The sequence below is a fragment of the Pinus tabuliformis genome, chromosome 5_1 (assembly GCF_031772625.1).
Source record: "Pinus tabuliformis cultivar Carrire ecotype Pingquan chromosome 5_1, CPIR1, whole genome shotgun sequence".
Lineage (NCBI taxonomy): Eukaryota > Viridiplantae > Streptophyta > Pinopsida > Pinales > Pinaceae > Pinus > Pinus tabuliformis.
Window position 1 is genome coordinate 690,215,283 of NC_142305.1, and position 72,089 is coordinate 690,287,371.

Consider the following 72,089-nt stretch of genomic DNA (forward strand, 5'->3'; position numbering starts at 1 on the left):
GGTCCATGGACCGATTTTTTTCTTCCCAAAGTTGTAGTTCTCAGATAGATCTTTCTAACGAGATATTTTGTGCGTCAAACGAAGATCGTATGCCAAAGTTACGACGCCGGGAAGTTGATGTACCAATTTACCCAAACGGGGCCCATAGTTTGGCATTTCATCTTCTAGGGTTAGGTTTTTGGATGTTTAAGGTTTTCCATTGGTTCATAACAATAAATAGGCCTTTGAGCCTCATTGTAACACAGTTCAGAGGCATGTAGCCACCACATCTCTTCTCAGAGATAAGCCACTATCGCCCTAGCTGGTTTATTTCCATTTCTGTTTGTAAGCATATTTCAGTCCTTTACATTAATGAAATGAAGTATTATTTCCACTGCATCTTTGTATTTATGGTTATTTTGTCACATGTTTACCCGGTTGGCTGGTTACTTGGGTAGATGTGGGAGGAGGGTGTTACAAGTCAACTTATAGCTCTCATTGATATGAATATTGCACATAAAAAATTTCGTGATAGGATTTACCGATTAGCTCAAGTTCAAATGTGTCATGTGTGTGATGATTCATGTGCTGAAATTCGGGTATTTAATACAAATACAGGTCTAATGTGCATGGGATGTAGAAGAGAAGGAACTAATCATATTAATCTGATCAAGGTGGATGTTGGTGGCCACCCACCTATCCCACTTGGACCCCCACAACTGTCTCTTTCAGTTTTTCAGTTTCCTGAATTGTAGCACAATTTGCTATTTTTAGTAGTTTTTCGGGTCCTAAACTTCCGGAGCCATTTTGAGGCCCTAAACAATGTTTTTTTGGCCCTAAACAATGTTCCTCTTCCCAAAGTTATAGTTCTCGGATAGATCTTTCTAACAAGATATTATGCATGTCAAACAGAGATCGTATGCCAAAGTTACGACCTCGGGAAGTTGATGTACCAATTTACCCAAACGGGGCCCACAGTTTGGCGTTTCATCTTCTAGGGTTAGGTTTTTGGATGTTAGGGTTCTCCATTGTTTCTCAACAATAAATAGGCCTTTGAGCCTCATTGTAACACAGTTCAGAGGCATGTAGCTGCCATATCTCTTCTCAGAGATAAGCTACCATCGCCCTAGCTGGTTTATTTCCATTTCTGTTTGTAAGCATATTTCAGTCTTTTACATTAATGAAATGAAGTATTATTTCCGCTGTATCTTTGTATTTATGGTTATTTCCTCACATGTTTACCCCGGTTGGTTGGTTACTTGGGTAGATGTGGGAGGAGGATGTTACAAGTCAACTTGTAGCTCTCATTGATATGAATATTGCACATAAAAAATTTCGTGATAGGATTTATCGATTAGCTCAAGTTCAAATGTGTCATGTGTGTGATAATTCATGTGCTGAAATTCGGGTATTTAATACAAATACGGGTCTAATGTGCATGAGATGTAGAAGAGAAGGAACTAATCATATTAATCTTAGACATATTGAAAATAAAATTAGTAGATTAATCATGTTCAACAAATTTTGTGTGGATGTGCATGACTAAAACCAACCTAGATCCATCTTAACTTTGGATCTATTAAACACCTAGAGGGATCAAATCTCTCGAGGTGCAAACCTTTCCCCGAGTTTTGTGCCCAAAAAGAGGTTTACACTTGAAGAGATTTTATCCCTCTTAGCACTTGATATGTCCTAAGTTAAGATGGATCTAGGCTAGTATTATATATAATTGTGAATACATGGTTGTAATGATGATAATTAAGCCATATAAGCTCAAATAAATGACTTTATATGTAAATGATGTAAATATATTTATATGAATCATGTCGTAGGCTTTCCATGGTGAACTTAGGTCATGCAAATTTAATATTGGAATATAATATAGAAAAAAGCTAGACATTATATGCTTTTGACTTTTTACCGACTTGTCATCAACATAATTTGACTAGGCGATCCTTGTTGAAATTGCAATTTATGATTAATGAGATTGATTTTTCCAATGAATAAATAGATTCATCTCCCTCAAATACCTCTATTGCAACTAGATCGTGCAATATTAATCTATGATATCTATGATTCCATCCATCCAAAATTATTATTTCCATATTTTAGGCTTGGAAAGGCAATTTCCAGTCATTAGTGTGAACAACTAGAAAAGGGAAATTTTATTGCAAGTTTACAATGTTGCATATACGATGTAATAGTCCAAGGTTTTTGTGAAAAGCATAAGACAACTATGATTTGATTCAAGAGAAAGAGGAAAGGGGCCCTATGGGAAAGTAATTTTTCTATTGAAAAATGTCAGTGTTAGATCTCACCTCTTTTCCATTATGCACCTTAAACGCAACCATCCACTTCATTTGAATTATAAAATCAATCATTGAATACATGTAAGAGGTTTTGGGGAAGTCTTCTCATGTAGTTATGGAAGCATAAACTAAGTAAAGTCATCATGGGGAAGAGTAAGAGTCCTACATTCCTCTTGTTAGAGGTAATGTCCACCATCATTTCCTTTAATTTCATTTCCATTCACTCCATTCATTTTATTGTTTTCATGTTCATGCTTGACATTGCTCATGCATTATTCTCTATTTGTTAAATATGAACTATCATAGAAATTGATGAAATTAGCGATCCAAAGAGGATATTGACGATATTAGTTGAAAGATAGATCATTATATGTGAGTAAAGAGGCTAGACAGGTTAGGATTCCATAACCTATTTTGCATTTGTTGCTTTCTGGATTCTTAAGAACTAAGTACATATACTTATAGACAATTCTTAGAAAGTATACAATATATTAGGCTCTATGGAGTAGTGAAAGAGAATGCCATCATTTTTTGATAGTTGGATGAGATTCTTAGAGTGCTCTATAACAAACAAATTTGATAAGCATGAGAGCAAATGGGTTGCACTAAGAGAGATATAACATTGTATTTTGTTTCCTCCACTTTGGTGGCCTCATAGTTTAGATTGGGGGTGGCATCTACACTGGATACATATGGTTGGGTGGAAAATTATTCTTGTGCAACCAATTTCTTGGACCAACATTTGCTAAAAGATAAGTGTTTTATCATTATTTATGAATATACAATATGCATTTTATTTTATGGAAATTTAAGTATCTTGCACATTATGTGTGATTATGCTTGATTCTATCCGTGGGCATTTTATTGCCATGAATCTATGTTAATCCATACTAGTTTATTTTCACAACATTTTAATTAAAAGGTGGCTCAATGTTTTACATTTTTGACCATTTCCAATTTGTTGTAATTAAATCTAGTTAGGCAATCATTGCTAAAAGTGTAATTTTGGTTTAATGAAATTGTTGTTTGTCATGTAAAAATACATTCAACATCCTCAAATACCCCTACTCCTACTAGAGGGTACAATGTTAACCTATGTTATTTGTGATTTCATTAATTTAAAACGGTTCTTGTTGAATTTCAAGGCAAAAATATTGATTTCCCTTCTTATTATTTTTAGTTGCTAGAAAAAGTATGAATTTGTCACTTGTAAATTACTTATTTTAATTATCAAACCCATGCATGCATTTTATTAAATTTTGGTCAATATTGGAGACTTATTCAATAAATATTATGAGGATATGGTAATTGAGGTCTAGAATTTGAAAACTCTATATTGTAATTGCTTATCTCATGGCCGTAAGAATGCCATAATTTTTTCATTCAAGGGTATTTAAGTAAACTTTCATGCTTACAATATAACTTGCCAAAGTTTTTATAACTGCTCATAACCAAAGATAATAATCCATTGACCAAACACAATTTAACCAACCCAACCCCCCCCCCCCTCCCCCTTTTTTATAGCTAGGTTAGGTGGAAGAATGATTTCTCCACTCGTGGAATGTTGTCACTAAGATTGTGTGAGACTCAGTCGAGTCTAGATGCCCCATAGGGACAATTTTACACCCTGCAGGTGGCTCCCATCCTCAACCCCTCCCCATGAGATTTGAATGCTAACTTGATGAGGACTAAAACCCACACAAACCAATTAGTCTACACATCATTGGGACTCTTTCTAGGTTTGAAACTTGGTTAACTCACCTAGTGTCCTTATAAATAGTTACATTAGGCTCAAGAGTACAAGGGCAATCCCTCCAACTTGACTCCAAACCTCCTTAGTAATAGGCCAACCTAGATCCATCTTAAATCTGGATTTACCAAGTGCCGAGAGGGATCAAATCGCTTTAGATGCAAACCACTTTTAGAGTAAAAAAGATTTATTCCCTCTCGAGGCTTGGTAGATCCAGATTTATGGTGGATTTAGGTTGGTTTAATTTCCCCCTTTAAATAGACTATATTCCACATGAATACTGTGAGTTCTCATACCATGGATTATTTTAACATTATTTTTTTAGAATTCGGACTTCTATTAATTTTATTTTATTTTGAACCATTAAAAATATTTTCATATAAAATTAATTTTTATTTTTACCTAATTAAATAATGAATAATTTTATTAAAAAAATAAAAAATATTATATTATTTTTTAAAATAAAAATATTAATTTTAACATATTATATTTAAAATCTAAAATAAAAAAATAGTCTATAATAAATTTACTATTTTACTTTAATCTTATTTTAATTTATAATTAATTTTTGTTAGATGTAAATGTTAAAAGACATTATCTCAGCATAACAACAAAATTATCAATTCCCTTAATTAAAAAAAAACCAATTCCCTTTGATTAAAAAAAAATATACTTTAATAAAGTAAAAATGTTAAATCATTCTTACTTACTAAATTATTATTTATTTTTCTCTGATGTATCGTATTTAAAGAAAAAATCTAATTTCCTTTTTAAATGCGTTTTCTTTTCTCGTTCCCAAAATTTTGGAAAGTTAAATTACCATGCTCTACCCATTTGGGAAAGCGCAATTTATTTTTGAAACAAAAAGTCAAACAAAAGCACAATTAGTCAAATGAAGAGGTCCACACTTAGATAAATATGTCTGGTAATTATTTTTTAAAATCCACTTGTTATTCTTATTATTATTTTAAGGATTGGTTTATGGAGAGCAGGGGCAGACACAACATAGAGCCGTTGGAGCAGATAAGGAAATCTCCACGTCTTCACACATGAAAATCGATCTAGTCCCAGTGCTCCTCCAAATGGCATTTCCTCATTCGCTAAATCAGGCTTACAGATCATCATTTCACTTCACAGATACGGATCTAAAGACCACTGTCTCATCCTTCATCCTTCAGTGCATTCTGGAATCCATTTCCAATCCATATGGATATTTTCAGAGACCTTTCTCATCTGGGTCCCCTTAACCTTTTCTGGTAATCCTTTGCTGTGAAATAACTGCAGATTTCATCATTTCGGTGGTAATATCGTGCCCTAGATTGTGACTGAAATGGGAAAAAAGGAAGGATTTTCACAGATGGGTACCGGTTTTTCTCAAGTGGGTATTTGATTTTGGGCCCTTGATGTGAGGAAAAGGGGATTTGCTCAAGTCGGTTGTAAGTTTTTGAGCCTGAAAGGTATTGGAAACATTGGAATAATGGTCAGTTTAGAGGCTTGGGGGAAGATGGAGGGCGGGCAAGTAGCAGGAATGGGGGTTGCAGACGAAGTGAAGGAACAACAGCTAAAGGAAGGCAATGAGAGTGATCTCATCAAGGGAATGAAGAAGGCAAGGCGTGAGAGAGGATCAACAGCAAAGGAACGGATTAGTAAAATGCCTCCCTGTGCTGCTGGAAAACGGAGTTCTATCTACAGAGGCGTGACAAGGTTAGAAATACTTGTTACTTCCTCTTAATTTTTATTATGCTCATCGCTTTTACAGATATTTGCCATTGATATGCCGTTCTATTTTTCTTTAACCCCGGCCTGGGTTTATCCTCCTATCCTCTTGTACAATTCGCGCGCGTGTGTAATTTTCAAATCAATTGGAAAGTATCAAAGGTCATGTTTATATTCTTAGTGTCAACATATGATCTCAGTACCTGCAATAACTATTAAGGATTCAAGGAACAACTTTTGATACCAGGGCCTTACCCTTGCCTGGGTAAGTTTTTTCGACAATGATCGTGAATTAAATAGAGTTTTTATATAGGAAAAGTACCGGGCTTGTGGCTATATCCGAAGGGTTTCTGAGTACATAGAGACGGAAGCTCTACTGTCTGATTCATTACAAAATCCCTATTTATATTGCTTTGACTGAATGTTGCAGAGGGTACTCTTTCTCAAATTTTTAGTATATATAGTACTATGATTTCTTTGACCAGCAACCTTTACACAAAAATACCGAGGGCAGTTTGATTAAAAATCAGCACTCTAGTCCTTATAAAAACCGGTGGCTCTTGCCTCTGTAGGAGAAAACACAGACTAGAATGATAATTACATACCATATGATATGTGTGTCTGTATGTGTCTCTGAGTTTAACAAAAAGAGAACGAATGTTAATGATTTTTTTATGAGTTTTATGAAAAAAATTAGCTTGTAATTATATTTGCTAAAATAATTGCTATTAAATAAAATTTTCTCAATTAAACTCGAAATCCCCCTTAAATTCACCAATACTTGGGATTCAGCGATATTCAGTTTTCTTTTCAAAAAACTTTGCTGAATGCGTTGACCAAGGCTAAACAGAATTTCCTTCATTGACTTTGATCAGGGTTGAAAGTGCCAAGGGGTTTGGTTGCAGTTGGAATCATCTAATTTTACAAATCATCAATTTTTTGGGATTAACTGTGTGGAGGATCTAATAGTTAAGTCATTCACTGTTCTCATCTCCTATGAGCGTCATTCACTAAAGAACTATTTCTTGTGAGCTCGAATAGTTCATAGTCCACTTACCATTGATTGCTTTTGGTGTTGCCCAAAGGGTTGAAGAAGTGGATCCAAAACTTGTGAAATGAATCACTTAGTGTCAATCATCACCTCCAAGACTTGCACCTAGTAACCAGGACTTCTCGGGAAGCTCACTCATCCCAGCATAGTTGACACTTTTTTGTCTAGTATTGCCTCTAGTTGTAATATATGGAACCCTTTGAATCAATTTTGGGAGGATGGACTGAGTGCAACAATTTGGCCCTACTGCTCTCTTTAAATAGGACACATGAAATATTGGTATATCTTGGAGTGGACTAGAAGATCCAATCTATAGGCAACTTGTCAATATGTTGGATGATTTGATATGGGTCATGTTGTTGCAAAATATAGCAGGCCTTGTGGAGGGGTACCCTACGAGGAAATCACTACACCAAGTGACAACAATATGGTAGTAGCCCACTGTCACCACTGCTACTACCCCCTGCTCTTTATGGATTTTCACCAATGGGAGGAGTCTCGATATAAGGTGACACTAAAGGCTTCTAAGCAATGTGGAAAAAGACGAAGTCGGGATTAATTCGGCAAGGGTCCAAAAGTTGAAAAACTCGGCAAAGTTGGGAGTTTTTTGAAAAAGTCGGCAAAATTAAAAAAACACAAAATTATTCATTTTTTTTAATATTTTTTTTAACATCTAGAGTATCCACAACATCAAATAAATGCATTTCCACATAAACATGTAAAGAAAGCTAATATATAATATGTATATGAAGTCTAGTGCTACATCACATATCAAAATAGTGAATCAACTCCCGAATTTTGAGTCCTGTTTGAGTCTTAACTCTTAAGAGTCAAAATATCAACAAAAAATATAATAAATGTATATCATGAGTCATCTAAAAGTCATCAAGTAATCAATCACTGAGATCCTCTTCCCCTTTTACGGGAATAGGGAATGGCTTTGCCTTTTCCTCTAGAGGAAGAAGGCCCTGCCCCTGGGGATACAAATGGACTCAATCGTCCTCTAGAAGCTGATGGAAGAGGTGGCCTCTATCCTATGCTGCTGCTGCTGCTGCCCATCCTAGATGGTGTCACCTTCTCCTCATCATCCTCATCCAGCTCTGCTAGTGCCTCTTGACCCTGATATTGCTCCTCCTCCTCTACCTCTGGCTCTCCCTCCCCTGCAACTGCTACATCCTCTAGATCCACACCTAACCAATCTGGGATCGAGTCCATGATCGGCCTCTCAGTCTCGACTCTCCATGAAGAGGTGGTATCAATATTGTCCAATGAGATGGCTTCCACATCAGTAGGTTTCTGAAGCTGTCTCACCCACAATCGAAGATTGTAGTAGACGTAGACCATGTCATTGAGGCGTTGGGACTCCAATCTGTATTAGGGTCATAGATTGTAAATTAGTACTTAGAAAATTTAAATATTAAAATTAATCAAATGAATTCAAAAAATTTAATTTGAAATCTTTTTACCTGTTGCACTTTTTGTTGTGTATTTTGTCAAATACACTCCAGTTGCGCTCACACCCAGAGGAATTGCATGTTTGGCTGAGCACTCGAATGGCAAGCTTTTGGAGATGGGGTACTCTGGCACCATAGCTTGTCCACCAAGCATCTACAAGTTAAAAGAAAAATGAGAAACATAAAAAAAACATTGAAATTCTAAACTGGAAAGTTTGAAACAAACTGAAGCTTACCTGACATTTTGGTTGTCCTATTCTTAATAGCCATGTTAAAACCAAATGTGCCACCTCCCATCCTATAGACCTCCATTTCTTTAGAAATCTCTTCACGTTCTTGCTCAGATGACACCATCCTCTCGACACAAGTGAAGAATCCATCCATCACCTTAGCATCAAATCTGAAACCACAGGCGTAAGAAAATGCAGGGTTGAGGTAGATATTTGCAGCATGAATGGGGCGATGGAGGGTATTGTTCCATCGCTGATCAATCACACTCCATATGACCTGTTGTTTCTCTAACCCCTCATCTCCCTTATCTGCATAATAAGCACGAATGGCTTCTTTGGCTCTATCCATGACCTCATAGAAGTAGCCCATTGCGGGCTTGTCTCCATCAACTAACCGAAGAACCCTTACCAAAGGTTCTGAAATGGCACACACCTCCTCTACTCCTGCCCAAAAACCCTAATCATATGAAACTAGTCTGCATGTGCCCTTTCCCTCTGGTTTGTGGCTAATAGATAAAGAACGCCAATCCGCTGAGAGAAACATGCTTCTTCACATCCCACATAGAATTCAACAGAGACTGAAGAGATATGAAAGTAGTGGCAAATCGTGTAATGGCAGGACGCACCAACTCTTTGTTGTTGGTGAATCTTCTCATCAAGCTAAGCACAAATGCATGATTGTAAATAAATTTTGTTATGTTCTTGGATGATTCAACAATATCCCTCACAGTAGGAATCTTACCTATATCCTCCAACATCAAGTCAATGCAATGAGTAGCACAAGGTGTCCAAAACAAGTTAGGATACCTCTCCATAAGCATCTTGCCAGCTGCAACATAATTTGCAGTGTTGTCCGTTATGACTTGGACAACATTGCTTGGGCCTACTTCCTGAATGAAGATGTCCAACAACTCACATAATAAACGTGCATCTTTAATGTGTGTGGATGCATCAACAAATTTCATAAACATTGTCCCCTTGGGACAACTAACCAAGAAGTTAGGAAGGGTCCTACCCTTCTGGTTAGTCCAACCATCTGACATGACTGTGCATCCAGTGTGTTCCCATGATGCCCTAAACTCCGCCAATCTAGCAGTGCAATCAGACTTTTCATCTTGAAGAAGAGGCCCTCTCAATTCTGCAAAGGTGGGGGCTTTGTACCCCGGGCCAACGACAGCAACAACATCAAACATAGGCTGGTAGAATGGGTTTGTCTTGGCAATGTTGAAAGGAACATCACTCCATAGAAGACACTTACTGACCAACCTGTCAGCTTCTGCCTTTTCCTTTCTTTCATTGCTGATTTGATCCCAGGTTGTGAACCAGCTGTTGTTCTAGGAACAAAAAAAGATGAGATAGATGAGGGGCTGGGACCCATGGGTGAGGAAGGTGATGCTGCTGAAGAAGCACTGCCACTCTCAATTCCCCCCACTCTTGAGCCCCCTATAAGTTGGTTTTTTAGTGCTGCCCTGGTGTCTTTTCCATCCTCTTTATCCATCAATGATTGAATGGCCCGTCAGATGATTTCTGGAGTTGTATTTGTGCAAAGTTCAACATTTTGCCCCGGAATTTGCCCCAAATGGAATTTTAATCTGTTGATACCTCCTGACATATGCTTGCCACACAACTTGCAAGTCAAATACATTCTATTGACCCCCCCAGTTTCGGGTGTAGTATCAGGTTCACCAAACTCCCACATAGCGTCCAAAATCCTTGGCATTTTGTTTTAAACTTTGAACTTGAATTTAAACCTGGGCACAAAAAAAAATTGAAACAAATTAAATTGCTTCAGCCTTCAAATCAACAAAATATAATTTAATACTGACAGTTCATAAATCTAATAAAATTAAGTACAAATTCCTGAAATTTGTTTCAAAGAATAAAAAGTGCAATTTAAATTTTAAAGAGTCAGATATCTGGCAACTACAAAAGGGTATAAAAGTTTGATCTACAGCCCACTGGTATCTCTGTTTGTGGGCTAGCAAAAGGCTGATAAAACTTAAAAGAGATGAGATATGGACTTTTAAAGGCTGAGCTGAGCATTATAATTTATTTCCATCTCTATAGGCTGAGTTCCAGACTCTCTGAATTTATAAGTTATTGCTGATATTATAAATTACAGTCAGCTGGTTTAATAGCAAAATATTGTAAATTGTAATATTGTAATATTGTGACTCAAAACTGATATCAGTCTGACAGAAAGAGCCATCAGAACATGTTCCAAATTTCTTGGAATTTAAAAATTCAAGATTATTTCAGCACAGCTACCTATTTTGATAAACTACTAGAGGCCCAGTGTTTTCCAACAGATAAAAGAAACATTCACTGAAGTGATGGAAAGCGATAATTTCACCATGAAGCCAAATGAAAATCGTTGGGCTAACAAGTTACAAAACACATATTCCAACATGATATCATAATGTATATGGCATCTGAAAAAAATAAGAAAGGACAGCAAGAACCATCTCCCGAAACAGAGGTGAAGTTTTTAAAGCACTTGTAATGGAAAAAAAGCAAGTGGACATCGCCCCAATACGAAGTGCAACCCTTGCAATGAAGTAGTGTGAAATTGTAATATCGCAAACTTGTTTGCATATTGTAAATTGTAATATATTATATGATTTTAAAAGGTGTAAAGTTTAAACTTTAAAGTTTTAAACAGTAAAACTGCGTTCCATGGGGACGCATCAAACAAATGAATTAACCCTTTAAAGTTTAAAGTTTAAACTATAAAATAAAAAAAACGTCTACAGCGGCAGCCTACAGGTATGATATTCATATTACAATGCGGCTATGGCTATGGCTATGGCTAGAAACAATGAACATTCAACATACCTTAAAAGTTAACGCTGGCAGCTGAGCTCCTCCCTCCTCGTAACGCAATGGCAAGCCGCAAAGTTCAAAGTTCAAACCCTCGTATTGCCACAGCGGAATGCCAAAATGAAAATACACAACGAAAAAACAAAGAAATTAACGTTTGCGGGTTTTTATACACAGGTTGAGAAGGGATGGCGATTTTTTGGGTCGACTCCCGATTTAATACGAAAAATCGTGATTTTTTCGTTTGCCAAAAAATCGCCAAAAAATCGCTCGATTTATTCGTTTTGCCCAAAAAATCGGATTTTTAGGATTAAATCACGATTTTTTCGGGACTTTTTCCACATTGTGTTCTAAGGGACGACACAACTTAGGAACAAGGCTCGAGCATTGAAGGAGAGGTAATTCACATCCCCTGGAGAGGCCAAACTAAGGCACGCTAGACCTAGGGTTTGAGTAATAAGATGGAAAATGGAATGTCTTGAGGTTAATGTGCAAAGAAAAGGTTCCCAACAATGAATTCTAGCAAGGCAAAGGCACATGAAACCTTCAACAAGCCTTCAAGTTCAAGCTCAACCAAACTAGGGTTTCTCTTAGGGAAAATACACTAGGGAAAGAGAAATTATGGAGGAAAATGGAAAGATTAGCCACCAATAGGAATGATTTTGAGGCAACCATTACAACCCTTGATGTTGAATCCTCCTAAAGCCCAAAATTTCCTTTCCAAGTAAATTCTCACTAAGCCCTAATTGGGTTTCTTGGCCTTAAGAGGGCCGAATTAGGGAAGAGAGAGAAAGCAAAATTCAATTTGTGGATAAGAGTTGACTTGATCACAAAAAAGACATGGCCAGTGCCTAGTCCTAGCCTCTAGGGTTGATGGAGTCTATGGACTCTTAAAATTGGCAAAAACTTGCAAAGGAGTAAGGATCTCTTGATGCCCTAGCAACAAAACCCTAACAATTACCTTTGTGAGGTATCAAAATTCACTTGAGAGAGCTAATGTAAGGTTCACCAAGGGGATTGTCATTCACATATCATACATGAGTAATGCATGCAATAATGAGACCTCTAATACACAAAATGCTCCATAGATCACATCTCTCCAAAGGTACAAGAAGGCTGAAATTCTCCAAGAGAGGCTGAATTGTCACAAATGATGATGATGAATAACAATGATCCTCTCCTCTATTTATATGAGGAGGATGAGTTCTAATTATTAGCCTACAAGCTCCTAATGACAAGTAAAATCACAAAAATACCTTGGGTTACAAGCTAACCCACTAGCTTTTGACATAAATGTTAAGAAAATCCCACACGTGAGCCGTGAGGCTTCTAGAGGTGACGTCATTATGTAAGAGGTTCCGAATGCCAAGCATTGGTGCTACAAGGTGCCAATGCCATGTAGTAGCCTCTAAAAATCATGATTTGAGGGTTACCCCTCAAATCAACCTCGATAGCTCTCTGTGGTCCCAAAATCCAGCTTGGGAACCACAAAGGGGTCTCCATTGGTCTCCAACTGCTCATAATGTCCATCTCTGCTCTAGCGTTGAGGGATTTCAAGGTCTATTAGCCCTCCCAAGTCTCTAAAGGTGAGAACATCTTGTTGACATTCTAAGGCTAGAGTAGTAGAATATAATTTTCTGCCAGATAATTACTTCCTAATGATTTTCAACTAGTATTTATGTTACTGCTATCATTGAATAATTACACTTCAAAAAATCTCAATAGTAAATGTAGTGGAAACAATAAAGGTCACAGGAAGACAACCATGCACAAAAGGGACAATATTTTTACCCTGGGAAACCCAACTTTGGGAGAAAACCCAACAACTTTTCTTAGGATATTATTCTTCAACAAAGTTTACAAATCAACAATTTGTCTAGAAATATGTGCCAATATGCAAGTCCAAATACCATTCAAAGTTGGCCAACCTGCTGTCCTTTGAGGTCAACCTCTTTAGCCCTATTTCACCTACAACCAACACTTTTCCTTTTGTTGCTCCTCGACTAGCTTGATCTAGGCTGCGACCTGCCCTAACAACCTTCTTGCGGCCTTCTTGTGGCTCATGCGACCTACCTGCTCCACACGTGCGATTGTCCAAGAGGGATAAGAGGAATGATGAAGAGAGAGAAGAAACTTGCTCTTGCTTGGTGGAGAAAATGAGACATCACACCCTCTATTTATACTTGTTGAATGAGGTGAAATAACCCAAGGGACACACCCCTTCATAGGTTGGGCCGACTTGACTTTCCTAGGCCAACTTGTCACTTCAAATATTAATTTTTTTATAATTCTTCTAGGCCGACTTGAAAACCATTTAGCCATACAGGAATACCTCTCAATGCTACACAAAAATCAACACTCCCTCTTAGCGAGGGATGTATTCTCCTTAGCTGAAAACAAATTTCCCCTTAGCTGAAATTTCTCCTCCACAAGAAAAGTTCATGAGCTTGCTATGTTGATGTAGTGTCTCCTCACATGCACGTCTATAGATATAGATCACTCCATCATAGAGCAGGGAATGTGAGTACTGTGGGCCATTTACCTTTGGCCAAATCAGCATGGCCCAGCCAAATCAACATGGCTTCTCGGGTAAATGTATCAATCTCCCCTGGTCAAATTAGCATGACCCAGCCAAATCAACATGGCTTCTCAGGAGAAAATCTGCCCCTAGGCCATTCACCCCTGGCTAGATCAACATTGCCCAGCCAAATCAGCATGGCTTCTTAGGTGAATGTATCGTTCTTCCTTGGTCAAATCAGCATGACCCTATGGATGCCAAATTAGCATGGCTCTAATGGAAGAATGTTTGCCCTATGTTGTAGTTGCCTTGGGCCATTCACCCCTAGCCAAATCAACATGGATTCATGGGTAAATGTATCAATCTCCCCTAGTCAAATTAGCATGACCTTAGCCAAGTCAACATGGCTGAATGGGAGAAAATTTGCCGCAATTTTGCAACAATCAATACTCCAGGCCATTCACCCCTAGCCAAATCAGCATGCCCCAATGGGTGAATGTATCATTCTCCCCTAGTCAAATCAACATAACCCCATGGGAGAATGTCTGCCCTATTTTGCAAGCTGTAGAAACATCAACACTCCCTCTCAATGAGGGAGACATTCTGCATCATGCCAAGCTTGTCTCTAAAGTATGCAAACTTCGCTCTAGACAAAGGCTTGGTGAGAATGCCTACAATTTGCTCACTTGTGGATATGCACTACAGCTTCACTGCTCCCTTCTGCACCATGTCTCATACCATATCCAACTGTACCACTCAGGTATCTCAACATGTGATTTTTCGCATGTCTCTATTCAACCATAAACTAGCCAACTTCCTTCACTGAATCCATCAACCACAACTGCTTTCTAGACACCTTGACTGGGTACTGCCTTTGACACTAAAGTAAATCTTCTTGTGGAAATCCTAGTTGCTCCCTTTGTCACAGAAGCAAATCCTCCTACCACTACTTCTCCCTCTGTTATTGAAGCATTCCCTACTGTTTAGCATGGTCCCCTCTAGTCTAACAATCTTTACCTATGACATCATCTTGGAAGCCTGCTCCTTCCACTCTGCCTGGCTGTTTGCTCCCTCTGAACTTGGAAGCTCTTCTAGTCATCTGGCATGGTCCTAGACGTACTAACAATTTGTACAGTACTCCCTTTCAAACACTAATTACTCTTGCTAAGTCGATGCTCGAGCCCTTAGGCCATACAAGAACCTGACCATTTGGCAACTGGAGCAAAAGTCTCCTAGTAGTCCAGTCCTTTCTAGGAGAACCCTTTTGCCACAAACCTTGCTTGGTACTTCTCGATGCTGCCATTTGTTGCATGAATCATTGCCTTCGCAGTCTCTACATTGGACCTGTTCTTCCTTTCCCCAAAGCCCATTTAGGAGGCCATGGCAAAGGGAAAAAATTCATGACCAATCAATCATTTTTCGGTATCTAAAGCATACAAAAATAAAATGACAAGAGGCTGGCCAAAAAATTAAAAAAAAAGGAGAAAAATATGATTGGAAGTACTTGTCTCTTGATCGAGGAGGAAATTGTTGAGGGTTGTAGGGAACTGTCAACCCCTCTTGATCCTTGCTTCCTAGTAGAAAATCATTGAAGTTCTTGGAAGTATACTCTCCTCCATTATTTGACCTCAAAACCTTGATCTTCTTCCATGTCAAGTTCTCCATCTGAGTCCTAATTTCCTGGAACCTGTTGAAGATCTCATCCTTGGCCTTCATAGAAAAAATCATTAATGAATGTCAAAAGAAGTATTCTTCCTGAAGTCCATTTGCAATCTTCTTTTGAGGTTGATGTTCATCATCATCATCAACATCGACTGTTGATTTTTTTCCAAGGAAAAAAACGGTAACCTTTTATTAATGAATTAATGAAAAGTTACACTAGCAGATGCAATGAAGCATTCCGTAAGCTGCCACAAGGGCTCGAGTGCTTTCGCACCCCACGCAACGTTAGAAAACTAACGTGCACAAAGAATAAGAAAAGAGAAGAGAGGAGAGAGAAAGAGAGAGGCAAAAAACTGAGTTCGGCTGTGAGTAAACTCACGCTTCAAGTTTTTCTCCCCTTTTTCTTTTCGACCTTGCGCCATTCTCCTTGAGTGGGCTCGATCGAAGCAATGACTAATTGTGTTTCTGCATTCTGTGGGCCTAGTTCTTTGTCTGAGTCTGAAGTATCTGAGTGATGATGCCGTTTGATGCCTCCCATGCTTTGATCCTCGCTTGTCCCCTCTGCCTGGTTTTGGTAGGTCTTTGTGATCTTGTTTGCTGATGTAGCTTCCTTCTGAGTTTCTTTGGATATCTCTGCATTCTCTACGGGGGGGTCATCCTCTTCTGCTTCTGATTCCTCACCATCTGAATCAGGGGGGGGAAATTGCCATCCTTTCCTCTGCTTCCCTTTCTGCTTCTTTTTATTGTTTACTTTTTTTGCTTCTGGGCATGTGCTTTGTAGATGTCCTGTCTGCCTGCAGAGCCTGCATCTGAAAGCAGTGTTTTCATAGTCTAATGCTTGCAGCCAGTTTTGTTGTTTGTAGATCAGTCTTATGTTGTCTGGCAGCCCTTTGCTTAGATCTACTTCTACACAGATGCGTGCAAAAGTGTATACCCTTTCATCAATCCTTTCCAGATCTGTTTTGATATATTTCCCTATGCTGTTCCCTATTCCTTCCAAGACTTGTTCACTCCAAAAGTGGAGGGGAAGGTTGAATAGACGAACCCAGACCGGCACTTTTGACACGAGCATATTGTTTGGATCAAAATCTGGGAACCATGGGGTCATGAACAACCCCGATGTTCCCTAGAACCATGGCCCATCTCTGATGATTTTTTCTCTGAACTCCGAGGATGCGAATCTAACTATGAAGAAACCCTTGGAGCATAAATGTATATCACATTCCATGGTCCAAGTGGTGAAGATCCAATGGAAGAGATCCATTGGTTTAGGCCAGAAACTGTTGAAACGGCAAATTAGAGCTTGCGTTTCATAGGATTTTACGAAAACATCGAGGCCTGTAGAGTCAAAATTTAGGGCTGGGGTTTGCCCTAACTGATCTACTATGTATGGCCTAGGGGTATACCTGCCTTGATCTGGGGCAGATCCTGTATCCTTGTTACCCTGAAGAATGTTTTTGTATGAGGGCCCTTCTCTGGACTGCTGCTGAGTTGCTGTCTTTTTCCTTTTATCCTCTCCTGGAAAGTTTTTGTCTCCCCCTGCTCTGCTTGTCTGACCCTGAGAAGCAGCTCCTCCTCTCAGTCTGAGGTTCAAAACTATGGTTTCTCCTGGGCTAATCCCATGTAGGAATTTACAGGGTAAGTTCCTCAGAAAGAATACCAAAAGGACACCGCTCACAACCAGATCTCAAATCAATACACCAGTATTTTTGACGTGGTTAAAACCCTCAGAGTGCAAGGAGGGAAACAGTCCACGGCCTGTCCCAACGTGGGTACAGACAATTTATTAATCAAAGAATGAAAATTTACATAAGCTTCTCTCATGCACGGATTACCCGAACAATGACCCTCCATGCGCTTTAAATAGAACTCATGGACCAATCGGGTGTCAAGCCACGGATCAAGTGTCGGTAATACCGAGGTGAGAGTGAACCGTCGGATCACTACATATCGTGACCGTCGGATTGTAAGTTACAAAATGTACAACGGTAAAGAAACACACTTTACCTAACTCTAACCTAACTCTATGCTAGACCAAGTTGAACTTAACTATATCCTATGTGTCGGAATATCCTAACATCCCCCCTTAAGAACAACTTGGGATAGGATTGAAGGATTTACAAATATGACACAATAGGAGAAGGAAGGAGGCACTAGAGCCTATCCCCCCTTAGTGACAACTTCCTGAACTCCAAGCATATATCGAAGTTTAGTGAACTTCGCCTCTGTGAGAGCCTTTGTGAAGATGTCTGCAACCTGATCATCCGTTGGACAATATTGCACTTCAAGAACATGGTCATGAATGAGCTTTCTGATGAAGTGCATGTGTAGTTCAATGTGTTTGCTGCGCTGATGCTGGACTGGATCTTTGCATAGCTGAATGGCACTTTGATTATCACACCAAAGTGTGGTTGGATGCTGCTGCTCAAAGCCAAATTCTGATAGGATCTGACGAAGCCACAAGGCTTCCTTACTAGCTTCCACGGCACCACGATACTCTGCTTCTGCTGACGAAAGAGAAATGGCAGCCTGTTTCTTACAAGCCCATGTAATAGGTCCTGAACCAAGAGTGAAGACATAACCGGCAGTAGACTTCCGATCATCAAGGTCACCAGCCCAATCAGAATCAGTGAAACCAACTAACAGAGGAGCTGCTTTGGCACTGTAATGAATCCCAAACTGTACTGTACCTCGAACATAACGAAGTATTCTTTTAGCTGCTTTCCAATGACTTTCACGGGGGTTTTGCATAAAACGAGCAACAAGGCCAACAGCAAAGGAAAGATCAGGACGAGTATGGGTTAAATACAAGAGTTTTCCGACAAGTTGACGGTATAAGGTAGCATCAACTTCAGGAGAAGTACAAGAGACTGAAAGTTTGACTCCAGACTGAAAGGGAGAAGGGGCTGGCTTACAGTCTTCCATGTGAAAATGACGAAGAATATCACAAGCATACTTGGACTGGGAAAGGAAAATACTTTCTTGGGATTGCAAGACTTGAAGACCGAGAAAATAGTGTAAGTGTCCTAAGTCTGTCATTTCAAATTTCTTTTTAAGGCTGGACTTCACATGGTTTATAAGGTTGGGATCACTACCAGTAAGAATAAGATCATCAACATAAAGAACAAGGATGATAAGAGAGTTGCCCACTTTCTTGGTGTAGACAGTATTGTCAGAATGACACCTAGAAAAGCCAGATTCTAAAAGAAAGCTATCCATTTTGGCATACCAAGCCCGAGGAGCTTGTTTGAGGCCATAAAGGGATTTCTTAAGTCGACAAACGAGGCTGGAGTCTGTTTGTATGAAGCCAATGGGTTGTTCCATATAGATTTCTTCCTGCAAGTCCCCATGCAAGAAGGCAGATTTAACATCCATTTGATGGACTTCCCATTTTAAAGAGGCAGCAAGGGAAAGAACAAGGCGGATAGAGTTCATTTTGGCAACTGGAGAGAAGGTTTCAATGTAGTCAATGCCTTCAACCTGTGAAAAGCCCTTAGCAACTAGACGAGCCTTATGTTTATCAACTTTCCCATCTGGTCCATACTTGGTTCTGTAAACCCATTTGCATCTAACAAGTTTGCGTCCCTTTGGTAGAGGAACAAGATCCCACGTATCATTTGTCATCAATGAATGATATTCTTCATTCATAGCTGCTTCCCAATGTGGATGGCCTGAAGCTTCTGCAAAAGTGTCAGGATCATGATTTACTGGAGCTTGAGCCAGTAAAGAAGAAGCTCTTTCAAACTGAGAACGTGTACGTCGCTGATCTGTAGGATCACCGGCAAGATCACCTGCTGCATCCCGAGTAGCACGGACCCATCTTGGAAGTTGAGGATCCTGAGAAGGTGGGGGAGGATTATCATCCTCGCTTTCATCATCAGAAGAAGAAATGTTTTCAAAGATAGAAGAGATAGGAAGAGGTGGCACATCCGCCGGACTAGGCTCGCAGGCCGATTTATTTTCATCAAATTTTACATCTCTTCTAATGATAACATTTTTGGACTTAAATGGAATAAGTCTATAACCTTTTACATCTTCAGAATATCCAACAAAAGTACATTTCTCACTCTTAGGTTCTAAAGCTTTATGCTTTTCATCTGGAATATGGGCCCATGCTTCACTTCCAAACACACGAAAGTGACTTACATCTGGTTTAATGGAACTCCAAGCTTCTTCTGGAGTGATATTCTCTAGAACCTTAGTAGGAGTGCGATTGATTATATAATTTGCACAATTAATTGCTTCGGCCCAAAAACTAAGACTGAGTCCTTTAGATTGCAGCATACAATTAGCCATTTCCTTTAAGGTGTGATTTTTCCTTTCAGCTACACCATTTTGTTGTGGAGTGTATGGAACAGTATGTTGCATTTGAATTCCATTTTCGGTGCAAAAGTTGATGAATGCGTTTTTAACATATTCTCCACCATTATCAGTTCTTAGCTTAAGAATTTGATGTCCAGATTGTTTTTCAACAAATGCTTTGAAGGCCAAAGAAGTGCTAAATACTTCGCTCTTGAGTTTTAAGAAGTATACCCAAGTGCGTCTAGAGAAATCATCAATGAAAGTTAAGAAGTACTTGCAGCCAGAGAATGAAGCAACAGGAAGAGGACCACATAAATCACTGTGCACAAGCTGTAAAGGGGCTGAGGCGTGCCAAGAGGCACGTTTGTCAAAACTGTCCCGATGATGTTTTCCGAGTACACATCCGGAACAAACACCATCTTTGCAAGATACCATAGGAAGACCTGTCACCATATTTTCTTTACATAGATGCTGAAGGGAGCGATAGTTTAAGTGACCAAACCGCTCATGCCAAAGTTTGCTCACTTCATCATTATGAGCAACAAACACTGAGGGAAGATGGGATGACCCAAAGTTGTGAAACTTATACAACCTTTTGGAATCATCAGCAAGACCAGTAGCTAGAATCTGTTTAGGATCTTTTAGATCCTTGATTACAACATCATGAGGTGAAAATTCAACAATTTTACCTTCACCTGAATGAGTTATCTGATAGACAGATAGAAGGTTGCAGGATAAGTTTGGAACACATAATACATCATTGAACTGACCATTGTCTAGATGAACAGTTCCAGTCCCTACAACATTAAGAGATCTATCATCACCAACATATATATTTTTGGTGTTACAATCATTTAAAGAAGAAAACATGGCTTGGTTTTTGGCCATGTGACAAGAGGCTCCAGAATCAATGAGCCACTCATGAGAATGAGAAGAAGAAGAAGATACATTTAATGCATAACCAGACTGAGATGATTGACGATGACATGCAGAAAGTGCCGTTCCGGAAGTTGAAGTTGAAGTAGGCTCCAGATGGATGTTATGTTTCTTCATTGCAGCTTCCAAGGCTTCCATCTTCTTAAAGCATTTAGATTCTAAGTGGCCATCTCGATTACAAAAGTTACAATGTCTGTCAGTCCTCTTCCATTTGTTTTTATTGGTCTTGTCATTTTGTTGAAATGATCTTTCATCTTGAGGCTGAGTTGGTTTAGGACCATTCCTTTGAGGATAAGACTTCTTAGGATTCTTTGAATTTGGTTGCTGCTGGGCGGCTAACGCTTTCGAGGAAGAGTTTCCAAGATTAAGTAGACCAAGGTGTAAGAGTTTTTCTTGTTCTCTTATTAAGGAATCACAAAAAGAGTCAAAGGAAGGGGGTTTGTAGTCTTTGCCTTGACAAATGAAAGCTTCCCTTGTAGAATGGAAAGTGGAAACAAATACAGAGTAGGCTGGTCCCAACTTAGTAAGGATGGAATAAATAAGGTTACCATCTTCTTTCTTAACTTTAACACCTTCCAAGAGATATCTAAGGGTCTTGAATTTGGACAAGAAATCTTCAATGCAAGAAAAATTATTAGGATCCAAAGTAAGCAACTCATTCTCAAGTTGATGGGCTCTAATTTCATTTTTAATCCCAAAAACTTTAGCAAGTTTTTCTAATGCTTCATGAGGAGTTTCAATTTCTGCAATGTGGAATCTAAGATCAGGAGAAACAGACATTCCTATCAAACCACGTGCTTGATCTTGTCTGTTTTCCCATTTTTCGGCCTTGTCTTCATCTTTGGGTTTCTTCTCTTGGTCTGTGGCTATTCTGAAGAGACCTTTACTTCTAAGTAAATCTCCCATGTAGGCTACCCATTGGAAGTAGTTAGTGCTGTCAAGAATGACTTGGCATGGACTTTCCATTTTTTGAAAAAAAACCTGAAGCTGAAGATGCTGAAAGTAAGTGGTCCAATGGATAGATCTCGAAAAAATAGGCGGTTTTAAAAAAAACGGCTCTGAAAAAGGCTTCCGGATGAAGAAGTTATGGCTTTTTGAAAAAAAATTGTTGACGTTGCCGGCAAAGTGCGCGAATGTGCGGGAATGAAAAAATCCGCCCCCACAAAATGGAGACTTGAACCCAAGACCTCTACTTTCTTAAAAAGTCTTTGAACCAATTGATCTATACAAAATATTTGAGAGAGAGAGAGAGAGAGAGAGAGAGAGAGAGAGAGAGGGGGGGGGGGCCTCGATTTGCGTGCTTGCCTTGGGAAGGCTCTTTTCCCCTACAAAACACAAAACACAAAACCCAACACGAATATGCAAAGAAAAACGAACCTTACGGCTCAAAGTTAGCTTTAGCCAAAAAACTAGAATTTTTAAAAAAAATCTCAAAGTTAGCTTTTAACCGAAAAACTAAATATTTTTCTCAATGTTTCTGATTTTCCAAGATCACACTAAGGTGCAGGGAAAAGAGCATACGCATGAGAAAAATCCTTTCTTTCTGTTTCTGATTTGCCCAGATCGCACAGAGTCGCAGGGCAAAGAGCATACGCAGAAATGAAAGGTATAGATCCGGGAAAAAAAAAGGCTAAATAAACCGAAACCGAAATAAGCAGAGAGAAAATGACAGTAAACTGCAAAAAAAACACTGTATACCTCCCGATCTGAAAAATGACGCAGCTAGGGCTACCGGAAACCTTTTCGCGTGAAACGAAAGGGGTTCCTCACTGAAACAGATGCTCCGAACGCAACAGAGCAGTCCTCTCGGCCCGAAAGCAGTCAGAAACAGCAGATCTAGGAAACGACAGCCGCATGCAGTTCTACCGGCTTCAGATTTGGATCACCAACGGACGCGGCCCTCAAATAGCTTTGATACCATGTAGGAATTTACAGGGTAAGTTCCTCAGAAAGAATACCAAAAGGACACCGCTCACAACCAGATCTCAAATCAATACACCAGTATTTTTGACGTGGTTAAAACCCTCAGAGTGCAAGGAGGGAAACAGTCCACGGCCTGTCCCAACGTGGGTACAGACAATTTATTAATCAAAGAATGAAAATTTACATAAGCTTCTCTCATGCACGGATTACCCGAACAATGACCCTCCATGCGCTTTAAATAGAACTCATGGACCAATCGGGTGTCAAGCCACGGATCAAGTGTCGGTAATACCGAGGTGAGAGTGAACCGTCGGATCACTACATATCGTGACCGTCGGATTGTAAGTTACAAAATGTACAACGGTAAAGAAACACACTTTACGTAACTCTAACCTAACTCTATGCTAGACCAAGTTGAACTTAACTATATCCTATGTGTCGGAATATCCTAACATCCCATAGCTTCCCATGGTTCTGTTGTCTTGGAGAGACCATCTGCCATTGACTAGGTGCTGGATCTCTCTAGGATATCCAGTCAATGCACAGATTTGCTGCTTCAGCTGCATCACAGTACTATCTGAATGTATCCATACTAAATAGGATTTCGTCTCTGGGACTTTTATGAAAATCTGGAAACAAGTTTTTGTTACCTGATGTCTGCACTCTAGCTGAGTTCCTGCTCTGCCTGCAACGGTGATATTGCTGGTTTCCTTGTGTTCTTGTTGTCGGCGAGCTTCCAGATCCGGATATTTGGCCCGATCTGTTGAGGGAGGGGCTAGATCTGCTACATGCAGGTCCCCTTCTTCCGGATCAGTGTGATCCTTCTCAGATCTACAAGATTTAGTCCAAACTGTTTTGAGAGGGAGCAGATCCCCTGCGTTCAAACCCCCTACATTTCCCGGATCTGTGTGGAAAGCTACAGCTCCTTTCTTAGCGTTCATAAGACGGGGCCTCCTTCCGCTCCTGTCGGCACGAGCTTCAGCATTCCTGGTCTTTTTCTGGCCATCCGTGGCGGCGACGCTCCTCTGAATAGGGCCGAAGCCCCCTTTGCCCCTTCTCAAATGGAGACGACGTTTAGTCTGTGAATACCGGCCGTCGCTGCCATCCGTCGGGAAGCCGCCCTCATCGGTCTGGCGAATGTCCAAGGCGAGCTTCAAGAACTGCGCGGGTTTTATGATCCGATCAGAAAACCCGTCCCTCAGATCCGTAGCCGCGAGGTGTGATGCATGCGCCTGCATGCACTTTGTTCGGCCCTCCAAACCCTTGACGAGAAGAGGATGCATGATGGTTAGAGATCTTACGATCGAAACCTCGGACTCGTTTCGCTTCCAACATCGACTGTTGATGCATGCTGCTTTTCCTTCCTTTAGGACTCTGGGAGGTGTAGTGTCCAAAATCATGACAATTGAAGCACTTGATCTTTGACATATCCTTCTTTTTATGATCTTTAAGCCTTTTACCTATAATTGACAATAGTTTTACCCTAGGAAACCCAACCTTGGGAGAAAACCCAACAACTTTTCTTAGGAGAAATTATTCTTCAACAAGGTTTACAAATCAACAATTTGTCTAGAAATTTGTGCCAATATCCAAGTCCAAATACCAGTCAAACTTGGCCAACCTGTTGTCACTTGAGGTCAGTCTCTTTAGCATTGTTTCACCTACAACTAGCACTTTTCCTTTTGCTTCTCCTCGACCAACCTGATTTGGGTTGCGACCGACCCTAGCAGCGTTCCTATGGCCCCTAAAGCTCTTATGGCCTTCTTGCGGCTCTTGCAGCCTTCCTGTTACTCTTGCGGCCTTCTTGCTACTCTTGCAACATTCTTGCGACTCCTGTGGCCTTTCTGCTCCACACATGTGACATGATGAAGAGAGAGCAGAAACTTGCTCTTGCTTGGTGGAGAAAATGAGGCATAACACCCTCTCTTTATACTTGTCGAATGAGGTGAAATAACCCAAGGGTACACCCCTTTATAGTCTGGGCTGATTCCTAGGCTGACTTGTCACTTCAAATATTAAATTTTTCATAATTCTTCTAGGCTGACTTGAAAACCATTTAGCCATACGAGAATACCTCCTGATGTTACACAAAAATCAACACATCCTCATTTAGGCCCTGAATCAGCTGTCATCCCTCATATGGTGTTAAGGCTAACCTGGGGGCATTTGGGTCCAGGTGTATCATCTTGAAGAATCATCAAATGTAGTGCAAAGTGGCCAAATGTCTTGGGTGCAGGAGTTGCCTAAGGTCATGTGTGATGTGCTACCGTTGCTTGGAGGCCCAAGGCTCTCAACGCTCCACCTGTGAGTGCCAATATACTTCTCTAATGGCCTGGGTACCTGTGAGTAAGGTGCCCAGGACATGGGTTGCTAAACCACCTGACAATCACAACATAAATTCTAGTGAAAGCAACCTATCATTAGGGACAATAATCATTACTGCATCTAAGTGAACCAAGCTGGGGCACCACAAAGGGGTCTCCAATTGCTCATAATGTCCATCTCTGCTCCAATGTTGAGGGCTTTCTAGGTGGTACTGGCCCTCTCAAGTCTCTGAAGGTGAGACCATCCTCATCTGGGCTCTGAATCAACGACCATCCCTCATATGGTGCTAAGACTGGCTTGGGGGCATATGGGGTCCAGGGGTATCATCTTGTAGAATCATCAAATGTAGTGCGAAGTGGTAGAACGCCCTAGGTGCAGGAGGTGCTGAGGGTCATGTGTGATGTGCTATTGTTGCTTGGAGGCCAAAGGCTCTCAATGCTCCACATGTGAGTGCCAACTTACTTCTCTAATGGCTTGGGTACCTGTGGGTAAGGTGCCCAATACTTGGGCTGCTGAATCACCCAACAATTACAATGTAAAGTCTAGTGAAAGCAACAAGTTATTAGGGACAATAATCATTATTGCATCTAAGTGAACCAAGCTTGAATGTAATGGGCTATTTAACACTTCAAATGAGGACTCCCTTACAAAATTAGGGCCTTAAACTTGCAATGGTGTTTCCTCCCTACGTAGGAGTGTCTAAAGGACAACCTTATTAGGTGTTTCTAGCCCCTAAGGGGAAGTTGCATTTCCTCAATCCACCCTTTAATCGATAGGTGTTGGCGAATAATGATGATGGTATGGAGGGGAGAAGACTTCATGGCCAAGTGCCATGGTAAAAGGGAACATCATGATGGGGATCCACATATTGAGTGTATAGATGTGAGGAGGGAGAAATTGTGGATGCATAAGTTACCAACTCGGCCTTTGTTTTTCCACACCTCTTGTGCGCCTTCTATTTTTGCTTGATTTTTCTTTGTATTACTACTCATAGCTCAAAGGGTTAACTTTCTTTGAATGATAATAGCAGTTGTATTACCCCTTACAAATGAGGCATTTCATCACTCATTGGGGTTGGGACATGCAAGGGTTTATCTTTATGATGTAATTGAGCAACATGTGCTCAGGAACCGGGTAATGGTCATAATGAGTGAGGTAGAGCTCATGCTAGGCTTTTACCCATGTGCTAATTTGTACGTCCTGATCATCTTTTGCATTTTGATATTCTTTCTTTTGATTTTGTTTTGTGGCCATGTTATGCTCTCTCTTTTTCTTTTAGCTGCATCATCCTAAGGCAAAGTTCTGGGCTCTACCTAGGTATGTGGATGTATGGGTGCCAAATCCTAGAGAATCAATGGTTAGTTGAACTTGAAGGATGTATGTGAGATAAGGGCTTGTAATGTATGATGGAAAGTGGTAAGTATGGAATCAAGGTAGATGGAACTATGCTATCTCAATCAAGGCTTCCCAAGTAGTGCCCCTCCTATACCCATTGGGTGATTAGGGTAGGTCCCCTTGGACTAGAATCAAAGATTAACCCCCCATTTAAGGCGAGGGAACAAGATCACGGTCAAAACCCCTCCTTCTTCCAGTTCACCCCATAATCCATATCAAATGCCCAAATACAAACAAGCATAAGCACTCGATTGCAAAATGAATAAAGTACCTTTTGATTGGAAGCCTGCCTTCGTCCATGTGTTCTTGTCGGATGGGTGAGAAGCATATGGTTGATGCAGGTCGCGGAGATATAATGGCACATCATTAACAAGTGGTGGCTGTCAAGGGTTGCATGGCTGGCCGATAGGATGTGAAAAATAGGAGTTTTCTCCTATGGGGTTTGCCATTTTGGTGGGTAACAGGTCACAAAGCTTTGGTTCTAGCTTTTGATGGAGAGATGTTTACATATAAGGCAAGAGATGAAGAAACCTTTATTCCTTTTAGCAATGTTGATTTGTTGTTGCTTCATTCCATTTAAAGTCAAGACTAAATTGTCCTTAAGTGTACGGAGAATGGTAGATTTTGCATTTAGAGTGTTGTCCACTTCCTGAACATTGGAGATACTTGGTAATTATGACACTGCAAATGGGTGTTTTTTTCATAGACAATGTTAGATGTGTGATGTGCTAGTAGCATGATGATAGGTGTTGTTGTACCATCACTTTGTGAGGGGTAGTGTTTGTACCCACATTGGCCTTGTTGGCCTAATGCAAACCATCTAAAATAAGTTTATATGCACAACCTCTTAGTGACCATCTATTTGTGGGTGATAAGCCATTCTCATGTTCAATTGGACGTTGTGTAGTTTAAATAATTGCTGCTGGAATTTGTTGGTGAAGGGAGGATCATGATCCGTCATAATTGAGTGAATTTAAAAATATTGTCAATGAAGATTTGGGCAATTGTAGATGGCTTAAACATGTTGTTGCAAGGCACAAAAGTGGGTGTCTTTAGAAAGGTGGCAACAACCACCATGATGATAATATTTTTTCTTTCTTTAGGAAATCCAATGATAAAATCTATGGAGATGTCAGTCTAGATTGTTGTCAGGATCTAAAGACGTTGCAATGGCCTGACTCTAGGGTTTTCATTGTTTCACCTTTGTTCCTTTGACATGTGTCATGTTTAGTCACAAATGTACATATGTCCTTCTTCATGTGACACCAAAATAATGAATGCTTAATTTATTCATAAGTTTTTTGAAATTTAGAGTGGCTCATGGTGGGAGAGGGATGTGATCTGTGAACACCCATGAATTTAAAGCAAAATTATGCACCAAAAAAGGCACCCTTAAGTTGTCATGCTACCAAGTATAGCTTGTAGAGGCGTGTGGATGCTTTTGTGGCTGTTGGAGGAGTTGAACCGCCTTGGTGTTAGCTATCCTTTTCTTGCATACCTATGTAATCCAATCAAACATCTATAAGAATACATCAAATAGGGACCCTTTGTCATATTTTTGAGACAAAGCATCAACCATCACATTCTCCTTGCCCTTCTTCTAGATGATTCCATAATCATAGCCTAATTTCTTGATGACCCACTTTTGCTGCTTTGGTGAAGGTAAAAGCAATTCCAGAAAGTACTTCAAGCTCCAATGGTCTGCCTTTATTTGAAAATGTTGCCCAATTAGGTAAGGATGCCACATATCTATTGTGTGAATGATGACCACCATTTCTTCCTCATATGTAGACTTGCCCAAGTTTCTATCACACAATATGTCGTGATGAATATAGAATAATTGTGTTCTAGTTTTTGTTTTTGATTTTTGAGTGGGCGCTTCATCCATCATCGTGGGAAATAGCTTTGGAAGATAGAAATTTAGAAAAGAGTGCCATCAAGAAGAATTGATAGGTTTAAGGGAAAATTTAGCCATTATTAATCAATAATAGAATCATATAGTATGGGAGACTAGGTCAAACTTAAGTATTTCGTTTTAAATTGAAATGTAAATAATATTTATACTGAAGGGCCGTGTAAGAGCAAACAAATGAAATTATGTAGGTGCTTGCAAAAGGAGTTTGTTACTTGACAAAACGTACATACTTTTGGTATGGTTTCTACCTGATTTTTCTTCACACGAACAATGTAATTATAAGTTTTTTTATAGGTAGCTTGCCTTACAAAAAGACCCAAAACACATACCATCTAAAAACACGTAAAACATATTAGTGATTTGCACTACCCTAAGTGTTTAGACTCTCATAAGGGGGGGGTTTTAGCTCCTCAATCTCCATTAACTCCATGCTTTTCTTAACAATTTCTTCTCCAACTTGCGTGTGTAGAGAGTGCCCTAAAACTAAGTATTTACTATTAGAGGCCAGGGATAGAGTATCCATATGTTGTGCAAGGAACAAAGCGTAGAGATGATTGGAATTTGCTTCCAAAGAGTCAATCCTCTAGTTTTGCATGTGCAAGTGGCTCATCACATTTGCATTATGAGCTCTATTGGCTTGTTCAAGCTTTGTCAGCATGGCAATAATGGCCATCAAGGCTTTACTTCTTAAAAGATTTGTTTCTTTCTGTCTACATAGGACCCAAAAAACCTCCTTTATGTCTACCTTATATATCTCTACCCTATCTGATGAACATGGCCCATGACAAAGAAAACTAGGGGAGTGATTAATTGCAAATTGAAACCAAACAATATGCAGATTAAAACTAGAGTACCTTTTGCCCCAGACCAAATTTATAGACTTGTATCTACGTGCCGAAACTAATTCATTCAATCCGCTTAAAGCCATGAAAGGGAACACGAAGAACAAAGGGGACCTGAGTAAATGGTTTCCCAAATCCCATTGAATGGTGCTTACCTTGGCTAAGAACTGCGAGCTTGAAGGAAGGAGACCATGAACCAACAAGTGGCCACTTCTATCTGTTGTAATGATACACCACCAAGCCTAGACCTCTGCAAATTCCAAAAAAATCCATACATAGGAGAAGGCATCCATAATCCCAAATAGCATGTGGGAGTTCCCTCCACCACATAGATTAACCACTTGTGGAACCACTTGAACCAAGTAGAGGGGATGGGCCATCCTTGCCCCATTGTTATTCACATGAGACAACCAATTGTTTCCCTTTGTGATGAGCTTCTTTGGCCTCGTGCTATAATAAATATTTGAAACCGTATCTAGGGATTTGGAGTGTGCCTATAACCCCAAATTTTATTAGGGTTTTAGGTTCGAGGTTGGCTGTGGTTTTAGACTAATGATTCGTCTCCATGTTCAACTACCTTTTAACATGAAAGAAGGAGATGTTTGCGAATTGGGTTGAGAGGTGTTTGATTCTCCAAATCAATGAGCGAAGATGGTTGCCATATGTGAAGGATTGTCCCTTCAATGCTTTGATTAGCAACAAAAGGTCTCCATTAACAAGCATGGATTGAATATTTTGACTTTGAGCTAAGCAAAGTCCTGGCCAGAGTGAGTAAGCCTTGGCAATGTTGTTAGATGTCCTTTTGAGATTCTATGCAAATCAAACCACTACGATTCCTTTGAGATCCAGGATGATCCTTGTTAATTTCTTTAAACCAGGTTACAAATTTACTGTCTTAACAAATAAATCACAGTTCAGAAATGAATAATGCTTTCTAATATGATTTGTAAAATCAATACTATGGGTTTTATCTGTTGAAATTTGATGACTAAAAAAAAGTTTCCTGCAATCCCAACTCGGTTTTAATTTCACCTTATCACTCCCATCCAGTTAAATGCCCTTTCCCATAAACATACATTCAACATATAAAATTCTAGAAATGAAATTTTTAGATTAAAACACATGGGATTGTCAACACATGCTGAAAATAAATATGGACATAACCAGACTAGCAACACATATAAATATACACACAGTTTTTGGTCAACTTAGACCCAGGCAAAATCCCTTCAATCTTCTCCAGGGAAACCTTGTTAGAGAGCTCTTCAAATTTATTTATCTTTCAAGACCAGGAAAAATACATTTGCAGACAAAACAAAACAACAAAAATACAACTTATCTCTTCAGCCCAAAACTCCTTGAAAATTGTGCCCACTTAGCCTCGATTTCCGTGCCCACTAGAAGCTGAAAATATGTATTGTACGAATACGACTATACAGACTTTACTGTACGGACTTTGTACGTACTATACAGATTTCCGTACTGCTGTACGGACTATACATTTTTTTTTCAAAAACTTCTTTTCAAACGGCGTGAAACTCACAACATTCAATGTTGTTCGTACTGTACCTTTTGCTGTCTTCTATGCCTTGATTTCCATGCCCAACTTTGCCCAGAAATCACTCCTTCAGCTTGCTGCAACAAATTTCTCCTTCAGAACTTTTCTCCAACTCTCAGCCTCCTTTCTCCAATCTGCTCATGAAGAATGAATGCAGTCTCTCTTTTCTTTCCCCCCTTTTGTTTCCCTAAATAGACTTTTGGGCAACTCTAAGATCTAATGGCTCAGATTAATTTAGATCAAGGGATGAGAATAAATGTGCATTTAATTCTCACTTTCTATTTTTTAACTCACCCATTAAATAAAGTACCCACATTGTACTTTATGTCTAAAGTCACTTTTCACTTTATAATTTAACATTGACTTTACCACTTATAAAGTCACTTTCACTTTATAAAGTCACACTTAGGAAAAAAATTATTTTGGACACTTTTCCCTAGGTAGAGACTAACCCATGGGAAACCACTTGTCCAAGGTACATTAAAAATCAACACTCCCTCTTACCGAGGAAAGTGTTTCTCACCACACCCATTTTGTCCCTGAAATGGACATGCTTGCCTCTTGGCAAGGACTTCATGAGAACATCGGCCACCTTCTCATCTGTTGATATATACTCCAGCTTCACTGCCCCCTTCTGAACATAGTCCCTGATGAAATGATATCTGATGTCAATGTGTTTTGACCTGTCATGAAACATTGGATTCTTCGTGAGTTTAATGCAACTCTGATTATCACAGTGAACCTGGAGACCATGAACCTGTCATATGGCGCGGGAAGCCCCGCTGTCTATGTACCACACATCGGATGATGTACTCCTACTAAATGTAGAAGTAATAAATGCAAAGTCCTGGTCAAACTGTGAAGCAAACTGCTCCACCTCTGCTGAAGCTGCAGTACCCTTCTTCCCCTTGTTCTTCCTCTTAGGACATGTAGCAACATAGTGTCCCATCTTCTGACATGCCCAACATTTGACTTTGGACATATTCGTATCTTTCTTCTTCTTCTTCTCTTTCCCTTAGCCCTATCTGATGAGGCCCCTTTCTTGCCCTTCCCTTTGTTCTTCCCCCTGGTTGTCAAGGTTACATCCTCCTCATCTGCTATCTTCACCCCACCACTGCTAGTCTTCTATATCTCATGCTGCACACAATCATCCCAGAATCTGTCCCAATTGGGAAGATTCTCCCTAGAGATAACATCATCTCCAAAGACCTCCCAAGACTTAGGAAGTCCCGCTACAACTATCCTGACTAACTCTGTGGGTGCAACTGCCTCACCAATAACAGTCAAATCATCACGTACCTATTTGACCCTGCCAAGATAATGAACTACACTTTCAGCCTTTGTCATCTTGATGTTCTTCTATTATTCTTTGAGTACCATCTTCATGCTCTCATTGGTACTCTGATACAGAGTGGTTAGAGCTGTCCACATCTACTATGAATATGTGTTTCCTCTCACCTGAGGAACCACATGATCCTTGAAACTGTCCATCAAAATCCTTTTTTCCTTTGCATTATTTTTTGTGAATTCAACAAGTTCATCTGCAGAAGTAGGCTTGCCGCACTATGTCCCAAACTGCTGCCTCCTCAAACACTGTCTGAATTTTGTCCTTCCAAACGACATAGTTGGATATCCCATCCAGTCTGTCCTCTATCCTTAAGAACATGGCCATCATTGCTGTCCAAAATTTACAAAACCAAGAAAATGGAGAAATGAACTTTCTAGCACACCTTGTGTCCCAAAAGTTCAGTCTGTGTGAAATTTCACCTTGCTGTCCCAAAATCTCAGTTTGCTGTCCAAAAATTCAGTTTGTTATCCAAACCACTATTTGCTGTTCCAAACCACTGTCTACTGTTCAAATTGTAATTTTCAGTCTGTAGCTCTGATAACATGTTGAAATTTGATGACTACAAAAAAAGAGTTTCTTGCAATCCCAACCCAGTTTTAATTTCACCTTATCACTCCCATTCAGTTAAATGCCCTTTCCCATAAACATACATTCAACATATAGAATTTTGGAAATGAAATTTTCAGATTAAAACACATGGGACTGTCAACACATGCTGAAAATAAATATGGACATAACTAGACCAGCAACACATAAAAATACACATAGATTTTTGGTCAACTTAGACCCAGGCAAAACCCTTTCAATCTTCTCCAGGGAAAACTTGTTAAAGAGCTCTTCAAATTTATTTATCTTTCAAGTTCAGGAAAAATACATTTGCAGACAAAATAAAACAACAAAATACAACTTATGTATTCAGCCCAAAACTCCTTGAAAATTGTGCTAACTTTGCCTCGATTTCTGTGCCCACTAGAAGATGAAAATATGTACTGTATGGATATGACTATACACACTGTACTGTATGGACTTCGTACGGACTGTACTGATTTCCGTACCTCTGTACAAACTATACGTATTTTTTTCAAAATATTCTCTCGAACGACGTGCAGCTCACAACATTCAATGCCGTTCGTACTGTACCTTCTACTGTCTTTTATGCCTTGATTTCCATGCCCAGCTTTGCCCAAAAATGACTCCTTCAGCGTGCTGCAACAAATTTCTCCTTCAGAACTTTTCTCCAGCTCTCAACCTCCTTTCTCCAATCTGCTCATGAAGAATGAATGCAGTCTCTCTTTTCTTTTCCCCCTTTTGTTTCCCTAAATGACTTTTGGGCAACCCTAAGATCTAATGGCTCAGATTCATTTAGATCAAGGGATGAGAATAAATGTGCATTTAATTCTCAGTTTCTATTTTTTAACTTGCCCATTAAATAAAGTACCCACATTGTACTTTATGTCTAAAGTCACTTTTCACTTTATAATTTAACATTGACTTTACCACTTATAAAGTCACTTTCACTTTATAAAGTCACACTTAGGAAAATAATTATTTTGGACACTTTTCCCTAGGTAGAGACTAACCATGGGAAACCACTTGCCCAAGGTACATTAAAAATCAACATTAACCAAATAAACAACATAAGCAAAAACACATGAAACCAATCACATGGAACAAAGAATAACACATATATACCTTGGAAACCCTAGTGTGGGGAAAACTAGCAAATGTTGGGCTTCTATTTAGCTTCAGGAGAAATATTTTTTACAATAGACATACAAGAATTTTCTTTGGAAAATACAGAGCAAAAGACTATGGCCCTCTCTCTCACTCGACCCTTGTACGACCCACATGTGCAGCCCAACAGAAGAACTTTTGCGCACAAGGAAAGCTCGGCCTCATGGCCTACTCACTCAAGATAATTCGATGCACATGTGCCAAGGTAACTTGGCCTCTCTGTTGATATCGCTTGCCTTAATTTTGCTCTAGCTAGCTTGATCTAGCCTCTTCTTGCTCTCGTTGCCAAATACTACGCTCCACTGAATCCCAACCAAATCAATTGTCTTCTCCTTTGGCTTGAACCTCCTATTAAAAAGATCAAACCCTACTCTCAAGTGAAATCCCTAATCCCAATGGTTGAGATTAGATCTCACTTTATTGTGATCAACGATCACTATTTTATCTAGTCGTTGACTTCTTTTCCCTTTTACAAAAAGGGCACCTAACAATTACTGTCGTCTAAAGTCTTGACTTAGGAAATTCATTAATTAACCGCTGTAGGAGATAATTAAGGTGACTCACTATATGTCATGGCACTTGATCCATGCAAAATCACCTTCCAAGCTACAATCTCAACACTCCCTCTTAGTGAGGAAGGTGTTCTATGCAACACCCAACTTATCCTCGAAGAATACAAATTTTCCCTTCAGTAAGGCCTTTGTCAAGATGTTTGCTACTTGCTTGTCTCTAGGAATGTATTGCAGCTTTACTATACCCTTCTGCACACAATCTCTGATGAAGTGTTTCTTGATCTCAATATGCTTCGACTTGTCTTGGAATACTGGATTCTCAAAGAGTTTAATACAACTCAATTATCACAGTGAATGACAGTCATATCCAATTCTTGATCAAAAAACCCAACAAGGAGTTTCTGAAGCCAAATAACCTCCCATGTCGCCATACTAGTAGCCATGTAGTCAACCTTTGCAAAACTCAACGCAACTGAGTTTTGCTTCTTGTTGTACCAAGAGATTCCTCTTGATCCCTGATTGAAACTGCACCCATAAGTGGTCTTCTTATTTGCTGTACTACGTGCCCAATCCGCACCATTGTACCCCTCTAGCTTCACTGCATCTTGTTGAGTGTACCGCAACCCATACTCAACTGTGCCTTGGAGATATCTCAAAACATGCTTTGCAACTACCTAGTGAACTCGCTTAGGCTCTACCATAAATTGACTGAGTGTGTTCACTGCAAAACAAATGTCTGGCTTGGTGTTGACCAAATACATGAGAGAGCCAATCAATTGTCTATACAAGGTAGGGTCCACTGCCTCTAATTTGGAATTATTGACCTTTTTCTAGTTGGTCACAAGTGGCATAGTCGTGGGTTTGTAGTCCTCCATCCTGAAATGATTCAAGATCTCAACTGTGCATTTCTGTTGTCCAAGGAAAGTCTTTTACTTTCTCTACCATACCTCCAACCCCAAAAGTAGTGCATTAGCTCCAAATCCTTCATTTTGAATTATGCTGCAAGGTCCTTCTTGTAGTGTGCAATGAACTCCTCAGACCATGTGAGAAACAAGTCATCAACATACAACACCAATATGAGAGGCTCACCCTTCACCTGAACGGAGTACAGGTTTGGGTCCACCTTACTCTTGGTGAAGCCCACGCTTTGCAAATAATTGTCAATTCGTGTATACCACGCCCATGGAGCTTGCTTGAACCCATATAGTGCTCTCCTCAACTTGCACACATGGGAATCCCTCCCATCTGCCTTGGAACCCTCTGCTGGCTTTATGAAGATCTCTTCCTCAATAATACTGTTGAGGAATGTTGTCCTCGCTTCCATCTTGTGAATCCTCCAATCCATTTGCGTTGCTATAAAAATGATAGCCCTGATGGATGAGTATCTAGCTACCCGAGCGAAGGTCTCATCATAATTGATCCCTTTCTTCTGCGAAAAGCCCTTAGCCACAAAATGGGCTTTGAACTTTTCCATGCTGCAATCCATATCATGCTTGATCTTGTACACCCATTTGGAGCCAACCACTGACTTGCCTGCTAGCCATGGCACAACCTCCCATAAATTGTTCTTCATGATGGAAGAGTTCTCTTCCACCATGGCATCCATCCACACCTGATGTTCGGACGCCTCTTGAAAGCTGTCAGGTTCAACCTCAATCAATTCACTCATCAATGCCATATATTCAGAATAGTGTTGAGGAGCCTTGCATTGTTTGATAGAATATCTCAGAGTACCAACATAGTCTTGGACCTCTCTTAATGTTTGCTCTGCCCAATTGGCCTTCTTCCTCTCCTCCTTGTGCCTGTAGTCTGAGGCTAGGTGTGAGGAATTCCTTGTTCGTCATCTAATCTCTTTGCTCGATGTGCTCGCTCTGCTCACCAACCTGCATGACTGTAGTATGAGGAATTTGCGCTGACTCGGCCTTTGGTGCTTGCTCCTCCGGAACCTCAACTGTAGAAGAACTCATGCTGCCAAACTTCTGAAGAGCCCTCTCTTCTTCAAACTTCACATCCTTGCGCACTACTGTCTTCTTGAGAGCAGGAATGTAAACATAATAGGCTTTTGAAGTCTCGCTATACCCCACAAGGATACCTTTCTTTGCAGTAGGTTCCAACTTGGTCCTTTTCTTCTCGGGAACATGGCAATACACAAAGCAACGAAAGATGAAAATGTGCACCAAATCTGGTTTCTTTCTTGTAAACGCCTCCTCTAGTGTTAATATGCCCAACACTTTGTGTGGGCTTTTGTTCTGCAGATATATGATAGTGTTACAAGCCTCTACCCATAGAAACCATGGTAGATCTTGGTCATGGAGCATGGCCTTGGCCACTCCAACAATAGCCCTATTCTTTTGCTTTGCAACCCCATTCTGTTGAGTGTTGTATGGAACTGTCAACTCCTTGACGCTTTCCAGCGCATAGAAGTCCTTGAAGGCATTAGATGTGTACTCGCCTCCTTTGTTTGACCTCAATGTATTGATCTTTCTCCTTGTCTAATTCTCGAATAGAGCCTTGAACTCCTTGAATCTGTTGAAGGCCTCGTCCTTATTTTTCATGAAATAGATACAGGTCTTCTTGGAGAAGTCGTCAATGAAGGTCACATAATACTGGTACCCACTCAAGGATGTTGTTGACATGGGCCTAGACACATCTGAGTGTGCTAGATCCAAAATCCCTTTGGACCTGGTGACACTGCTCGACAAACTGGTCCTAGCATATTTACCTAGTGTGCAACCGTTGCACATGTTGCTCGACTTTAAGTTCTAGAAGCTTTGTCACCATCTCCTTGAGCACATTAAATGCTCCATGATGAAGATGCACCATCCTCCTCCGCTACAACTCTCGCAACCCTCTGCTATAACTTACCAATGCATGTGATGGCTCAAATTGCATTCAAAACGAGTTGCCCTTCCTAATCCCTATCACTTTCGCTATCTTGGAGTTCTTAGGCCTAATATACACTTTACTGTCCTCAAAGGTCACATTGTAACTCTTTTTCTCTAAGGTAGCAACTGAGATCAACTTCTTTGTCATATCCAGAACATACAACACATCCTCCACCAACAAGGGTTTGTTGGACTCCTTCTGAAACTTGACCATGCCAATACTAGATGGATGGTACTTGGCATTGCCTCCAAGCTCTATGTAGAAATCCAACTCCTTCTCCTTTAGATTGGTGAAATACTCTTTATCTCTTGTCATGTGGCAATAAGCCCCACTGCCAATGTACCACGCTAGTGGCAGTTGAGCTCGAGAGACATGTTATGAGCAAAAACTCAGTCTCGAACCATGCTACAAATTCATCCAGCTTTGTAGTAACAACAACCTACTTCTTCTACTTACCCCCCTTCTTCTTATTAGGGCACTGGATGGCATAATGTCGTAGTTGATGGCATGCAAAGCATTTATCCTTGCTTGGATCCCTCTTCTTCTCACCGTTGGAAGTAGATCCATCCCTCGACCCTTTCTTGGCCTTATATTTACCCTTGCTTGCTAGGCAAAAGCTATTTCTTTTGTTGATTTGCATACTGGGCTCCCTCGCAAATCTCTGCCTGAATGAAATCATCCCACATCCTCTCCCAAGATAGTAGGTGCTCTCGACCCACAATACCTTTTACGAGCACTTCCCACTGCTTCGTAAAGCCATTCAAGGAAATATGCACCAACTCAATCTTTGGAATCGTGTCCTCAATAACTGCCATCTGATCTCTCAACTGCGTTATAGTCAAGTAATATGTCATGCTCCCTCCCTTGGACATTTTTATGGTATGCAACTTGTCCCTCAACACTATCTTACAACTATAACAGTCACTCTTGTACAACTTTATGAGCGTGTCCCATATCTTCTTCACAGTATCCTTCTCTGACAGATGGGGTAGAGGTGATCTTTGACCCCATTGAGAATAATCCTTTGTGCCTAGGCCTCCTTGACCTCATGCAAATCAAGAGCAATTGGATCCGAGCTTGGCAGCGCCACTGTTGTATTATCGAAATTCCGTAGCTTGTTCTCCTTGAAAACCATTGAGATTCAAAGGTTCCATTGCAAATAGTTTGAAGAACCCTCAAGCCTATCCCCATATCAAACACTAATAGGAGTTGTAGAATAACCCTAGAAGAGATTGAAATGTTGAACTCTAAGCCTTTGTCCTGATACCTGTGTCAAATTTATTGGCTTCGTATTTAGAGACTAATGCTTTGATATTGTGTTAATTTCATTAAGCCTAGTTACAAAGTTACTGTCTCAACAAATAATCATAGATCTGAAATTAATAATGCTTTCTAATTTGATTTGTAACAATAAATATTCTAGGTTTAATAAACAATTGAAGCGGAAATACTCGAACCCAATCACATGCAATCACATGCAACAAAGAATAACACATATATACTTTGGAAACCCTAGTGTGAGGAAAACCAACAAATGTCAGGCTTCTTATTCAACTTCAAGAGAAATATTTTTTACAACAAACATATAAGAATTTGCTCTGGCAAATACACAACAAAAGATCTTGGTCCTTTCTCTTGACCCTTTTACAGTCCACATATGCCACCCGACAAAAAAACTTTTGCACACAAGGAAAGATTGGCCTCACGGCCCAAGAGAAAACTTTGCCTACTTGCTCAAGATAATTCGGCCCACACGTGCCAACGTAACTTTACCTCTTTGCTGATATTGCTTGCCCTAATCTTGCTATAGCTAGCTCGATCTAGCCTCTTTTCGTTCTCGCTACCAAATATTGTGCTTCACTGAATCCCAACTCGTGCCAAATTAACTGTCTTTCTCCTTTGGCTTGAACCCCCTATTAAAAAGATCAAACTCTAATCTCAAGTGAAATCCCTAATCTCAATGGTTGAAATTAGATCTCACTTTACTGAGACAGACCAATGATCACGACTTAATTTGTCGTTGACTTCATTTCCTTTTTACAAAAAGGTACCCAACAATAAAATTAAATTGTGGTCCAAGGTCCTAACTTAGGAAATTAATTAATTAATTGCCGTAGGAGATAATTAAGGTGACTTGCTGCATGTCACGACACCTGATCCATGTAGAATCAACTTCCAAGCTACAATCTCAACAATCCCACATCCTCATGCTGCTCTAAACATCAAACTTAAGTATTGATAATAATAAAATTAAAGTAATAAAATAATGACATACGGGAGAAAATATCAAATTTACATAATAATAATAAATAAATGCAATTAAAGGTCTATGCATAATGAGACAACTTCAATTATTAAAATAGATTAATTAATATGCATAATGGAGATACTTTAATGATTAATATAGCTTAATTAACTGCATAATGGGGTAACTTAAACTAAAATAGATTAATGAATAAGTTCTAAGATAGGCTTTTAATTGTATTTATTAATTATTATTATTATGTAAATTTAACCTTCATAGATCACAACATTACACACTCTACATTTGAGGATTAGGTTGTGTTTGTAGACAATCTTTGGTAGGGGCCACCTTATTGTTACTTTGAGTCGTGGATCTTGATTGTTTTTCTCCCTCATAACCTTGTAATATTTTAATCACCAAAATCTAAGGATACAATAATTCACATCCTTAGATTGTTTGTTGACCCTAAGTCAATTGTTGAACCAAGTCAAGGAGTGTAAAACACATCATATGGTTGCTTATATGCCCTTGAATTGCCCTTTTGAGATTACTTAATAAACATCATAGCCCAAATAGATAAGCCATTGGACTCCCTTCACTCATCACACCAAACCCATCTCTTTTTATTCTTTTTCATGTACATTGTTGTTAGGTTCTCTTTACTCCCACTCATTACTACATGAAGTGAGCCTAGTAAACAATAGGGAAACCCCCCTTGACTAGGAACACTTTCTTGAGTCTAAAGTGGAGGGGAGTGTTGGTGAGGTGATAGTGGCCAACCTCCTAAATTCCAAAAGGTTAGTATCCTATTTTTGGGACTTTGAGCTAAAGGTGCTAGTTTGTATTGTAACAATGCCATATTAAAACAATTCCCACTGACCTCACTTACTCAAGCACATGGGAAATCTTTCATTTCCAACATTCGCACAAACAAGCCTTCGTGCCTCTAGTTTTTCCTTTGCATTGAAGAGAGAGAAGAAGCTTGCAAAAACACAAATTGAGGAATAAACGCCGAGACATGCATGAGATTATGAGGTGTCAATTTTATGTTCACAATTTTTTTCCTCGAGCCACCATTCAATCATGGAGAAGGTGTTAGGAAAGTGGCACATTGCATGGAGGAATTTTCCTTCATTTCCCCACACCTCTTGTCATATCACAATGCCCTTATTTTTTCTCTTATGGCATCCACTTGTATGTTCCTTCTCAATTAAATTCCAACCATTTGTATGTTCCTAAGTCACTAATTACATTTCTTAGTGGGGCATTGGCCTCAGGGTTCCACTAGGAACCTTATAACATACATGTATATAAATTTACAAGACAAGGTGTTCTCCATACAAGCCCACCTGGCTAAACACCTAAGAAAAATGCCAATGTATGCACAATGTAAGGGTCAAAAGTGGGTTAGCTCTTGGGTAGTTCACCCAATAATGAGGATGGCACCCAATGTCAGGCAGACAACATATACTAGGTGTGCTTGACCCTGTGGTAATTAAACCATGGACCTGCGTAGTGTGTGTCGAAAATGATAATAGTGTCACCAATCAATTGAGCTAACCATCTAGCTAAATAGACCTTAGGGTTTCCAACAATAGTATTTGATCGATCTTTCATAACTAAGGAGGATCAACCGCACCTTTAATTGTACTCTACCTGATTACTTGGTCTACTAGATTGATCTCTTTGAGTGTTGTTCTTGGTGTACTATAGTGACAAATGACTAAAAGGATTTTGTGGGGGTGGTTTTATGTACGCCTAGGGGACTTCCAATGTACTTGAGGGTACATGGAAGATCAAATACATGATCAGAGCTTGTCTAATGTTGTACTGTTCACTAGTTACCAATAGAGGTGTATAGGGACATCCAACTAGGTGACCCCAATTGTATTCCATGTGTATGTTGTTGATTTTTGTGTTGCATCGGGAGCTATTCCCACATGCCAAAAGGCCTCCCAAGTCGTCCAAGGAAAATGATGAAAATGAAAAATTAAAATTTGTATATTTTAGGCTTCATGTAGGCCCCAAATGGTCAAGTCGACCCCACCATGAAGGGGTGTGACTTTTGGTCAAAAGTCACGCATTTGACAAGTATAAAAACACAAGTTGACCTCCTCATTTGAACCAATTTGGAGTATGACATCTCTTCTAATTATGATCCACATGTGCGAAGTCAAGAGAAGGAGATTTGAAGTTTGGCCAGCATAGAAGACTGCATTTGACTGAGTTTTGACATGCTGACTTTGATTGAGAATCAGGTCGACTTTGATAGAGTTTCTGTCCATGTTTGACGACAGAGAATTCAAACTCTGACTTTAGAATTAAAGAACAACCAACTGTATTTGACCGAAGTTGACTGCAGGACTGTTGACCATTATGATCCACACGTGCGGAGTCAAGAGAAGGAGATTTGAAGTTTGGCCAGCATAGAAGACTGCATTTGACTGAGTTTTGACATGCTGACTTTGATTGAGAATCAGGTCGACTTTGATAGAGTTTCTGTCCATGTTTGACGACAGAGAATTCAAACTTTGACTTTAGAATTAAAGAACAACCAACTGTATTTGACCGAAGTTGACTGCAGGACTGTTGACCATAGGTTCAAGCTTGACCTCAGGCCAGTTTTTTTATTATCTTTGACCAGTGTTGAATTCTCTGTTCTTTGGAGGGTTGACCAACATTGACTAGTTGGTATTTGACCAGGTTTGATTGGTATCTGGAATTGGATTTGTAGCACAAATTTCTAGAATTTTCTTGGAATTGTAATATTGCTGTAGAACAAATTTTTACTAGAAGAAAAGTTGCTGGGTTTTTCCCAAGCGTGGGTTTTCCCAAGGTAAATTTGCTGTCTCTTTATGATCTTACTATTTTCATTGCATTACTGTTGATATTTTCTGTGTATAATTGCTTAATGATATAAGTGACATAAGATAAATTGATTGGAAATCATTAGGAAGTAATTATCAGATCATATAATCAGTTTTTATTACTCATTCTTGTAGAAAATTCAACATATGCTTCCTAGCCATAGCTTGACTTGCTAAATGATAGAGCTGTATGTTTAGAGACACTGGAACACCTTTCTAGCTAAAAACTTTTATTCGTTTCTAAAATTAGGGTGCATATATGTTGACTTTTGGTAGCTAAGGTTGGTATTCAAGTCAGCCAAAATAAAAGAAAGAAAATTATTATTTTTAAGCTCATGTAGGCTCCAGAAAGTTAGGTTGGCCCCACCATACGAATGGGTGTGACCCTTGGTCAAAACCCACATGCTTTGACCACTATATATTCACATTCAACCTCCTTCATTTGGCATCAATTCAAATCATCATGAAAACCTCTGTTTTTTATTCACACGTGCGAAGGAGAAGGAGAAGACGATCGAAGTCCTCTGAAGTTTGACCAAGCTCATTTGGAGTTTGTTGACCAGCGTTGACTTGATCTGTTTGACTTAGTTTTGGGCAGGGTTTGACCAAGACTTTCTGGGCAGTTTGACGGAAATTCAGAGCAGTCTATTTGACCTTAGTTTGACCAAAATTATCTGAGGCAGTTTGATTGGTCAGTTTGACCAAATTTCTGAGGCAGTAGCAGCATCCTGAATTTCAGGCTGTTTGACTCAGGGTTGAATGAATTTGCGGGTAGTTGCAGGAGGCCAAATTTAGGCTAGTTTGCCCAGGTTTGACTTGCATTGGATTCTGTGGTTTGTTTGACCAAGTTTGATTGGATAAATTAGGTTGTACTTTTGCTGAATTGAACATTTTCTCCTAGAAAAGATTGATGGGTTTTCTCTTGAGTTTGGGTTTCCCAGGTGAAAAATTTTGGTGTCTATTGTGCATGGCTTTTCTACTGTGATCTTTATTGTTCTATTGCATTTACAGTTGAATTTTTTTGAGTGTAATTGCTTAATGATGTTTTGAAATATGCTAAAGTAAGACTATATATTATTGGAAGTAATTATCGTTGGTAGAAAATTGTGCTTGTCTAAATGAACACTAAAAAATCAACAGTATAGGCATGGGAAGTGGTCTGATACCACTTGTAGAGTACTTATATAGCAAATACAGAGAATTTAGGAGAAATATATGAAGAAATGCAATAAATAAAAGAGACAAACCGAAATATAGCATTGGTAGAAAGAGAACCTTTTTATTGATATTCCAAAATGAGAGTAATTTTCATTGGCCAATTTCATGGGGCAACTTCGAAATGAGCAATGTTTCAATACAACAATAATCCTTCACAAAAACATGACATAGCTTCCCATCTCTATAAATAGTTTCTCACTAGCCAAACCTAAAAATTAGTAGCCCTGATATTAATGAGTATCAACTACCTAGTGGGCCTTATACCATAAGGATGACCCTTTTACATTAATGAACTACATACCAACTACTTAGTGTCCTTATTTAAAGAGGATGGACTCATACATTAATTATCTAACTCGTAATTGTTGAGATTGTAGCTTGGAAGGTGATTCTACGTGGTTTAGGTGCCATGACGTGAGCCAGTCACCTTAATTATCTCCTACGACAGTTAATTAATGAATTTCCTAAGTCAAGAGTTTAGACAACAATTTAATTTAATCGTTGGGTACCTTTTGGTAAAAGGGAAAATAAGTCAATGACAAATTAAGTCATGATTGTTGATCTCAATAAAGTGAGATCTAATCTCAACTGTTGAGATTAGGGATTTCGCTTGAGATTAGCGTTTGATCTTTTTAATATGAGGTTCAAGCCAAAGGAGAAAGACAATTGATTTGGCACTAGTTAGGATTCAATGGAGTGCAGTATTTGGTAGTGAGACCGAGAAGAGGCTAGATCGAGCCAGCTAGAGCGAGATCAGGGCAACCGATATTAGTAGAGAGGTTGATTTACCTTGGCATGTGTGGGCTGAGTTAACTTGAACGAGTAGGCCAAGTTTTCTCTTGGGCCGTGAGGCTGAGCTTTCCTTGTGCGTAGAAGTTCTTTTGTTGGGCCACACGTGTGGGCCATACATGGGCCAAGTGAGAGAGAGTATAACAACCCCAGGTTAAAGCTTTCATGCTAAGTTGCACGATACGGGGAAACGGGTATGAGTTTATGAAATGGGAACAAGTACGAAATGTGGCCCCCCCAAATTTTGGAAACGGGGAAACACAATATATATATATATATGTGTGTGTGTGTGTGTGTGTTAGGACATTTAAGAAATATGTGCAATCATAAAGCATACATGATACATTCTAATTTATTACATTATGATTAAATTGTAAATTGTCAATATATAAACTATAAGTCTCTAAATTTACATCACATTTACTCATGAATGATCACATAATAAAAATAACAATATCCAAAATCAGCCACGAGAAATTTCTAATTTCTTTTCTCGTGCTTGATTGGGAGTCTCCTCCTACATAGTCAAACGACCTTAGTGCTCTTGATTAAATACAAGTTCCATACCCTAGTACCCTAGGTGCACTTGATTATTAGGAGTCTCCCCTGCATAGAGGGCTCGATTCTCTTGATTAAATACAAGTTCCATACCTTAGTACATGACAAAATCCAATGGAAACATTGCAATCCCCCCAATCTTGAAATCCTGAAAAACAGATAAGTTTGCTGGATTTTGAGTGAGATCTAAAATTTCACTTTTACTTTAAGAATTTAACATTACCATGAACTGCATATCAACACTAGGGCCATAGGCTTGAACATCAGGTTGCCCTACTAAAAAAAATCCTCTTTTTTATAACTTGAGAGAGGCATCTAGAAGCATCCAAAAGATATTTTAGTCGTCGAATAAGAAATTAGAAGCAAAAAAAATAAAAATAAAAAATAAAACATCAAGTGTTAATTGAAAACTTCGTCGTACGGCCTGGAAACTTGTTTTTGGCCATACTGGGCACATTTCCACAGCGTGAAATGGGCCAATGTGATTGGAAACGAGTTTCTAGGCTGTACGATACGAGTTTCCTCGTTTCCGTTTCGTTTCCAGCCGAAAACGGACCCTTAGGCCACGTTTCTTGCAACTTAGCTTTCATGTAATAAAGGACATTAAAGGCAAAAATAAGACCAAGGTCATGAGACATGTATTCCAAGCTGAATGAACGGGGGAAACATTATAGTGGGCATCACTTATGTTTTATTAATGGCTATGGAAATTGGCAATGGTATTGGCAAAGAAAAAAGAAAATAAATGACAATTAATTGAAGGAATAAAAAAGGAAAATAGGAGAAAATGAAGATGAAGAGACACAAATATGCATGCTAAGGAAATTAGAGAGAAATTAGAGCAAAATGAAAGAAAAAGGAAAAAGGAAAGGAAGAGAGTAGACATCAATGATAAAAAGCCATCAGAGAAACAGTTTACAACTTTTGTTAGTTTTAGCTTTGGATCAATTTTAGAGAGAGAGAGAGATCTCCAGGAGGAGAACAGGAAAGCAAGCAAAGGGAAGCAAAGGAAAAGCAAAGGAAAGCAAGGGAGCACAAGGAAAAGCTTGGGACAATAGCTACAGTGGGAAGACCTTGGGTAATAGGTTGCATGTGTGATTTCCTTGATAGGATTTGAATGCGTGGTACATGAAATTGGTTGTTTGGTTCATTTGTTGTCATTGGCATGGGATTTTCTTGGATTGATAGTGGTTTCAAGTTTCAACCTTGCCTTGCCATTTCCTAGATAGCCATGGTGTGATGGGATTCATTTTTGGTTGAGCTTTGGATTGCCGGAAGATTTTGGATCTGGGTGAAGTGGTCTCAGCTAAATCCCAAGGGTTGGGGGTGGAGATGGTTTTCTCCGAGAAGCCCTTGATAGGTGGTAGGAGACATAAAAATTCCTCTAGGTATGGTGAAGAAATTCCGAGGTATCCAAGCTTGTGTTGGTTTGGTGATTTCTGGACCGGTTTAGGTGAAATGGTTGAGGGTTGAGGTGGTTTAGCCTCTAGAAGCCTTGGTTGGTTTGTTTTGATTTATCCCATCAGATCCCACATTCATGCTTGGAATATGGCATGGGGGTGATTGGTTAAAAGAGAGATTTGGTTCAACCCAATCTATGGTCAGGTGGTACATGGAAGTCCTTGACTTGGTTGACATTTGCATATGTATTTGCGTGTTGATTCCTATTGAGAACAATGAAAACAATTTCTGATTTTTATGTATTATTTTATGACTGGTTTGTCATGTTTTTATTCTGGTTAAATGTTGGTTATATGCATGTTTATGTTTCCTATTTTATGATGTGCTCTTGTTATGGATCCATGCCATGGTTTAATGAGTTCTTGGTTAATTAATATAAATGCATAGGCTAATGTATGTTCTTGCAGCTTTCTTGGTGATTCTTTGATGAAACTATGCATTTATGGCCCACACCTTGACTGCAAAGTGTTTGTCTAAATGATTTCCATGTACTTGTTAAGTTTGAGCAAGGATCGAGTCAAGAACAGTGAGTAATGACTCCTGTAGGTGATTGAGATGATTCTAAAAGATTCTGGGCAGTTGGCCTAGAGCTGATCCTAAAAATCCGGTTCAAGGTTTCTAGCCGCATCCTCTGAACAGGGAAATTTTGGCTGCAACCGCACGGAGGAAAGCTTGTGCGTGCAGCCGGAGCTTTCTAGCTGCATGCACAACTTGGCATGCTTGCGGCTGGGAGGTAGAGTCTGGTAAAAAGAAGTTCCAGCTCAGGGTTTGATCCCCAGAGGTTGTTGGCTGACATCTGGGTGATTTGGTGTTCCTGAGAGGTATAAGTAAGTTTCCGGTTTGTAGACCCTCCACTTCCATAATTGGAATTTGGAGGTTATGTCATGTCATAGTAACACTCAGCTTATGTTTACCTTGGAGAGCTTGTAAAAGCGAGCAAATGTGGGATGGGGTGTTACAGAGAGGGTCGAGATCTTTTACTGTGTATTTTCTGGAACAAATTCTTGTATGTCTGCTGTAAAAAATATTTCTCCTGAAGCTGAATAAGAAGCCCAATGTTTGCTGGTTTTCCCCACACTCCCAGGGTATATCTGTGTTATTCTCTATTGCATGTGATCGCATGTGATTGGTTTCATATTTTTGCTTCTGCTGTTTATTTGGTTAAAAACCCAAAATATTTATTGTTACAAATCAGATTAGAAAGCATTGTTTATTTCAGATCTTTGATCATTTGTTGAGATGGTAAAATTGTAATTGGGTTTAAAGAAATTAACACTAACACGAACACCATCAGCCATATTGGTACCATATTAAAACAACTGCCACTAGCATCACTCACTCAAGCACATAGGCAATCCCTTGCTGCTAACACTCACATCAACACAGCCTTTCTGCCTCTAATTTACTGCCTGCATGGAGAACCCTTCACAGCCAGGCTAAGTTTTTGTATGGGATTCCCTCGCTGAGCTACAATTTTGGTATAGGTTGCCCACTTCTGATATATCTTCTCATCTCAGGAATAAATCCCTACCAGCAGTAAATAAGCTTCTCACATATCAATAACCAACTCAAGATACAACGTCTACTCAACAGTGTCCCTCGTATGTGCTCATGGTCACAAGCAGCCAGCCAAGGCTCAGTATAATCAACATAGCACCAGCATACCAACTGCATGAGGATGATATTTTCAAGATGGAAAAGACGAAACAAGCTTGCAAGAGTACAAATTGAGGAATATATAGTGAGACATATATGGGATTGTGAATTGTCAATTTTATGTTTAAGGCTTTTTCCACTAGCCACCATTCAATCATGGAGGATATGTTAGGGAAGTGGCACATTGCAGGAAGAAATTTTGAAAATTTCCTTCTTTTTTTCTCATCTCTTGTCATATCACAGTCCCCCTCTTTTTTCTCCCCTATGGCATCCATTTTTATGTTCCTTTTCTATCAAATTTCAGCCTTTCGTATGTTCGTAAGTAATTAATTACATTTCTTAGTGGGGCCTTGGCCTCAGGCTCCCACTAGGAACCTTCACAGCATACATCCGTAAAAATTTACATCACAGGGTGTTCTCTATGCAAGCCCACCTGGCTTGATACCCAATCAAAATGTCCATGTATGCACAATGCAGGGGTCAAAAGTGGATTATGACAATTGTCCGAATTCCACAGCCCAGATCTGCTTAAGTAGGTTTACCCAATAGAATAGAAAATAGTAATTCATCATGTTGTTATTTTATGGTACCCTACCCCTAATAATTACTAGGTTGTTTGCAAACTACAAATTTGTGTATTATTTGTCATTGTATTTATCAACCTCAGCATACGGTTTGTGGAACCTTGCACAGGTGATCTTGTTGGAACTTTGTAAACATATGCAAAATAGTTATGTTTGATTTTGTTTTTTTAAACTTTTGTGAAAAGACTGATGGTATTCCATCTTTTATATTCTATGAAACAGAAAATGATTATTTCATTCTGATGTAAGGATATGCAGCATGTATAAATTTTTTGATTTCCTTTTTGCCTTTTTTTTCAACCTCTTTTATCATTCCAAGCTTATTGCAGCCGAGGTGTGATTTGTTTGTTAGCCTCTACATGCATTAGACTGATTGCTGCTGACATTGCAGGCATAGATGGACAGGACGATATGAAGCTCATCTTTGGGACAAAAGTACTTGGAACCAGAACCAAAATAAAAAGGGCAAGCAAGGTAAGGGATAGACTTTCTCATGCATGTTAGAAGCCAATGGTAAGCAGTGGTGTTTAGATAAAAAATTATAATGCCTGGTAAAAGTCCTTTCAATCCATAACGGTGAGGATTATAGGAGGTCAATGTTTTAACTTTTAAGAAAGTGAATGCTCCTTTGTTCTGGCATTAGATAATTTTGTCTGTCCTTGAAATTTAATTCCAATGAGTTAGGTCCACATAGACCCTGTGGGCTTCAGAGCAGGATATCAATCGTACAAACTTTCTTTGTTTTTGTGAGCTTTTGTGGAATTAGTTGAAACATAATCTATAGCTCTATAGCTATGAGATAGTCTGGAAAGGTGTTTACAGTTTACTGAATTCTGACCTTGTTTGAAACAGAAGGTGTTTTCTTTGGCATTTTGGTATGTTTTGAGGGCAGCTTCTAACTTAATTCTTTTGTCTCTGTTTTGGTGTTCTTGCAGTGTACCTAGGTAAGTTTTATCTCTGATTTTGAGGTTTTTCTCATCTGATGTTTTTGTTTGATTGCATGATGGTTGTCAATTTAGCATTTGCATAGTTCTAACTGTATTTCATGTAAATTTCAGGTGCCTATGATGAGGAGGAGGCTGCAGCCAGAGCTTATGACCTTGCCGCTCTGAAATATTGGGGTCCTGGAACTCTCATTAATTTTCCTGTATGATAGATTTCACAATATAAACTGATTTCCAATTCTAGAAATCTGAATTATGGCTGAAGTTAGCCCATTGATCTGCATTGCGTCTTATATGAGAGTACTCGGAACATTGTGCAGGTTAGTGACTATGCTAGAGATATTGAAGAGATGCAGAGCATATCAAGGGAAGATTTCCTGGCTTCGCTCAGACGGTAAGATGTAAAGGTTACCCTTTTACAGGATAACCAAGCTTGTTTATCTGTCATCATGGTGGCTTGAAAAACATGCAAATGCTGAGTAACTGAGTTTTATCTGGTGTCTCACATTTCAGGAAAAGTAGTGGGTTTTCAAGGGGAATGTCAAAATACCGTGGCCTGGCCAAGTAAGTTGTGAAATTCAAATTGTGGAAATTATTTATTTTTTAAAATGCCTTCCTTTTGGCAGCAGAGGGTTGTTTCAAGAAAAATAAACACTTGTCAGTGTGAATTTTGAAGGTTACTTATTACTGTAAATCTGCGCCAATTAAAAAAACATGCAACGATTATAATCTTAACTTCCAAATTTCCAATGCAATATCATTCCTAGGAATCCATTGCTTGTATTTGGATATCAAGCAGGGAAATTGGGTCCTATGTAGTGGTGTATGTGGGTATTGGGCATTAATAGAGAGGAGTCTTATATTTCCTATGCCTTGAGAATATGTAGCAGTTACAGCTTCTCCTGCTGCTCCATCACAGGTAATTTCTCTTGCATCTATATGGTGTGTTAAAACTTAAACGCAAACATAACGGTGGTTAGGATCTCAAAGTACTAGTTATAAGTGGTGATGAGGATCTCTAAGTACAAGTTCTATATTAGATTTTACTAGTTTCTAATCCTACTACCTAAACATAAACATAAGGCTCTCTAAATTCTAATTCTATTTAATAATTTTTCAAGTTGTGCTGGTTAAGCCTGTGTTAGACATTTTTAAAAGGGCTAGTAGACAGCAAGATTTAGTCATGTTTCAACTTTCAGGAAACTATATTTATCTTCGAACAATGAACAAATACAGGGAACAGGCTTTGGGCTTGCAATTATATCCTGTAACCAATTTATATCGGTTGTTGACTCTCTCTGCCAGGCAATCACAAACTGGTAAGTGGGAAGCAAGCTTTGGTCGAGTTCTTGGGAACAGATATTTCAGCATGGGAAGCTGTAGTAAGTTTTATGGCTTTCTCATTATTCTCAGAATAATTTTCATGAAACAGTTTTGTGATGCTGCAACTAAACATTTTTTGGACAGATCTTGATTTGCACTTTTTGAGTCCATAATGCAAGCATATGAAATGCCTCAAAGCTGTGATTCCTGTGTTAGAACTATGCAATCTTACTGATGGTTTCTCTCGTTCAGGTACAAGTGAGGAGGCAGCAGCAGCATATGAGATGTCACAAGGTGAATACAGAGGTTTTGGTGTGGTCAGAAACATTGACTTGAGCAGCTACATCAGGTGGTGGCAGCCAAACAAATCGCTTGAGGTTGAACCTTCTGCACCCAGACATATGGATGAATCACATTCTATCTCTGAAGAAAGGCATACTCAAGGCGAGGAACCAGAGACACCACAGTGGCCAGGTCAGGCATGTGAGCCATACCAATTGCCTTCTCTAGGTGTGCCTAATAATGGAAAACATAACCCTTCCCCAGTGACTGCTCTAAGTGTCTTGCATCAATCTTCATCATTCAAGCAGATGCTTGAAAAGGCATCTGCGAAAAAAGGTAAAAGTGATCAAGATATGAATGCCAATGATAATCCAGAAAATATACAGTTGGAGAAGGGCAAGGGAAAGATTCTCCTAGCAGAAGACACGACTGGTTCCAAGGAATTTGCATATCAGCCTTCTGGTCAAACGAGTACAATATTTCCTTTTGCTCAAGTGCAGCCTGTGCCACCAATTCAAGATTGCAATACCACAGCCCCTGCATCTGACTCCCTTTGGACCAATTTTGTGCCAACGACTGGTGGAGTTGCTCTAGCAAATGCTGTCAGCATTTGTTGAAGGCATTATGTTTTGTGTACATATCTTGGACCATTTAAAGAGTAACCTTTACTTTCTTTATGCCAGGTAGTCATGTTCTTTAGTATACATCATGTACAGATACAGAGTCAAACTTTTTGATGATTTAAGAATACTAGTCCCTGCAATGGGTGTTTTCAAAATTTTGTCAACCCTAATCGTGGAGATTGGAATGGGCCTCAAAAATGCCTTGGATAATGCAGGTTTCAAGTTGAAAACACAAATGTGTTATACAGTAAAATCAACTTCTAGGTCTAATCTTTAAAAAGCATGCAAGTTGTGTCTCTTTTTAAATTTTTAAAATTTTTAACATGTAACCAATCACCTCACCCACCAGCCAATAAGCAAGGGTGAGATATCCTTCATGGTTCATGAAGATAAGATATGCCTCGAGTGGGATTTGAACCTTGGTGAGGAAAATAACAATTCTTCCTCTCAACCACCTTATTTAGACACAACGAATATACAGGCTTTGTCTGTAGGTCATGGGAGGAATAAAAAATGACAAGAGTGCAAACACTGAGAGAAAGGGGTTTTGCTATCTTGGTTTACCCTGCAAGACACTAAAGGCACCGAGAAAAATCTTCTGCAATGGTGAGATCATGCTTTTCAGCATTTATTTCATTCATCTATAATTCTGTTGTTGCCCACTAGAACCTTTCTTGTTTTGGCGGATTGAAGATTGGTATTTTAGTGAATTCAATGAACGACACACATGCATCCTGCCATTATTTGTGTAAAATCAGAAGAAGATAGCACTTCTGGGCAAAATAAAAAACCATATCTATAATATATGTACACAGATGCGCCCATTGGGCCTGATTAAGTTTTGCATTGCATTATAGAAAAATGAACAGATCCTATATTACTATATCTTTCTCCTTGGGTAACATTATTCGTAAAACCGAGTTCCAATTCTGTTATTAGGAAAATGCTCACGAAAGGGTTGCAAAAATCACATTAATCGTAGAGGTTGAGATGGGTCTGATATGTGGATTCATTGGTTTCTGGTTGAATTTGTTAATGTTTACGTAAGTACACAGATGTTTCAGGAAATTAAAAAAATTTGATCAAACAGAAAATCATTTTAGTTTGGGATCTTGACATGACATTAGTTTTTAAGTTTGATTTCAAGTTTTCGAAAACAAAAAATGTTTTTGTTTCATAGAGGTTTTGGGATGATTTTGTGGATTCCTCGGAATGTCAGAAATTCTCATCATTTATTAAATGTTACTTCTGTTGTTGAATTTGATGCCAGTAAGTTTATACATCATGTTAGTGGGGGCAAATGTTAACAAGACTTTGTTGAATTAAGTTGGATATCTCATGTTGAAATTTTTAGAAAAATGAAATGTGAATTTAATTCGAAATATATCAATAATAATACTTCAACCTTTCAACCTTTTATGCTCATGCATGTTTACAATGAATAATAATAATAATTTAATTTTAAGGTTGCACCCAAGTCAACAACCAAATTGGTGTATGAGACTCCCTTGTTTGTGAGGTACTAGGGATCTCCTTCTATGCAACAAATTGACTGCTAAAGTCTAAGTTGGTGTACATACTCCAAGCCCCCTTTGGTGAATCAGCTAGTGTGTGTTTTCACTTGTTTGCAGTGCAACAAACTTATGCTAAATATGTTATATGTAATTCATTTGTATTAAAGTAAATAGAATTGTGTTTAGTAAGAATTGATAAAACCATACTTGATAAGACACTTCACATGAGTTGTAGGTTAGGTTTTGCGACTACCATAAAACAATTATTTTGACTCCACTTCAGAATTGGTGGTTTAATTTGAATCACTGATGATATCAAAAGTTCCCACAATGAAGCATTTTAAATAATAATAATAATTTAATTTTGAGGTTGCAACCAAGCCAAAAACCAAATTGGTGTATGAGACCCCTTGCTTGTGGGCTACCAGGGATCCCCTTCTATGAAGCAATTTGATTGCTAAATTCTAAGAAGGTGTACATACTCCAACCCCCCCTGGTGAAACAGCCAGTGTTTGTTTTTCACTTGTTTGTAGTGTAACAAACTTATGTTAGATATGCTATTCATTTGTATTAAATTAAATAGAATTGTGTTTAGTAAGAACTGATAAAACTGTCCTTGATAAGACACTTCACACGAGTGGTAGGTTAGGTTTTGCCACTATCATAAAACAAATATTTTAACTCCACTTCAGAATTGGTGTAGCATGCGAAACTAGAACATTGTAAAATAAATACACTGATTTTAATAACATGAAAACCATCATGATTGCAGTGGAAGTTTAACAATGCATTGCATTGAATTTGAATTCCTGACAATGTCAAAAGTTCAAGCATTGAACTTGAATTACTGATGATATCAAAAGTTCCCATTATTTTACTGAATATGACTTTTGTTGTATAATTTGATATACAAAATTTGATACAACTAAGTATAAACTGTGTTCTTAATGATATTACTTCCAACCTATTTATTCATACATGTACCCAAATGGGCTTTTTATACATTAGTGAATTAAGTTGGATATCTCATGTTGAAATTTTTAGAAGAATGAAATGTGAATTTAATTCAAAATATATCAATAATAATACTTCAACCTTTTATATTGACGCATGTTCACAATGAATAATAATAACAATAATAATTTAATTTTAAGGTTGCACCCAAGTCAACAACCAAATTGGTGTATGAGACCCCCTTGCTTGTGGGGTACTAGGGATCTCCTTCTATGCAGCAAATTGACTGCTAAAGTCTAAGCTGGTGTACATACTCCAACCCCCCTTTGGTGAATCAGCTGGTGTGTGTTTTCACTTGTTTGCAGTGCAGAAAACTTATGCTAAATATGTTATATGTTATTCATTTGTATCAAATTAAATAGAATTGTGTTTGGTAAGAATTGATAAACCATACTTGATAAGACACTTCACATGAGTGGTAGGTTAGGTTTTGCCACTACCATAAAACAATTATTTTGACTCCACTTCAGAATTGGTGTAGTGTGTGAAACTAGAACATTGTAAATAAATACACTGATTTTAATAACATGAAAACCATCATGTTTGCAGTGGAAGTTTAACAATGCATTGCATTGAATTTGAATTCCTGACAATGTCAAAAGTTCAAGCATTGAACTTGAATTACTGATGATATCAAAAGTTGCCATTATTTTACTGAATATGACTTTTGTTGTATAATTTGATACACAAAATTTGATATGACTAAGTATAAACTGTGTTCTTAATGATATTACTTCCAACCTATTTATTCATACATGTACCCATTTGGGCATTTTATACATTAGTGAATTAACAAGTGTGTTTGTTGGTGGTTTGCAATGCAGCAAGTTCATGTTAGATATATTATTTGTTTGTATGAAGTGATGTTTAGTGAAAATTGGTAAAATCCACCTTGATAAGACATTTCACAAGTTTTGTCATTACTATGAAATTATTAACTCGGGATCCCCTTCTATGCAGCAATTCGACTGCTAAAGTCTAAGAAGGTGTACATACTCCAACCCCACTCTGCTGAATCAGTTAGTGTGTGTTTTTCACTTGTTTGTAGTGTAACAAACTTATGTTAGATATGTTATTCATTTGTATTAAATTAAATAGAATTGTGTTTAGTAAGAATTGATAAAACCGTCTTTGATAAGACACTTCACACGAGTGGTAGGTTAGGTTTTGCCACTATCATAAGACATATTTTAACTCCACTTCAGAATTGGTGTAGCATGTGAAACTAAAACATTGTAAAATAAATACACTGATTTTAATAACATGAAAACCATCATGATTGCAGTGGAAGTTTAACAATGCATTGAATTGAATTTGAATTCCTGACAATGTCAGAAGTTCAAGCATTGAATTTGAATTACCGATGATATCAAAAGTTCCCATTATTTTACTGAATATGACTTTTGTTGTATAATTTGATACGCACAATTTGATACGACTAAGTATAAACTGTGTTCTTAATGATATTACTTCCAACCTATTTATTCATACATGTACCCAAAATGGGCATTTTATACATTAGAGAATTAACATGTGTGTTTGTTGGTGGTTTGCAATGCAGCAAATCCATGTTAGATATATTATTTGTTTGTATGAAGTGATGTTTAGTGAAAATTGGTAAAATCCACCTTGATAAGACATTTCATGAGTTTTGTCATTACTATAAAATTATTAACTCTTTTTTAACTTCACTCAAGAATTGGTGCATTGTATGTGAAATTGGAACACTATATAACATGGAGCATGAAAGATGGAAGTGCATAGGGAAATGTTGAGTTGAAACACCCACTAACTCTTTTTAACTTAACTTAAGAATTGTTGCATTTGCATGTGAAATTGGAACACTATATAACATGAAGCATGAAAGATGGAAGTGCATAGTGAAATGCTGAGTTGAAATACCTATGATTAAACATTTGCAAAATAATATCAATAATAGTACTTCAACCTTTTATATTCACACATGTTCACAATGAATAATAATAATAATAATAATAATAATAATAATTTAATTTTAAGGTTGCACCCAAGCCAACAACCAAATTGGTGTATGAGACCCCCTTGTTTGTGGGGTACTAGGGATCTCCTTCTATGCAACAAATTGACTGCTAAAGTCTAAGGTGGTGACATACTCCAACCCCCTTATGGTGAATAAGCTAGTTGTGTGTTTTCACTTGTTTGCAATGCAACAAACTTATGCTAAATATGTTATTCATTTGTATTAAAGTAAATAGAATTGAGTTTACTAAGTATTGATAAAACCATCCTTAATAAGGCACTTCACATGAGTAGTAGGTTAGGTTTTGCCACTACCATAAAACAAATATTTTAACTCCACTACAGAATTGGTGTAGTGTGTGAAACTAGAACATTGTAAATTAGGGATCTCCTATGTAACACATTGACTGCTAAAGTCTAAGGTGGTGTACATACTCCAACCCCCTTATGATGAATCAACTAGTGTGTGTGTTTTCACTTGTTTGCAATGCAACAAACTTATGCTAAATATGTTATTCATTTGTATTAAAGTAAATAGAATTGTGTTTAGTAAGAATTGATAAAACTATCCTTAATAAGGCACTTCACATGAGTAGTAGGTTAGGTTTTGCCACTAACATAAAACAAATATTTTAACTCCACTTCAGAATTGGTGTAGTGTGTGAAACTAGAAAATTGTAAATAAATACATTGATTTTATTCACATGAAAACCATTATGCTTGTAATGGAAGTTTAACAATGCATTGCCAAGCTTTAAGCATTGAATTTGAATTCCTGACAATGTCAAAAGTTCAAGCATTGAATTTGAATTACTGATGATATCAAAAGTTCCCAAAATGAAGCATTTTAAATAATAATAATAATAATAATTTAATTTTAAGGTTGCAACCAAGCCAAAAACCAAATTGTTGTATGAGACCCCCTTGTTTGTGGGGTACTAGGGATCCCCTTCTATGCAACAGTTTCACTGCTAAAGTCTAAGGTGTACATACTCCAACCCCCCTCTGGTGAATCGGCTAGTGTGTGTTTTTCACTTGTTTGTAGTGCAACAAAATTATGCTAGATATGTTATTCGTTTGTATTAAAATAAATAGAATTGTGTTTAGTAAGAATTGATAAAACCATCCTTGATAAGTCACTTCACATGAGTGGTAGGTGTTACCCCCCACAATGTCCCAAGCTGATGAGGAAATCGACGAAGGTAACCATAGACCAAGCTTTCGGTTTGGTAGCTAGCCCTACCAAACCAGAGAGGGCTCTCTCTATGAAATCACAACCAAGAGATGACTTGATGATAAAGGGTTTTAGGCTAGATAGCTAAGCTTAGGTAGGTTTTGGAAAATTTAGGTTTTGTTGCTAGATAAGGGAGAAAAACCAGGTAGCTAGGTCAGAGGGAGCTAGGTCTAGGCTTTGAGAATCAGATTTGCAAAGATGTAATGGGGCAAGGTAGGCACACACTTTAGCACTTTAGGGTTGTCGTTGTGTATATGGGAGATAGGTAGGGTTTCTAAACGAGCATGAATCTCATGAATTTGTTTATATCAGAAGAAAAATGAACAATAATGTGAAAGCTTCTCCAAAGGAATCCCACTACAATAGCTGCAAACTCTGTGTTTTGATTTCCAAAAATGTCAAATACAGGCTACAATGGTTCTCTCCTCAAATGTCCAATCCCTGGAAAATGATTCCCTTCCATCTTATATAGGAAAATACAACATATGACATCTCATCAGGTCGAAAATTCTATTCAAGGCTCATCATAACTAGCTTTGATGAGTCTTCACTGAAAACTAGGATAGTTGAGACAATTTCCACAATTTAGGCTAAAGTTTAGGAGAACATATCTCCTCATTAATTACAATTTTCCTCATAAAGTGAGGCAAAAACCAACTAAGAAACTTAAAGTAACATTAATAGATCATAAAATCTCAAACTTGCCATCATTCAATACATAAGAGGTTACCAGACCAGATGGGTCGCACCAGAACCAGATGGGTTGCGCCAGTCAGCAAAAAGGTTGCACCAGCATGCACCAAAACAGGGAAATTTGCAGAAGGGTCGCGCTTATTTGAAGCCATTTTTAGGTATCTCCCCAAGTCAAAATAGAAATCTAAAAGAACGGTAAACTAGATTTTTCTGTCTAGTTTCCAGATCATCTTGAAGTTTGGAAAATGACCCATGGGAAGGCCTCCAAAAACTCATTCTCCCAACCTGACTCAGAAGCGCCGCACCAATCCAGTTTTAGTGGCAGAGAGGTGAAAAAGGTGAGGTTTTTTGAGTTTCTGATCAAAATGGGAATCCTTCATGCAAAACTAGGATTAGATTTGGCATGTTCTCATCATAATGCATCCATCCATGTAGAAAAAAACTCATTTGGATGTCCAGGGAAAAAGGGTCACGCCTCAACGTGACACTTCTGTGTGCCTTTTCTTGCAAAATTTCAAAAAATTCCAAATTTCTCCAAAACTTTCAAAATTTGTTCCTTGGTTGTTATGGAAGATAGGCTAAACATTCTTGGATGTTTTAGCCATCAATTTCACTCTCTTACCCCTTTTTCTTGATTCCCTTTGCTTGTCCTGGACCTCTTTCAGTTTTGCTTTCAGTCTCTTGATTCTGATTTGTGCAACCTGATTCCTTGTTTGATAGTGATGGGCCATATGCCTCAGTATCTGATTGTCCCTATTAGCTCTGTCAAGAAGCTTCTCCAGATGATCATTTACTTTGCTGAGCCAATATTCCTTGTCTTCATTGATCTCCATAGTTATTCTGTCTTCAAGACTCAAATCCTCATTCAGCAGGTTTTGGTCTTTTTTCTTCTGCAATTTTCCTTTGAGACCCTTTGTCCTAGGTCTCTTCCTCCCAACCTCCCTCTCTTGTTCATCTTGTTCCAGCACTGCTTTACCCTTGGACTCTTGCATACTAGTTTTAAACAAATCCTTTTCTAGAAGCAGCTGCTTTGCCTTCAGCTGCTCATTTTCTTGCTCAAGGAAGGAAATGACAAATTTGGCTCTTGCCACATTGTCCAAAAGCTCCTTGATCTAAGAATCCTTCTCTCTGACAACTAGTTTCAGGTTTTGCTGATCATCTTGGGATTCCAAGTCCACTATCTGTATGTCATGATGGGTAGCCTCCTCACCCTGCAAATGTAATCCCTGTTGTGCTGATGTAGAAGGCTTGGCCCCTTCCACAATCTATGGAGCAAACACAAGCCTGTTCCCTCTTTGATATGTCTTGGTTACCTTAGGTCTAAGTGCCTCTAAAACCTTTTCTTGCTTGTTTGTTGAACCATGCTTCATAGACCTTGTGAACCTAGGCCCTGATGATGTTCTTTTGCTAGGAGAAACAATGGGCCTAATGACAGGAGCAATCTTTAATTTATCCAAAAAGGTTTCCCAAGTGATTTGCTTGACTGAGAGCTGATGCATAACCACAATCTTGATCAGGCTATGGTGAAACAAATTTGTGATATGAGGCTGTCCCCTAGTGTGAATTTTTTCAGTCATTTTCACCACACTCTTAGATAGAAAATTGCACAAATTAAGTGTTCTTGTAGAGGTGAAATGCATAAGTAACCTAACATGATACCTGTATAATCTAGAGAATCTGCCTTCACATGTAAAATACTTCATGATAAGCTTCATTAGAGGGGCATACTTGTTAAGCAGATGTCTAAAAGGAAAAACATGTTCACAGGTCTCTCTGACATTAGGTTTTAGGAACATCTTATAATCATCAAGAGACAATTCCATGCCTTTGAACCAGGTGTCACCATGATTTGGAATACCTGTGGCTGAAGAAATAATACCTGCTGAAACACTAAACTCAATACCTTCTATGACAATTTTATCTATGTTGAAATTTTGGGCAAAGATGCTTGTCAAAGGAACATGGAAACCATACTCTGCAACCTGCTCACAAAACTTCATACAACCAACATTTTTGAAACATTGAATTTCAAACTATTAGCAAAAGACCAGTTCAAACTATTAGCAAAAGATATTGAATTTCACTGGACAAATGACTGTCAAAATGCATTTCAAATTCTGAATGAAAAATTATCAGTTGCACCCATTCTCCGTGGGCCAAACTGGTCTTTGCTATTTCATATATCAACTGATGCATCTGATACCGCGATAGGTGCCTCTCTTGGGCAGAAAGAGAACTTGTTCAATTATGCAATATAATTTATAAGCAAGAATCTAACACCTGCAGAATTGAACTACACAGTCACAGAGAAAGAAATGTTAGCCGTTATACATGCAGTAAACAAATTCAGACACTATATAACAGGATATCAAGTTTTCATTCATACAGATCATTCAACAATCAAATACTTGATGAATAAACCCATCACCAATGGAAGAATAACAAGATGGTTACTGTTATTGCAAGAATTTAATATCACAATACAAGACCGGCCAGGCAAGGAAAATCAAGTGGCTGACTTTCTATCCCGCATACATTCACCCAACGATCCAAATCCGGTTGTAGATAACTTTCCAGACGAACACCTGTTTTCCATAACAGTAAAAACACCATGGTTTGCAGACATTGCAAACTATTTATCTTCTGGAAAATTTCCAACTCAATTCTCTAAAAAGCAAAAACGAAAAATTGTTAGAGAAAGTTCTAGGTATAGTTGGGTAAATGGTGATTTATTTTATACTGGTTCAGATTTGATGATTAGAAAATGTGTGCGAGAAGATGAAATATTAGACATTCTGAGAGCATGTCATGATGAACCATGTGGTGGTCATTTTGCAGACAAACGAACAACATATAAGGTGCTGCAATTGGGCTATTACTGGCCATCCATCTTCAGAGACTCTAAGGCATATGTCAAGCAATGTGACAGTTGCCAGAGAACAGGGAGACCAATCACATTAGATGAGATGACGCTGAAGCCACAAGTCCTCATAGAACCATTTGAGCAATGGGCACTTGACTTTGTTGGACCTATCAATCCACCATCAAATGGAAAGAGGTACATCCTAGTATGTACAAATTATGTAACCAAATGGGCCAAGGCTAAAGCAGTGAACAGAGCAACAGAAGATACAGTGGTCACCTTTCTCTTTGAAGAAATCTTTGTCAGATATGGAGTACCTAGACAAATTGTAACAGATCAAGGGGCACAATTTACATCAAAGCTGGTACGAGATCTAACAGAGAAATACAAGATCAAACACAGGAAATCTACACCATATCATCCTCAAGCAAATGGGCAGGTTGAATCAACAAATAAAGTCCTAGAAAATATCATGACTAAAACAGTACAGCTGAACAGAAGAGATTGGTCTGAAAAATTAAAAGATGCACTATGGGCCTACAGAATCACATGGAAGAATACAACTGGTTTTAGTCCATACCAGTTAGTATATGGAAAAGAGGCCTTATTGCCTATAGAGTTTCAGATACAAACATACAGACTAGCAGCTGAACTAGGACTAGACCTGACTGAAGCACAGCAGCAGCGGATCATGGAACTGAATCAATTGGATGAGCATCGTCAACAAGCCATAGAACATACTACATTGGTGCAACAACAAAGAATGAAGTGGCACGACAGATATATCAAAACAAAGACATTTCACAAGGGAGACTGGGCATTACTTTTTGACTCCAAATTCAAAGACTTCAAAGCAAAGTTCACAACACACTGGCTAGGCCCATATGAAATTGACGAAATCTTTGACAATGGAGCAGTAAAGATCAGGACAATCGACCAGGACTCCACCTCATTTATAGTGAATGGACATAGGCTCAAAGTTTATAATAGGCCTATCAGTAAAGAAGCATTTATGAAACAACTAATAGAAGATACAAAACTGGAAATCATGGCACACCAGGCTCAGCCATCTTCCAGTCTTGTAGTTGAATAAAAAAAAAAAAAAATATAAAAAACATAAAAAAAAATCAATAATTTGTTTGCTAGTGAAAACCAGGAAACTGGCACTAAGCAAACACGAATTCATAGGGGAAAACCAGGGCAACTTGGACTCTATGAATTCCTTATTCTTGTTCTACTGTTCTCACATAATTTCAATGCAGGTGTTATCACTTAGAACTAAAAATTTGATGCATATAATTTTCTATCCTAGCCCGATGAAAAAGGTCTGTGTTAGTTTAATTTCGTTTTAATTTTCTTCCCTTAGGATTTGGAGTTTTAAAGAGTTTTTAACTCAAGTCATTCTCAACTTCCATTGGTTCCAAAACTCAAGTCATTCTCAACTCCCATTGGTTCCCCTCTACCCATCATTGTTTTGTAGCCACCTCTGTGTCTTATGTGAGCCACCGTGTCTTTTAGTAATTTCGCAGCACAATTCCAATTCGCCAGTTTCGCAGCGCAATCATGATTAAGCAGTTTCGCAGCGCAATCATGATTAAGCAGTTTCGCAGCGCATCATGATTAGGCAGTTTCGCAGCGCATCATTAAAATTTAAAACTAACAGCGCTGCGAAATCATGGATTCGTACTTCCGCAACGAATCTTTCCCGAAATGTCAAGTCCGTTAGGTGAGTCATCAGCCATGTCTTCTCATGTCAGTTCATATATCTCTCCTATCACGTTTTAACGCTCATTGCCACTATCACCACCACTAGATCTGTTGATACGCATGTATTATCATTCCCAAGAAATTTCACCGTGCATAAACTTTAATGATGGCCGTAAGTCTTGCATGAATGACAAATCTGCAAGATTATATCTTGAACGGTTTTAGACGGAAAATTTCAAAATTCAAGCGAGGCTGATAATCAAGCGAGGCCGAGTCACAATTCCAACCGGAGCTGGTAGTCATTTTTTGTGAAGATCTGAAAGAACCAATGGAGAAAAAAGAGCACAGATCCGGTAAACCTCTAAGGACTGAACCTGAAGGCCTGGATATAACGCTGAGGAATGAAGAGGTGAAGAAAGCATTTAAAAATGCCGGGTGTTGGAACTTTTGCAAAAAGTTACAAGGAGGGCATGCACAGGTAACTAAGGAATTTGCACTTAACTTCACTGGTTTGAATTCAAAGGTAGCTATGTTAGAAGTGCAGGTTTCTCCAGAAGTGATATCTGCTGTGACAGAGATCCCAAGAGAACAAGAGGAATGGTTCAAAAATTTCAAATTTGACATGAATCCTTGCAAGGAGTTTTTGAATGATGATTATGTAAATGAAGATTTAACTAGGGGAGTGCCCAGGAATTATGTCAAAGAACATTATGCTCTCCTACTCACCTGCATTCAGAAATATTTGACTTGTGAAGGAAGGTATAACAAGGTTTATTCTTACCATTTCAAACTACTTTTGCATTTCACCGGGAAGGTCTCCATAGACTTGCCGTTTTATCTTTTCCGTAGCTTGAGTAAGATGTGTGATAAGGTACAGCTGAGGAAAGAGGATTCTGAAACCTCTTTGTTTCATCATGGTTTGATCAAGCTGCTGGTTTTAGATGGCCTCCAAAAGATAGAGAGAGACTGGAATTCTTTTATTTTTATGGCTGGATTCCAAAGCAAGACTGGCCTCACTCCACAACCGGCCAGAGATTTTACAATAGCTGAGCTCCAAAAAGAAGCAAGAGCTAAAAGGGTTCCAAAGTCACAACTAAGAAAACCAGTGAAGCCACTAATCATTCAAGATCAACCTCAGCAATCAACTAAGGGAAAAGCTCATGGTAAGAAGACTATACCTGAAACAAGCACATCTGAAGCAGTCTCAAGGGTAAGAACAAGAAGCCAGATAAATAAGGAAAAAGGTAAAGCTGTAGCAGTTGAAGAGAGCCCAGTGTCCAAGGCAAATTTGAATGATTTATTACAGGCCATTGAATTCGAGCAGTCTCTACCAGTCCAAATTGAATTGATGCAGTCAGAGCAAGAAGGTACCAAGAAATCCAAGGCTTCAAAAAGGCTTAAATTTGATGAGCCAGCTGAAGAATTCATTTTTAAACCTAGAAGACCTATGACAAGGAGATTCCAGCAAGTACAGGAAGCACTGCCGAGAACAGAGGAAACAGGGGAAGGAACACAAAAAGACACAGGCAGAACCTTCATTACAGTTAAAGAAAACAATATAGCAGCCTTGAAGAGCCAATTGGAGTTAGCCAAGTATGATATTGCTAAATTGAAGAAGGCCGCTAGAAAACATGCAACCATACATGCAAAATATTATAAAACCTTATGGAAAGGGAATGAAGCTGTAGAAGCTCAGTTGAATTCAGTGGTTGATGGCCATGCACAATTTCACACCTGGACAGTCCCAGCAACCAAAGAAGCCAAGTATATCAGAAGGATTAATATGCAACTGAGAGCTGGGAATAGAGCTATGAGGAAACAAATTGAATATTTGAAGACACAGCTAAGCCGGCTGCCTGCTAAATGAGTTTTCACTTCAAGTAAGGTTTTGTTTCAAATTTTTGACAAATTTGCTTAATCTTATTTCTCTGAGGAAATATAAATCCCTGTTCAAAATGTGGAAAGTTGAAGGGAGTTTTTGGCAATCAAATATTCGGTTGATAAAAATCTCGGGTCAAAGGCAAACTGTTTTAAATAACTCAGCAGTTTCGTAGCGCGCTACGAAACTGCTGAAAGTGATGATTTTAACGTAAATCAAACAGTTTGAATTATGAGCGGGAATTTTGAAAAGGAAATGCCTAAAGGGAATGCAAGAGATTATCTGGAGCCGTCAACAGTCAATCAGGTCAAGACAGGTGGATGCTTTAAAAGGTTGAATATTCAAATTTGATTTTAAATTTTTGTTATAAAGTCCCTTGATCACCGTTCAAGATATATCAAACGGTTGGCCTGCAACAAACTTTTGCCTACACACATGTTCATGGACAAAGCTTACAGCACATCAAAAACGTGGCAGTCTTCCACATTTTGGGTAATTAAAGGCTAAAAGACATGTTTCTGAGCATTCGAAGATTTTGGAAAAAACTAAAGCCGAGAAGCAAGGGTAACCTCCTAATATTTCTGAGCAGTTAAAAAGTTTCAACATCCAAGGTCAACATGGGGCATTAAATACCCATCTCATCCATCTCAACCAAACTGAAAGAGGACCAGGTGTCAAAGAACGAGGAGAAGCCATCATGCATATAATATGGAGTTAGAGTCATAGTAGATTTAGAACTCTAAAAAAAAGCTCCAGTCAGCACTTTATTGTATTTATTAGTTAGTTAAATAGTTGATAGGTGTCATTAGAGGTAGTTATCAAATTCCCCTCATGCTGGAGGAGGAATCTCGATAAGTTAGAATAAAGAATTCTATATATAGCTGAAACAACAATGTAATGAGGGTTGGAAAACTTTATGACAGAGCATTGTATTTGGCTTATGTAAAGACAGAGTTTCAGTAATATAATTTGGCTTTACTTTTCAGGATTCATGAAGGATTTCTATGTTCAGAATGTGTGATCTTGTCTTTTCCTTAATTTTTTACAGTTGTATAAATGTATAATCACTCAGAATTCACTGATTGTGCTCTGATTTCCTGTATGCATTTATAAACTGTGGTTCCATATGAGTTGTGTTCTGAATATTCAAATGCTGAATGCCCTGACTTCTATGTAAAGTCAAGATCATTGTTTACTAAGATGTTGTTGACTCCATAGGCCCAATGGAAACTTGTTTAATGTTTTTCCAGCATCCATATTTGTCTCAGTTATTTCACAAAGAGTTAGCCATCTTATCTTAATCAAAATCATTAACCCATCTAGAGAGAGCCCTCTCAGGTTGAGGAGGCTAAGCCTCAGCCTAAAGTAGGTTTGAAATAGTTACTTAGAGTCAACCTGACCAGCAGCCTATCAGGGTCTGATTTTGAGATAACATTTTGGTGCGTCTGCCGGGAGTCTGAAGATTACTCATTCCTGAAATTATGAAGCTGAGCTTCTGAAGGTAGCAGGAGCTCAGAGGGTTTTCGAGGCTGCATTCTACCTTGGTGACTCCATACAATCTTAAAGTTAAAAAGGTGGCTTCGAGAGGAAGATATACAAGGAGTAATCCTGACCCAAATCCACCTACTCCTATGGATAATCCGAACACCATCTCAAGGAGCAGGCAAAGATTTCCTGATATACCAGGTACTTCATTTGTATCAAAATCTCTGTTCCCTGAATTTTCTAGAAGTCCTGAAGATAAAATTGTAGATGATAAAATTCATGAGGTATTGTTGAGGTCTGAGAACGAAGAAGAGCTTATTGGAATTATTTTAGATTTGCAAAAAAGAGGCATTGATACTTCATCCTTAGTGTCACAAAAAGATAAGGAAGAGTTTTGGGAGGTTGTTACTTCAGAATTACTATTAGAAGAAGAAGATTTGAACCAACTCAAAGAGCTTGATCCTTTTGAAGTTTTGCTCAAATCCAAAACTGGTTTACCTCTCCCAAATTGGAGTTCCTTTGTCAGCGGTTTGCAAAGTCCAAATAGCCCTTTTCGTACTAGTACTTTATCTTCTGCCTCTGTTAGTCCAAATAGTCCTCAGACACTATCTCACACTAGTTCTGGTCCCACTGGTCATACAATACCTGTTGTCACTGCTCCTCCATTCATTATGGCTATACCTGCTAGGTATGCTCCTCTAGCTCTCCCTGCTGTTTTACATGATCTTCCTAGTAAATATGCTGCCAGAATTCCAACGTGGGGAGGAGATGAAGATATTACAGCAGAGGAACACGTGGATAGGTTCAATGATTTTGTTGACAGGGAAGAAGTGGATGATGAAGATGTAAAACTAAGATTGTTTGCTCAAACTTTCATTGGGGAAGTCAGAAAATGGTTTAAAGCCCTTAGAGCCGGAAGTATTCATAGTTGGGTAGAATTTGAAGACAGCTTTCTAAGGAAATGGGGAAACAGAACCAACCCTGTCCAAGCCCTTACTAAATACAACAATCTTAGGAGAGCTCCAGAGGAAACTGTCCAAAACTTCTCTAAGAGGTTTAATAAAATATACAATTCTATTCCAGCTCATTTGAAACCTCTTGGAGCTTTGGCACAATTGAGATATGCTGAATCATTTGATTTAGATTTCTCTCTTTTACTCAGAGAAAGAGAGTCTGCTACTCTTTCTGACATGCAAAATGATGCAATTAAGGTAGAGGTGAATATGCTTGCTGCTAAGAAATCAAAGATGGCAAAGACCAAGCTGAAAGAAGGAGAAGCCTTCTACCTCTGCTCAAGAAGACAAGTTTGAAACAATGATGAAAACCATGGAGAAATTGATGGACCGACTAGCTCTTGGAAATTCTTCTGTTCCTCCAGCACAACAAGAACCTCAATTCAGGAACCCTCAGTTCAGAAGACCTCAGAATCAGCAAAGGCCAAGAGACAACAGAAATCAGCAGGCAGATCCTCCAATGAGACCTCCCTTCCAGCAAAATTTGGTAGATGAAGAAGATGAACCTGAAGTCCCTGAGGAATCAATCCATTGTTTTGATGAAGAAGTGTCAGGGATTTTCTTGACCAAGGAGGAACATGATGAGTCCAGCATGATAAAATCGGGAGAAGAGCCTTTAGATTTTTTAAAGGGCTATCAACACGCTGTCTTTGAGATGCAAAAGCAGTATAATCTTAGGAATAGAGATGTTCCTATTACAGCAAACAAAGCACAGCTCAAGAAGAATACATCAAGGACAGCTGATGATAAAAAGGAAAAATCAAAGGTAGTTGAAGGTAAAGATGATTCTCCTCTTGACAAAAAGGATATTCAAATTTCTTCTCCTCCCAAAGAAATTGACAAGACTACTTCTGTTTTTAATATTGAGAATGAGATTGCAAAAATTAAAATATCAGTCCCTTTTAATGAAATTCTCAACGTAGACAAATACAGAAGCAAAATTGTTGAAATGCTTAATTCACAACCAGGAGTGGCTGATATCCTAAATGTACAAGAAGATAATCCTATTATCTGTTTGGGTCCAAGACTTGAGGATGAACAAAATGAAGAGTTTCCCCCTTTCTACATAAGCATTACCATTCATGATATGACTCTACATAATGCTATGTTAGATTCGGGGGCATCACATAATCTCATGCCTAAGGTAATCATGGAAAGACTGGGGTTGGAGGTAACTAGGCCATATAAGGATTTATTTTCCTTTGATTCAAAAAGAGTCCATTGCATTGGTTTGATAAAAGATGTTGTTTTGGGGCTCACACAAATTCCAGCAAAAACAACTGTTATGGACATTGTTGTTGCAGACATTCCACCAAAGTTTGGGATGCTTCTTTCAAGGTCATGGGCAGCAAAAATCAAGGGCACAATGCAGATGGATCTTACATATGCTACCATCCCAGTGTTTGGTGAACAAAGGAGGTTGTATCGCGAAACAAGGATGGCCTACATGGTAAGCAGCAAAGAAAAGCCTCAGAATTTTCCTATTTACTCATGTGATACTGGTCTTGGATCAGCTATCCTTTTCAATGAAGCAGTTGGAAGAGAATCACAAGATAAACCTGCAGAAAATCAGTGTCAAGAAGGGCAGCAAGGAGATGAAAGGGACATCATGGGCTGCTGGTCATTATACTTTGATGGATCGGCAGGAAAAGAAGGGGCAGGAGCTGGAATTTGGATCACTAGTCCAACTGAAGAAAGTAAGTTTCTTTCATACAAATTAAACTTTGATTGTACCAACAACATGGCTGAGTACGAATCTCTGGTTTTAGGTTTGGAAACCTTGATAAAGTTGAAAGCAAAAAACATTGCTGTTTGTGGAGATTCTGAATTGGTAATTAAACAAGTAGAAGGTACATATCAAACTAAGGATGCAAGGATGAGAGCATACAGAAATTTAGTGTTGGAAATGTTGGAAAATTTTCAATCCTATTCCTTCAGCATCAAAACTAGAGATCAAAACTCTATTGCAGATTCTCTTGCTGTTTCATCCAGTCTCTTTATTATTCCTAAGCATTCTTCTGAAAGCTATGAAGTGGAGGTTCGCCATAGACCAGTCATACCGGATAATATCACAAATTGGCAAGTTTTTGAGGATGATCAGCGGGTAAGGAATTTCATTGAATTAAAATAAGAGTTTGAGCACAATCAGATAGATCAGCAGAATATGTTAATAGAGTGAAAGGAAAGTTCTGAAGTCTTACAGTTACAAAACAACTTAATCCCTAAAGGTCTCATTCCCCTTGAAAAATTATTTGATCAAAATGATGTGTTCAAAGCACCTAGACTACAAGCTAATGAAGAGGAAGTAGAAAACTGCAATTTAGGTGACTCGGTTGTGCCTAAAATAGTTAAGATTTCCAAATTCCTTTCAGCTGATATGAAGACTAAATATGTTGAGATGATGAAAAGATTCATTGATGTTTTTGCATGGAGCTATGCTGACTTGAAACAATATGACTCTTCAATTATACAGCATACCATTCCTATTAAGCAGAATGAAAAGCCTTTTAAGCAAAAGCTAAGAAGGATTAATCCTCTTCTAATGCCACTGATCGAAAAAGAAGTGAAAAAGCTCTTTGATGCTAAAATTATTGTCCCAATCAGATTTTCAAATTGGCTTGCTAATTTGGTACCAGTCAGGAAAAAGAATGGAGAGATCAGAATTTGTATAGACTTCAGGAACTTAAACAAAGCTTCATTGAAAGATAATTACCCTCTCCCCAAAATGGATTTCATTCTGCAAAACATTGTTGGTTCACAAAGGATGTCTATGCTTGATGGTTTCTCAGGGTATAATCAGATTCTTGTTCACCCAGATGATCAGGAGAAAACAAATTTCACTACACCATGGGGAACATTCATGTATGCAAAGATGCCCTTTGGCCTCATGAACGCAGGAGCCACTTTCCAGAGAGCAATGGATATTTCTTTTGCTGAAGAAAAGGACAAATCAGTGGTGGTTTATATTGATGATATCACAGTTTTTTCAAAAAAAGAAGAAGACCACTTAAAGCACCTTGAAAGGGTCCTACTGAAGTGTAGAAGGTTTGGTATTTCTCTAAACCCAACCAAAAGTATTTTTGCTCTAACTTCTGGAAAACTGCTTGGTCATATTATTTCTAAAGAAGGAATTAGGATTTATCCTAATAGAGTTAATGCAATTCAAAAATTAGATCTACCAAGGAGTAAGAAGGAGATTCAATCCTTTCTTGGGAAAGTTAACTTTGTTAGAAGATTTATTCCTAATTTTGCTGAAGTTGTCAAGAACATAACAAAGATGTTAAAGAAAGGAGCAGATTTTAAATGGACAGTTGAGACAAATAAATCATTTGAAGAGATCAAGAAGGCACTTACTCAAGCGCCAGTACTCATCAGCTCGGATTTTACCAAGGAGTTCCTTATCTTTACATTCGCTTCTGAAGACACAATTGCTGGAGTTTTATTGCAAAAAGGAAGTCAAGGTACTGAACAACCCATTTCTTTCTTTAGCAAGACATTGGCCAATGCTGAATTGAAATATAATATCTTAGAGAAACAAGCCTATGCATTGGTGAAAGCAATTAAGGATTTCAGAATCTATGTTTTGCACTCTCACATTGTTGCATACGTCCCAAATGCTGTTATTAAAGATATTCTTACACAAGCTGATCCAGATGGAAAAAGGGGAAAGTGGATAGCAAAACTGTTGGAGTATGATATTGAGATCAAACCCACCAAGTTGGTAAAGGGTCAAGGCCTAGCCAAATTGTTGACCCAGTCAAATCTGGACTGTATTGATATTAATTTAAGCACAGAAATCTCAGAAATTTCTGAAAATGAAGAGGAATTGGTCCAGATAAATGAAAAATTCTTGATCTCAGAATGGTACAAGGATATAGCATTTGTTTTGCAGCATAATAGAGCTCCTGATAATCTTTCAAAATCCAAAGCTCGGTTTACCAAATTGAAATCTCTCAGGTATTTGTGTATGACCAAAATTTGTTTTGGAAAGATGCAGGAGGAATATTATTAAACTGCCTCATTGAAGAGGAAGCTGATAAAGTAATTGATGAGTTTCATAAAGGGGATTGTGGAGGACATCACTATTGGAAAGCCACTGCAAACAAGGTCTTGAGAGATGGCTATTTTTGGCCAACTATGTTTAGAGATATCTATAAAAAGATAGCCACATGTCATGAATGTCAAGTGTTTGAAGGAAAGAGAAAGCTTATGCCAATGCCCTTGGTTCCTATTTATGTTGAAGCACCTTTCCAGCAGTGGGGATTAGACTTTATAGGGGAAATCCATCCTCCTTCATCAGGACAGCATCGCTGGATTCTCACAGCCACCGATTACTTTACAAAATGGATAGAAGCAATACCCACAAGGCAAGCAAATGATTCAGTGATTATTTCTTTCTTAGAAAACAATATATTATCAAGATTTGGTTGCCCAATCAAGATCATTACAGACAATGCTCAAGCTTTCAAGTCAAAAAGAATGATTAATTTTTGTCATCAGTATCACATCTCCCTTGGACATTCTACTGCTTATTATCCACAGGGAAATGGTTTGGCTGAGTCATCAAACAAAAGTCTTGTGAGAATCATTAAGAAGCTGCTGCAAGAAAATAAAAAAGCTTGGCATTTGAAACTGAAATATGCTTTGTGGGCTGACCGGATTTGCACAAAGAGGTCCATTGGAACATCACCATATGAGCTAGTATATGGGGCAGAAGCTATCTTTCCCACATCCCTCGGAGTACCAGTAATGAAGTTGATTCAAGGACTAGAAGATGAACCAAATGCTATACAATGAAGGATCAACCAGCTAATAGCTTTACAAGAGAAAAGAAATGAGGTGTTTGACAGTCATCAACAAAACCAGAACAGGATCAAGAGAGCATTTGACAAAAAGATCAAAGAAGTTACATTCCAGATTCATGATAAAGTCTTGAAATGGGAAGCTAGAATTGAGGAGAAAGGTAAACATGGT

The 72,089-nt window shown here is 38.6% G+C and overlaps 1 protein-coding gene across 1 annotated transcript; it reads left to right on the top strand.

Annotated features, from left to right (window-relative positions):
- The first annotated feature begins 5,073 nt into the window (after positions 1-5,073).
- On the top strand, positions 5,074-51,994 carry LOC149166823 (Integrase-type DNA-binding superfamily protein). The gene is made up of 8 exons (XM_089432758.1): positions 5,074-5,742; positions 48,935-49,017; positions 49,479-49,487; positions 49,602-49,690; positions 49,808-49,881; positions 50,001-50,051; positions 50,793-50,869; positions 51,063-51,994. The coding sequence occupies exons 1-8, from the start codon at positions 5,516-5,518 to the stop codon at positions 51,707-51,709; spliced, it is 1,257 nt and encodes a 418-aa protein (XP_089288884.1). The 5' UTR covers positions 5,074-5,515; the 3' UTR covers positions 51,710-51,994.
- The last annotated feature ends 20,095 nt before the right edge of the window (positions 51,995-72,089 follow it).

Excerpts from the sequence above, each read along its gene's own strand:
- LOC149166823 (XM_089432758.1), top strand. The coding sequence starts at position 5,516 with ATGGTCAGTTTAGAGGCTTGGGGGAAGATGGAGGGCGGGCAAGTAGCA. Across the intron at positions 49,691-49,807 it reads GAACTCTCATTAATTTTCCT|GTTAGTGACTATGCTAGAGA; the intron begins GTATGATAGATT and ends AACATTGTGCAG. Across the intron at positions 50,870-51,062 it reads TTTCAGCATGGGAAGCTGTA|GTACAAGTGAGGAGGCAGCA; the intron begins GTAAGTTTTATG and ends TCTCTCGTTCAG.